The sequence below is a fragment of the Cnephaeus nilssonii genome, assembly GCF_951640355.1.
Source record: "Cnephaeus nilssonii genome assembly, chromosome: 11".
NCBI classification, from domain to species: domain Eukaryota; kingdom Metazoa; phylum Chordata; class Mammalia; order Chiroptera; family Vespertilionidae; genus Cnephaeus; species Cnephaeus nilssonii.
The window spans coordinates 66,448,535-66,506,303 of NC_137082.1; the positions used below are offsets into that span (position 1 = coordinate 66,448,535).

At 45.1% G+C, this 57,769-nt stretch overlaps 3 protein-coding genes across 7 annotated transcripts in view; 1 reads left to right on the plus strand and 2 right to left on the minus strand.

Annotated features, from left to right (window-relative positions):
• The window catches only part of H1-10 (H1.10 linker histone), a 1,520-nt gene extending 775 nt beyond the window's left edge, over positions 1 to 745 (plus strand). The window contains exon 1 of the mRNA XM_079783779.1: positions 1 to 745. This exon is cut by the window's left edge and continues 775 nt beyond it. Coding sequence (XP_079639905.1) covers positions 1 to 338 — 338 coding nt within the window. The 3' untranslated portion in view covers positions 339 to 745.
• Positions 746 to 7,895: 7,150 nt separating this feature from the next.
• On the minus strand, positions 7,896 to 26,991 carry HMCES (5-hydroxymethylcytosine binding, ES cell specific). 4 transcript variants are annotated; one of them, XM_079784369.1, is made up of 7 exons: positions 26,927 to 26,976; positions 26,247 to 26,450; positions 18,075 to 18,218; positions 15,731 to 15,856; positions 11,680 to 11,861; positions 10,191 to 10,383; positions 7,896 to 8,756 (listed from the first exon to the last, which is right to left on the minus strand). In XM_079784369.1, the coding sequence occupies exons 2-7, from the start codon at positions 26,427 to 26,429 to the stop codon at positions 8,520 to 8,522; spliced, it is 1,065 nt and encodes a 354-aa protein (XP_079640495.1). In that variant the 5' UTR covers positions 26,430 to 26,450; positions 26,927 to 26,976; the 3' UTR covers positions 7,896 to 8,519. The 4 variants fall into 4 exon arrangements, with proteins under 4 accessions (XP_079640495.1, XP_079640494.1, XP_079640492.1 ...); XM_079784368.1 differs by having other exon boundaries at positions 26,900 to 26,972; XM_079784366.1 differs by having other exon boundaries at positions 7,897 to 8,756; positions 26,879 to 26,991.
• Positions 26,992 to 28,485: 1,494 nt separating this feature from the next.
• COPG1 (COPI coat complex subunit gamma 1) lies at positions 28,486 to 57,472 on the minus strand. 2 transcript variants are annotated; one of them, XM_079783579.1, is made up of 24 exons: positions 57,383 to 57,472; positions 51,672 to 51,724; positions 51,147 to 51,227; positions 50,829 to 50,900; positions 50,619 to 50,698; positions 49,071 to 49,146; positions 48,728 to 48,820; positions 48,203 to 48,289; positions 46,922 to 47,079; positions 46,694 to 46,827; positions 44,752 to 44,819; positions 44,300 to 44,488; positions 43,273 to 43,368; positions 40,386 to 40,629; positions 39,635 to 39,710; positions 38,240 to 38,343; positions 37,666 to 37,791; positions 37,258 to 37,326; positions 34,457 to 34,599; positions 33,964 to 34,135; positions 33,198 to 33,295; positions 31,696 to 31,834; positions 31,321 to 31,419; positions 28,486 to 28,946 (listed from the first exon to the last, which is right to left on the minus strand). In XM_079783579.1, exons 1-24 carry the CDS (start codon positions 57,393 to 57,395, stop codon positions 28,816 to 28,818), a joined length of 2,601 nt encoding a protein of 866 aa, XP_079639705.1. In that variant the 5' UTR covers positions 57,396 to 57,472; the 3' UTR covers positions 28,486 to 28,815. The 2 variants fall into 2 exon arrangements, with proteins under 2 accessions (XP_079639705.1, XP_079639704.1); XM_079783578.1 differs by lacking the exon at positions 57,383 to 57,472 and adding an exon at positions 52,667 to 52,821.
• Between the last annotated feature and the right edge of the window lie 297 nt (positions 57,473 to 57,769).

Below are 57,769 nucleotides of genomic sequence, written 5' to 3' on the forward strand. Positions count from 1 at the left end.
TGGTGCAGAACGACACGCTCCTGCAGGTGAAGGGCACCGGCGCCAACGGCTCCTTCAAGCTCAACCGCAAGAAGGTGGAGGGCGGCGGCGAGCGGCGCGGAGGCTCGGCGGCCGCCACCGCCCCGGCCCCCGCCGTGCACAAGGCCAAGAAGGCGGCCCCGGGCGCGGCGGCCCCCCGGCGCGCGGACCCGAAGCCCGAGAAGCGCTCGCACAAGAAGGGCGCCGCCTCCAAGAAGCACAAAGGCGGCAAGGCGAAGAAGGCGGCGGCGGCGGCGGCGGGCAAGGTGAAGAAGGCCGCCAAGCCCAGCGTCCCCAAAGTGCCGAAGGGCCGCAAGTGAGCGCGCCGGTGTGCCGGTCGGGCGGGTGTTCGGTTTTTGTATCCCAAGTGTATGTAGTTTTATACGGTTCCCTGGCCCAGGCCTTCGCGCCCGCTGAGCGCAGCGAGGGGCCCAGGGCCCCTCCGTCCCTCCCATCCCCCGCCCATCGTGGTAGTGTGTTGTTTTTTTGTTTATTTGCTTTGGATTTTGAAACGGCCCTGGCGACGCCCCCATTGGCTCTTCGCCCTTGGCAACGGCTGTCGCTATGGTTACCCGCTCGTAGGCGCCACTGGCCGAAGCCACCGTGCCGCCCTCCGTCTCCCCACTCTTCCCGCCTTTCGGTGCGCGACAAACAATCGCGCGGTACTGCGTGGCGCTTCCCTCCATCCCGCCAGCATTTGGGGGCACAATAAATGGTTTAAACCTTTGAGCCGCTCTCATTTTCTTCCGAGTGGAACAGGGATGGGCGCGGTCGGCACTCTTGAGTGGGATGATGGGCACCAGGGGACCGGTCTGTGCGCACAGCTCGAAAGATGCTGGAGATGGTCAGGTCTGGGGTAAGGGTCCCTGGGCCTTGAGATGGGGGAGGGGCGGTGCTTTTTCAGGATTTGCTGGTAAGGGCACCAGGGCTCTTAGAAGGGCACACCAGGTTGGGCTTTTATGGAGGCAAATTATTCTCAATTCTGGGGGACTTAGTGTTGATGTGATGGTGGAGATGTGGAGGCCCTGGGCTCTGGCTCGCCACCCACATCCCGAGGTGCAGCCTGAGCAAGGCACTGACTGGTCCTGTTTGTTGGCTAATCTGGAGTGCAGACTGGATCGGAGGGTTCCTGGGCACATTGGGAAAAATGACCCTTAGCCCGGAGACGCTCTGGTGTCCAGCATATGGATAGTTATCCTTTGAGTTGGGTAGCAGGCTGAGTCGTATTCTGACATGTTTCTATAAAAAGACAATCTTAAAACCAGGGAATGCTCTGGAACAGTGGGTAGTACATGTACCAGATTGGGCGGGGAGGGGCTGGGGTTAAGGGAGAGATGCAGGGGATCTTTTGATCCCTATGTAGACTGTAGATGGTAGGGGGGGGAAGGGCAATAGATGGGGGGAGGGGAGGGAGGACCACTGGAGAAGGGCCTCTGGCCTGCTGATACCCCTGACCCCTGGCGTGTCAGCCAGGGTACAAGATGGGGTCCTGACCTGAGTGTGACTTGTGACTGATGGCTGCAGGAAGCACTGTCATTAGGGCAGAGAAGGAAATGTGATGCTAGACTTGGCCGGGGCTAGTTCTGGGGGACTGGGCATCCAGGAATCAGGCAGGAGGCCTCAGTTGGAGGCTGGACCAGTAGTGGGCCAGGGCTGACAGCTCCTCTGACCCTGCCAGCCCATGTCCTGGCCACTCGCTGATCAGGAACAACTTCATCTACTTTGCAGTTGAGATTGGGGGGCAATGTTCCTCATGCCCTGCTGAGTTTTTGTGCTAGTCTTATCCCTTTAGTCCTGGGGATGGTTGCATGGCCCAAAGATAGAGCAAATGGGGGTTAAGTCAGTTGTTCACTTTGTCACAATGATTGGGTCAGAAGTAGGTTTTTTACCCCATGGGCTCACTGAAAGTCAATGTTCTCTTCCCCAGAATCACCAAGAATAGGGACATGGGGCTAGAATTGCCAGTGCCCATCTCTGTCAACACATAGGAAGGGCCTACCTGAAAAAGGAGCCAAGACAGAGAATGTTGGAACCAAAAAATGGAGAGACAGATGCATGAGGATTGGAATGGAGCCTCTGGATCCAGCCATGCCTGAGCCACGAAAAGCAAGCTAGTTTGAATTGAGTTTCTGTCATTTGAGATCTGGTCTCCTTTGACTCACTTGACCCTCCCATGATCACATCCTGGTCCTGTTATTCCTTCAAATTGCTCTTCCCCGAAACCACTCCTCAGTGTCCCACTCTATCCACAGGCCTCTCCTCTCTTTGCAGCTTGCTCACTTAGGTCCTTCAGCTGAGCTGCACCTCTGTGGGTGGATCCCACATCTCTGACATGATCCTAAGTTGAAGAATGAATAGCTGTAATCAGCCCCAGGTGAACACTCGGTGGGTACCAAGCACTCTGAGGAAAGCAGTACAGATCTCAGCTTAGCCTCACAACAGCCCCAGTGAGGTGTTAAAAAAACTCATCTTACTGGTGTGGGTGCTGAGACTGGGAGGTTTATTTTCTGCCGACACCATACTCAGCTCCTGTGGGGAGCTGAGGAGACACACCATTTGCCCACTGTGTCTCTTGGACTTGGCTTCAGGGACCTTCAGTTCCAGATGAACACTGAAGGCACCTAACACTGCAAGGCCCAGGAGGAGGGCTTCATCGGGGAGGTGACTCCAGTACAGTGAGGAGGCAAAGGACAAGGTATGTAGCAATGGCTCAGGCCGTGGCACCTCAGCATCCACTGATCAGGAGGGGGGTTGAATAGGACCAGGTCCTGGAGGCTGAGGTCAAGCATTCTGGGTCTGGCTCCACTATGGTCTTTTGGTCTAGGGCAAGATTGTCCTCCCCAAGCTTCAGTTTCTTCATCTATTAGTGGAGCCAATAAATGTCTTTTACTCAACTGCCAACCAAGAGGGTCTGAACACACTGCCTCTGGCCAGGGTCTCCAGGTTTTCCATTCTTCATATCTCCATGGGTGTATTGCTCTTCCTGCTACCTTGCCTCCCTGTGAACATCCTAAGGATATCAATCAGGTCTACCGTCTGGATCCCTAGTTCCAACTTTCTGGCCCCAGGACAGCCCTACCAGCACTCGAAAGGCCCTTTTCCAGGCTGTGCAGCCTTAGCAATCCACCCAATTGATTCCCATGGACCAACCTAGCTGTCCTTCTACCGTGGCAGGGCTTACTGCTGAGCACATGACCTGTAGCGAAGTCTGAACACTCAGCACAGGGGTATTTGTGTCCCAGGCATCAGATCTGGGATGGCCAGAGACAGCTCATGAGGCCATTTGCACTTGCAAAATAAAAGACAGTGACACAGAGGTACTGGGAGAACAGACTGCAATCTTATATCAAGGGCCTAGTCCACAGCCATTAATGCAGGACATCATGCTGAGCTGAGGCAAGGATAGAGATCAGACCTGCTCCCTGTTCTGAAGCTCAGCCACATGCAGGAGGAGGACAGATAAACCAGCAACTTCCAGGTAGGGACATTCCAGGCAGTAGTAGCACTTTTTCCCCAGGTATGGAAACAGCTCCTGAGTTTGGGGAATGATGAAAGCAGTGAGTTGACTGACAGATCATGAGGCAGGAATAGTGAGTAGTGGGAATTCAGGTTCCCGGATCAGTCAGAGTTCAATGGAGAAGCAGAACCAGAAGGGATACACACCTTTATAGTATTTGATGTGCTACCAGGAATTGGCCTGCACACTTGTGGGACTGATTAAGCAATTTCTGTAAGGCTAAATCTCTGTGACTGATGCTGGAACTTGAGGTGCTCAGTCAGAAGGGGAAGATCATGAGCGGCTGAAAGCCACTAGCACAAGCTGGAGCCCTAGGATGGACTATGCCTGTGTCCATTATTGCTGCTTCTGATTTGGTGACGAGGGGATCCTGCAGAAGCTGAGTGAGGCCCTTCTTCATACAGAGCTAACTAACCATGCACACAACTGATTGAGGAGTCAAAAAAAAAACCCCAAAAACCCTGAAGGAAAATCTAGGGGAAAATAGGGTAATTGCAGGCCTACGTGCTGCTTCACACTAAGAACTGCTTCAGACACAGATGAGCAATCAAAATGGTTGCTTCCTTCCAAATCTGGCAAATATGTGCCTTTTAGCCCTCCCTAACAAGAAACAAAGTAAGGGAGTTCTGGGAAATGTAGTTTAGCTGAGACAAGTTGACAAAGCCATCACAGTTCCCCATTATTAAAATGGATCTGGCCCTAGCCGGTTTGGCTCAGTGGATAGAGCATTGGCCTGAAGACTGAAGGGTCCCGGGTTCAATTCCAGTCAAGGGCCACGTACCTAGGTTGCAGGCTCCATTTGTTCCTCCCCGCCCCCCCCCCCCCCCGCCCCCAGCCTTGGTCTGGGGCGCATGTGGGAGGCAATTGATGTGTCTGTTCTCTCTCACATGGATGTTTCTCTTAGTCTATCCCCCTCCTTTCCACTCTCTCTTAAAAAAAAAATTAATGGTCTTCTATGAGGGCCCTTCTGGCTGCTTCACAAGATAAGAAGCCCAGGATAGTGGGGTTCTGAAGAAGACTGAGACAAGGAAGCCACATATAGTGAAAGCCAGAGACCCAGCCTTCTAATCCTGAGGTTATGCACCAAGGAAAACCACCTCTCCATTCAGGATTGTCATTAGGATCCCAGAGCCTTGTGCAATGCACCCTGCACATATGTGCTTCCACAGGCCCCTTTTCTCACCCTCCTCCTCTTGCCTCTCTCAGCTCCTGTCTTGTGACTGTCTCTGTTAGGGGTTAGGAGTGTGGCACTGGGGCCCTGCACTAGCCTGGCTGCCCTTTAAAACATTTTGTGTTGTTCAGCTTGTCCAACCCCTTTCACTGATGCCCCCAGCCCTTCCAAACAGTCCTCTAGTTTCTGCCTCCCACTGGGAGTTTTGCCCAAAGAGCCTCCCTGGATTCCCAGACATAAGGGGGTGGAAGGTCCTGGATCCATCCCACATGAAGGACACCAGCCCAAATGTAGGTTTGGGATCTCCAACAACCAGCATTTGTTCCTCTGGGTTCCTGGGAGAGTTCAATTGTGAGCACCCACTCTCCTGATTCAGAGATGGGCAAACCAAGTCTCAGAGCAAAGGACTTGGTCAGTTTTGCATGTACTAGGAACCCTCCCATACAGCTTGAGCCAAAGCTCCTTTCCCCAATGAACGAGGCTCCACCTTTCTCATCACTTGCTCCTTTTTCTGGTTGAAGGTAGGGAGGGTGTACAGGCCCAGGAGAGTAGGAGTCTGAGGTTATCCATTACTCTATCTGGTTCCCACCACAAACCTGCCCTCTGAGCTTTCTCAGCAACAAGAAGGATCTTGTCCAAACTCTAAGCTTAAACCCCTCAGACCAGACCCCTTGGATTTGTCCTCAACTTGCCTATGCCAAACTGGTCCTTGGCCAAACCTCTCCCTTGTCTGGGTCTATTCTGCCTTTGTACAAAGCGGGTTGGGCTTTAGGCACACAGGCTTTGCACCAGGAGATGGATCCAGATGTACTGCAGACCAGAGTGGAGGGCAGACACCTACCTATCAGGACCTGGAGTGCTAGGGAGCTTCTGCCTCCTCTGAGGCTACAGAGCTATATGGGAGGGTTCCTACATTAGGCCTGGTCACTGCACCCATCGAGTGAGGGGTGAAGAGGGGCTGCCATCTGGGAGCCCAGCACAGGGGGCAGACAGCCATAGCCTAGGGCTGTTCCAACTGCCCTAGAAAATGTGGGGCCCAGGCTGACGTGGCTACTCCCAGACAAGGCTGCCTGTTTGTCTCTGACATTTGTTCTTCAAAAAACAAAGGTTAGGATTAGATGCACCATTGCTCTAGTAAGCAAGATTATCAGCAAAAGGTGGGGGAATGGGGATTCATGTGCTCACGAAATAGTGAAAATTTGGAGAACAATTTGTCAATACCTAGTAAAGCTGATGATCCAGATGGGAAAAAAAATTTGCAGAAAGAAATGTCCAAGATACCATTTATGTAAACCTGAAATAAAAAAATATGTTCGCAGATACACGAATGTGCTTTTAACATCCGTTTATGTGAAAGTATAAAAACCTACATGAGCCCTAACCGGTTTGGCTCAGTGGATAGAGCATCGGCCTGCGAACTGAAGGGTCCCAGGTTCGATTCCAGTCAAGGGCACATCCCCAGTGGCCAGGTGTGCAGGAGGCAGCTGATCGATCGATGTTTCTGACTCTCTATCCCTCTCCCTTCCTCTCTGTAAAAAATCAATAAAATATATATATTTTTAAAAAAAACCTACATGAAAAGAACATGCTCCTGAGGACACATTATTCTTTCAAGTCCTACCTTGAAATGAAAAGACCTACCTTGGCAAGTAGCTCAGTTGAATAGAGTGTCCTCCCCATACACCAAGTTGGCAGGTTTGATTCCCAGTCAGGGCACATATAAGAACTAATGAATGCAACAAATTGATCTTTCTTGCTCTCTCTAAAAAAAATAATAATAATAAATTTTTTTTTAAAGAAAAAACCCTACCAAACTGATTTACAACCCTGACAGTGGGGAGATAGTAATGAAAAATAAGGGAAATTTCATTTTTGTTGCTTACTAAACCTGAGGCAAAAGAGATGAGAGTCAACCTTCTGGTAAGTTAAAGGCTTGTTTTTTGTTTGTTTTTTTAAGATTTTTAATTGATTTTTAGAGAGAGGGAGAGGGAGAGAGAGAAACATCTATCTGCTGCCTCTTGCATGCCCCCTCCTGGGGATCCTACCTGCAACACAGGCATGTGCCCCGACCAGGAATCAAACCAGCAAGCTTTTGGTGTATGAGACAATGCCCAACCAACTGAGTTACACTGGCCAAGGTTAGTTATGTTATTTTTTTTTTTTTTCTCAATAAAACCACCAAAACTCCATGCAGGGCAACTCAAACAAAACTGGAGGCCACAATAAAGCACTCCTGGTCTCAGTGAAGGGTTTCTGAGTACTCACCACCACTGGCCAATCGTGCCTTCTCAACTGGAATGGTGATCTAAAGACAAATTTAGAGACAAGGTAGAGTGGGTGGAAGTCACCGCAAGGGTTGGAGTCATAGACCACTCTCCCATCACCCCTGCCAGGAGGTGTCAAAGCTGCCCTCTATTGGTAGAGCTCTCAATACCTGATTTGCAAGGGGCCTGGGCCAGCGCCCCCGGAGGTTCCGTGGTGGTGGTGGTGGTGGTGGTTGGGCGGCCTACCTCCAGTCTGCTCAGGGCCTGCTTCCTTTCCATACAGCCGCCGGGACAGCATTGTGCGGGTCCTTGTCTCCTGGATGCCCAAAGAGCCTTGGTGCTTCTGGAGTCATTGGTTCTTCCCTCAGGATCTCTGGGAAGGGCCTCTCCTGGCACACCAGAGCCATAAAGGGGGGCCCACGTGCACGTACACCCAAGTGCTTAATAGCCAGGTGTGGCATCTGGTTAATGCTGTGGCTCCTTGCCTAGCACAGGACAGGGCATGTAGTAAGTGCTCACAGTCACCTAACAAATATTGGCAAACCTACCGTTAACTTTGGGAGAACAAAAGAGTGAAAAAGAGGTCCCTGCTTTCATGGAATTAATAATCTGGGTAGAGGGACTACAGATAACTACCCCAAATGAATATCTAACTATAAAGCAGTTCAGTGCCAAGGAGGAGCCTGCAGAGCAAATCATAGGGGCTCTGACCAGGCCAGGGCAAGCAGATGGTCAGCTCCCACCTTCACCCCAAGCCCAAGCCATCCCTCTGAGCTCTGCTCTACCCAGAGGCTGGGGATCTGCACAGGACTTGAGGGCTGTGACTAGGATTTCTCCTCACCCAGACGCTATGCTCCCCGTGTTAAGGCCAGGGTCTTGTTCCCTGTTCCCCATTCTCCCCTGAGGCCCTTGTGTTTGGCAGGCAGTCAGGTTGGTTTTAAGCTAAAGGATTCAGACAACTAAAACTTTCGATAATAAAGATTTTATAAAAGATTCAGACAACTTCCAAGATTGAGAGAAGAGACTCAATAAAGAACCCCACCACCAAACCTTTTTGTTTGTTTCCAAAAAAGCAGTTTTGTCCACAGAAAGCCCAAAATAAGTTCCAGAACTACCCCCACCAATAGCATTTTTTGAAATGTAAACAGTTTATAAAATATAATTTATTCAGAAAATATGTGTTAAGAACTTAATTCCAAAAGAGTGAACGAGCCCAAAGGCTAAGCAGCACAGGGTCAGGTGCTGAGAACTGCCAGCAGGATCAGGCTTTGAGGGAAGGCCCCATCAGTCCTACCAAGACAGGGCTGCAGGCATAATGAACCCCTATGAGTGATGGAGGTGGACCCTCCCCTCCCAGGCTGCCCAAATCCCCTCTGTGTGTTCTTGGTCCCAGCCAGGTTAGCCACTCCCCCATGAACCCACAGCTGTTAACTAACACTGTGCTACCTCCTCCCAAAGCAAATCCATTTACACACAATGAAAGAATCTGTTATCAGCAACAGTAGTATTTAGTGCAGCAACCATGACCTTGGTCTCTCAAAGTCCTGCATTACTGGTTGTGAGGCCGCTTGGCCACTGGCTCTTCCTCCTTCTCCTGTTTTAGCCATCGCTCCAGGAGTCCAGCCCCTCCTCTCTTGGTAGGGAATGGGCTCTTCTGCAGGAACTGGCTGGACCACTGGGGCACATCTGGCTCTGCCTTTTGGGGTGTTTTGGGGTCTTCCTTTTTGGGTGACTTTGTGGCCAGCCACTGCAACATCTTCTGGCTGCTGCCACTTGCCTTGAACTCCTAGGGAAAAGATGAAAAAACATTTAGCTCAAGCTTTTGGGAAAAGGACAACTCCAAGGGAAGAAACAGGGGAAGAGGCATGAGGTACTGACCCAGATTTATAAATTGTTACTAAGGGCCAGATAGGACCCACTAGTCAGGAGTGGGAAGAAAGGAGCAACCGGGTGTACTCCAAGGGGAGTAAGGGTAGGGAGTAGCTCTTAGAGAAGGCTTGATGGAGGTCTGTGTGGCCATTCACAGCAGAGCACTGACAGGCATTCAAACGTGCAGAGAATGAAGCATTCTCAGGGAAAACAATGTAATTTAGTGGGACCAGGCAAAGAGTTGGGAGATGAAGTTGGGGAGACAGGGCTTCAAATAGCCTCCAAGATTAGAGATTCAGCCTAAACCTGAACAGGCTGTTTCCCTACCATGTAACTTCTCTGCACAGCCTCTCCTGGCCCAGCACTGCTCTTCTGCTTCCCTTAACTGCACCCCAACCCAAACTGAAGGTTCTGAATTCAACAATGCTACCTCAGCAAAATGTGAATTCTTTTGGTGTAAAGACCACGGCAGAAACGGGGCAGTGTCTAGTGCAAAATGAATCATTTTTAGAGACATCTAATTTTAAAAAAAAAGTATCAGGGTTGCATGAGTTTGCAGATAAACGAGACAAAAGAAAAAAGATGACACTGACTATGGGTATGGAAAACTTAAAAAGAAAAATGGGGGGTGCTCTTGCAATCATTGTCCTTAAGACTCCTCGGCATTCTAAGATGCCTATTCTGGGAACACTCGGAGCCATGTCCTGCTTCAGATCCCTCTATGCACCTAAAAACAGCGGGAGCCAGCTTTTTGCTTAGAGCTCCTTTTCCCACTGCAGGCCATTTGTTTGTTCAACTTCTCTTCAAAATACATCTTCAGGGTCTTTACCAACTCTAAGAAGTTAACTTTATAGAGTTACCTATTTATAGCAAATAGTCTGAAGGGGAACAAAGATTGGAACTCCTCCAACTTGTGGTTGGGAAAGCAGAGATAAAGTGAAAAGATACCAAAAAAATCACAGTTAGTTCTGGACAGAGATACAATATGGTCAAGGGCTCCTTTTTCTTTCTCACAATCACCCTCTAGAGCAGAAGCCCTCAAACTTACCAGTAACTTATTATCAGACTCACCAAAGAGCTTCTTAATGATAGAGAAATCCAAGTTCAGTCCTGAATAGTGGCTGACTCAGTAGGTACAGATAGGGTCTAGCATTTACGTTTGAAAGAGCTCTCCTGAGGACTCTGAATTACAGCCAGCTTTGAATCACTGCTCTGCTCACCCTTGCCATGAATAAGGAATGTGAGTTTTGGGCGGTGGCTCTGACTGTAAAAAGCCATATCCTAAAAGAAAATGCTAAACTGAGAGAAGACAGAAAGCTCAAAAACGACTGTCAGAGTCACAGACCCCTACCTTTTTGGCCTGTAAGTCAACAGCAGCCAGACACTCAGGCGTGTTGTTTCGGGAGTTGTTCACCACGGGAGAGACTGGATGGAAGGTGATGTTTTCTGTGGGGTGGATTAACTTCAGAGCTTCCTGAGTTGAGACCTCACCAAAATCAAGCCATTTAGAGACTGCCTCCTCTCCATCTAATATGGCAGGCATCCTAGCCAGTGAGGTCAAAACATTGGTTAGAAGAGACAGAATGAAGGTAGGGAGTGAGACTTTAGTTAAGAGCACAAATCATCCCAAGGAGAAGCTCGCCCTGCCTCTGTGCCTTACATGCTGATTGTTGCCATGTGCTCCCTGACCACGACTTGACAGAGCACGAAATTCAACACTAGGAGAGCCATCTTATAAAGTTTTATGGCAATGACAGGGAACAGTAATTATGACTGGACCCAGTGCACTGAATTGTACACATTAGCAAACTGGTGACTTTTCTATGATGGCCCAGCCTACAATTAAAGGAGAAACAGGTCCTGAAAAACTTGTCTATCAACAATAATCTCGTCTTACAACCTATGACAGATTTACAGTAAGAAAGACCTATGCACATAATTGTGAACAAAAGGAAGCTATGCCTCAGGAAGCAAAGAAGCTAAGAGCCATGACTCCTGGTACCCAGGAAGATGCTAGGACAAAATCCTTTGTTTAGCTTCCAGTTTTATGTCCTACAACGCAAAGCATGGTACACACTTCATTGGGGTGGCATAGTTGATTTTAGGAGATAAATGCATAAATATCCACTTCACAATAACTCATTAAGTTGCAACTCTTCCAACACACACTTCCACAAGCAAACTATGGGTCTTTTTAAGGTAAAGTACCATTATTTATTGCAGTATCTATGTATTTCGAAATCACCTAATACATAAAACTGTGGTAATTTTTAATAGATTTCTATTTTATTACTGTGTCACTGACAAAGTTTTTAAGTGGAGTCCTCTTAACCCCTTTTCCCATAAAGTCTGTCATTTTCATTATACAATTTTGCATAATATGGTGATTTTTAGGAATGCATGTCATGTTATAGCCAAACTGACTGTAATTATATTGGTGAGCAACTGTCCTAGTTTCCTACTGTCTAAATTTGTGCATACAGCCAGGCCGGCACAGCTCAGTGGTTGAGCACTGACCAGGAAATCACAGTTCAATTCCCAGTCAGGGCACATGCCCCGGGTGTGGGCTTGATCCCCAGTGTGGGGTGTGCAGAAAGCAGCTGATCAATGATTCTCTCATCATTGATATTTCTATTTCTCTCTCCCTTCTTCTCTGAAATCAATAAAAATATATTTAAAAACAAGAAAAAAATAAGGACCTGGGGGACCACAGCATTTAAAAAGTAAATAAATAAATGCGTGCATACAGCAACTTTAAATTTCAAAAGCTACCTATCTAAAAACAAAGAGAACACACCCTTCCCTGAATCCTTTTGGATCCAGGGATAAGTATGACTTGCCTATGGTGGATGTCATTCAAGCCTTTGCAGGAATCCACTGTGATGATGGTGTAGGAGTACAGGCAGTCTCCTCCCTGTGGTGGCTCCCAGCAGTCAAAGATCCCAGCCATTGTTAGTAGCCTCCAGTTGTCCCAAACTTTCTCCCAGTCCTCAGGACTATTTGCAGCACCTATGCTGCCTGACTGGAAACAAAATACATGGGCAGATTAGATACTCATCAGCCTTCTTTTACATGCAAGTTGGGTACTACTCCAGACTTAAGAGCATCGCAATCATTTTAGAAGTCATTTAGCACATACCTTATTAACTCAAAGGAAAGAGGATTGGTGGCAAATACTCACCAAAGCTATAAATTTATGGTTATTTCAATGCTTTCAGAATAGAATTTAATTCCTTCATTAGGCTTTCAGGCCTTCTAGTCCATCATTCCAGCTTTCGCTTACAATGTTAATCTGAACCAAACCAAACTGTTTGTAAATGAAGCTATCATATAATTTTGTTCCCACTGTCTTGCTGAAACAACCTTCCCCTGCCCAAAATGTCCCTCCCACCCTTTCTTATCATGCCAACTCCTACTTGCTATTTAAGATTCAGGTCAAGGCTTAGAATACAGAAAACTAGAAAGAGTGTCATCTTCACCTTAAATAATAAGAAAAAAGACTAGATAATAGACCAAATCATAACTTTTCTTCAATTCATTAGAGAATTGAGGTCACAGGGCAACCAATTAGCCTAAACTTCATAGAAAGACAGGAATCTCTGTGGGGAGATGAGACATAAGCACTGGCTTACCAGTGGCAACAGGAGGAAGGCAAGTCCTTCATACAGCAGATATGAATTGAGATAAAATTATTATCAAATTGCTATATGCAGAGTGTGGGCTAGCCTGAGAGTACATGATCCCTGAGAGCTACAGACATTAGGATGTTTGCATCAGTTTGCATATTCTTTTTTTAAAAAATATTTTATTAATTTCAGAGAGGAAGGAAGAGGGAGAGAGAGACAGAAACATCAATGATGAAAGAGAATCATTGATTGGCTGCCTCCTCCACACCCCCTACTGGGGATCGAGCCCGCAACCCAGGCATGTGCCCTTGACTGGAATCGAACCTGGGACCCTTCAGTCTGCAGGCCGATGTTCTATCCACTGAGCCAAACCGGCCAGGGCTTGCATATTCTTCTCCACATACCTCCCTGGGTGCTCATATTCTTCTCCACAGACCTCCCTGGGTGCTCACAGGAAAGACAGGGAACAGGTCAGGAGACTGGAGAAAGTCTTTCCTGCTGGTGCATGCCTGCAAGAGGGGAGCTCTCTTGCTTCAGGAAAGGCATAAAGCTTTACCTGATCACTTTTCCACTAAGGAATAAAATCCTTAAGGGGTCAGGGGGAAGGGTAATAAACCTGATCACTTTTAAGATACAGGTAAAGATTCATGGAGGCTGGAGGATAAAAGAAAAAAAAACCCAAACCCTCTACTCCTCTGGGGAAGGAAGAAGATCACTGAGAAAGGCTGAGCCTGAGAGCTAGTGGTACAGTTCTGCCTAAGAGTGAGACTGAATGAAGACAACAGAGAATACTCCCCCTCCCCTTCAGAGTAGCAGTACCAAGTGGCAAGCGACAGCCGTCTAATTCTGGATAAGGGACAAGAGCATGGGAGATCCTCTCTAGGCACAGGCTCAGAGGGAAATATTACAGCTGAAGGGAGCAGAGCTATTGAGAAAAATCCTCTGGAAAATCAACTCTTACTCTAAACACAAGGTGACACCAAAAAATTTTACAACCAGTGGTGAACAAAGGTAATCATAACAACAAAATTCAAACCCAGTTCAGCTGACAAGATCCACTCAATCTCACATGGTAATGGCCTAATAGAAGGATAAGTGTATCCATTTCCAGGCATAAATATTAATTATCTCAGTTTCTATGTTACATACTATGGCAATCAATCAAAATTTACAAGACACAACCCTGGCCAGGCACTCAGTTGGTTGGAGCATCGCTGTGATACACCAAGGTTGCCGGTTTGATCCCTTCATCAACCAATGAAGGCATAAATAAGTAGAAAACAAATAGATGTTTCTCCCCTCCCCCCCCAATTCAATCAATCAATAAAAATTAGCCCTGTGGTGTGACTTAGTTGGTCAGAGTGTCCTCCTGTGTACCCAAGAGTCACAGGTTAGATTCCCAGTCAGGGACATGCCCAGGTTTTGGGTTCAATCCCTTTTGGGGGTGCATGTGGGAGGCAACCGATTAATGTTTCTCTCTGCCCCCTCTCCCTCTCCCTTCCTCTCTCTCTAAAATCAATGAAATGGCCCTAACCGGTTTGGCTCAGTGGATAGAGCGTTGGTTTGCGGACTGAAAGGTCAAGGGCATGTACCTTGGTTGCGGGCATATCCCCAGTAGGGGGTGTGCAGGAGGCAGCTGATCGATGTTTCTCTCTCATCGATGTTTCTAACTATCTCGCTCCCTTCCTCTCTGTAAAAAATTAATAAAATATATTTTAAAAATAAATAAATAAATAAAATAAAATCAATGAAATGCATGTCCTCAGGTGAGGATTAAAAAAAAAACACGACAAGACACATAAAAAAGCTAAAACAAAGAAACTAAACAACAACAACCAAGCAACTGCCAAAAGATATAGAAATCAACAGAAGCAGATTCAAGAGATCACATTTCCCAAATGCTGTAAATATCAGGGAATTTAAAATATGTTAAAGGCTCTTGTAGAAAAGGTGGACGGCAAGCATGGACAGTTTGGTGAAATTAGAAAGAATCATAGCACAGACAATAGGGTGGTGAGGGCCTGCAGAGGGGTGGGGGGGGGGGGGAGATGGGAGCAGGCTGGAAGAGGTTAATAGGGGAAAAGGAGGACCTATGAAATACTTTCAACAATAAAGATTAAAATAAATAAAAATAAAAAAGGGGCACCTGCTAAGTTACTGACGGATGAGATAACATTGCTTTCAAATGGCTCAGAAAAAACAACAGATAAATAAAATGAAACTATATTTTATCAATTCATGAAAATAAATGAAGGATCTGAAGCTGTTAAAAAAAAAAAAAAAGCACAGGTCATTAAAAATTCCAAACTAAAACACAAAGAAAAATTAATGAAGCATACAGAAAAGAACAATATCAAATAATCTAACACACCAGAGGCCCGTTGCACGAAGTTTCGTGCAAGAATAGGCCTTCCTTCCCCTGGCTTCGCTCCCGGCCACCCGGGAGCCTGCAGTCTTTGCTCCCAGCCAGAGCACCGCTCCTGTAGCTCCCTTCGCCCCCCGCCCTCCCCCTCATAGCAGGCGTCCCACCCTGCCTGGCTGCTCGGAGCATGCATATGCAAATTAACCTGCCATCTTTGTTGGTTTAATTTGCATATGCATTCCTGATTGGCTGATGGGCGTCATAAAGGTACGGTCGATTTGCGTATTTCATTAGTGTAGCTGCGTAATTAGAATCCCAGAAAGAGAAAAGAGCCCAGCCCATGTGGCTCAGTGGTTGAACATCAACCTATGAGCCAGGAGCTCACGGTGCGATTCTCGATCAGGGCACATGCCCAGGTTGTGGGTAGAGGGCTTGCAGTAGGCAGCTGATCAATGATTCTCACTCATCATTGATGTTTCTCTCTCTCCCTCTCCCTTCCTCTCTCTGAAATCAATAAAAACATATTTTTAAAAATTTTCTAAAAATAGTGGTGATGGTTGCACAACTTTAAATATATGAAAAAATCAGACTTGCATAATTTTAAAAAGTGAATTATATCTCAATAAAGCTATTAATTAAAAAAAAAACTCTATGAAGGCCCTATCCAGGTAGCTCAGTTGGTTAGGGCATCATCCTGGTACGCCAAGGTTGTAGGTTCAATCCTCTGTCAGGGCATATACAAGAGTCAACCAATGAATGCATAAATAAGTGAAACAACAAATTTATGTTTCTCTCTCAAAATGAATAAAATAAAACACTCTATGAGGGAAGAAAAAAATGTCCTTCTTTAGATTAGTTCTCTGTATCTTTCTAAATATTTACTGTGAGTGCTGCTGCTGATACCTTTTCTGTTTTGATTTGGGGGAAGTAGATGAAGTATGGCTGCCTGTGGCTTGTGTTCTGACATCGCTGCCACTCATAGAATCCATCTGCTAGAACAACACAGCGTCTTCCCTTTCCCAGAGGCACCTGAGGGAAAATGAGAGTAAGATATGGTCTTAGTGAAAGGATCACGTTTTATGGATTTGAGTTAAAATTTTATGTCTGCCTGGTGGTGTGGCTCAGTAGTTGATCATCAACCCAGGAACCAAAGAGGTCACTGGTTCCGATTCCCAGTCAGGGCACATGCCCAGGTGGCAGGCTCGATCCCCAGTAGGGGGTGTGCAGGAGGCAGCTGATTAATGATGTATCTCTCTTACCTCATTTATGTTTCTATCTCTCTATCCCTCTCCCTTCTTTTCTCTCTAAAAATAAGTATATACATTTTTAAAAAAAATCCTGGGTCTGATTTTTAGCCAGTTTGGCTCAGTGGATAGAACCTCAGCCTGCAGACTGAAGGGTCTGGGGTTCGATTCTGATCAAGGGCATATGCTCGGGTTGCAGGCTCGATCCACAGTAGGGGCATGCAGGAGGCAGCCGAGCAATGATTCTCTCTCATCATTGATGTTTCTATCTCTCTCTCCCTTTCCCTTCCTCTCTGAAATCAATAAAAATATGTATATTTTTAAAAATCACCCTAGCTGGTTTGGCTCAGTGGATAGAGCATCTGCCTGTGGACTGAGGGGTCCCAGGTTCGATTCCGGCCAAGGGCATATGACCGGGTTGCAGGCTCCATCCCCAGTGGGGGACTTGTAGGAGGCAGCCGATTAGTGAGTCTCTCTCATCATTGATGTTTCTGTCTCTCTCTCCCTCTCCCTTCCTCTCTGAAATCAATAAAAATATATTTAATAAAAATAAAAGAAATAATCTTGGGTCTGCCAATGTGTGATCTTAGAGTAGTTATTTTTCTGTACCTCAGTTTTCACATGTATAAAGTCACCCTCACACAGATGTTGAAAAGATTAAATGTACACAACAGCAATAGCTCTCTAACAAATAGGCACTTGTGGTAGCTGGTCTCCAAAGTTGGTTCCCCAATGAACCATGCATCCCAGTATTCATCTCCCATGTAGTTCCCTCCCACACTGATTCTATGGGCCAATAGCGTGCCAGAGAAGTGATGCTATATGACTTCCAAGGCTAGGTCACAAAATCCTGCAGCTCCTGCCCAACTGTCTTGAATCGTGAGCTTTGGTAAGCCTGACGCCATGTAAGAAGCCTGACTACCCTGAAAACCCCAGCTGGGCACGAGGAAAGGCTTTCAGTTGTTCTACCCACCCCATCTGGGATGTCAGACGTGGGTAAAGAAGCTATCTTAGCCCTAACCGGTTTGGCTCAGTGGATAGAGCATCGGCCTGCGGACTGAAGGGTCCAAGGTTCAATTCTGGTCAAGGGCATGCACCTTGGTTGTGGGCACATCCCCAGTAGGGAGTGTGCAGGAGGCAGCTGATCGATGTTTCTTTCTCATCGATGTTTCTAACTCTCTATCCCTCTTCCTTTTCCTCTCTCCCTCTCCCTTCCTCTCTGTAAAAAAATCAATAAAATATATATATTGGGGAAAAAAAGCTATCTTAGCCCTAGCTGGTTTGGCTCAGTGGATAGAGTATCGGCCTGTAGACTGAAGGGTCCCAGGTTTGATTCCCGGTTGGGGGAACAGGCCTGGGTTGCAGGCTCAATCCCAAGTGGGGGACATGCAGGAGGCCGATCCATGATTCTCTCTCATCACTGATGTTTCTCTCTCTCTCTCTCTCCCTCTCCCTTCCTTTCTGAAAAAGTAAAAAATAAAAAAAAGAAACTATCTTAGACATCCAGCCCCAGCTGTCATCTGATTATAACTACACAAGTGAAACTGTCCACTTGAGCCTAGTCAACCCACAGAATATAAGAAATAATATAAATAGTTGATCTGTTAAACCACCAAGCTTTGGCATGGTTTATTACACAGTAATAAATAAAACAGCATTCAACACTTTGGGACCTTAAGAGAGGTTCCAAAGAGAACCTTATTTTACTTTGCAGGTACATAAGGCACTAATAGCTCTGTTCATAAAAATACCTTTCTCTAGCCCTGGCCAGTTTGGCTCAGTGGATAGAGCGTCGGCCTGCAGACTAAAGGGTCCCAGGTTCGATTCCAGTCAAGGGCATGTACCTTGGTTGCGGGCACATCCCCAGTAGGGGGTGTGCAGGAGGCAGCTGATCAATGTTTCTAACTCTCTATCCTTCTCCCTTCCTCTCTGTAAAAAATCAATAAAATATATTTTTAAAAAACGTTTAAAAAAAAATACCTTTCCCTAGATAAGCTACCTACCTTGAAGGACCGTTTCTCCATTATGGTATCACTACGGCAGTTGCTCGTGTTGAACTGCAGTTTGGAAGGATCATCTTCTTTGAACCAAGATGGGACCAAGCCCCATCGCATAGGAGCAATGATACGCTCTGATGAGTCTGCACCCTGCCAAAGGTTAATAAGACCCAGTGAGGAGATCATAATAAAATTTTAAAAACCAAGTTTAGCATATGCATTACATTACTATTAGTATCAAAATACAAAGAATAGAGAAAAAATTAAAAGGGAAAGATTCTACTTGAAAACCATTTTAGTAATTTATCATGATGTAACTTGTGTTCTTTAGCATTATATTTATGGGAATGTAAAACACTCTGCTTAGGTAGAATCGGGGATATAAAGAGATTCTGTTCCTACAAACATGTAATTAGTGCTTATTAAGGAATGTACTTAGTTTGTCCCCTTGTAAGAAGAGAACATAAGTATGTACACAAAATTTTCCAGATTTCTACTTGTGTCTTTTTCCCTTACTGATTCAATTGTGTATCTTTTCACTGTCATAAAGCTTAGCCACTATATGCCTTATATGTTGAGTCCCTCTAAAAATTTCCAAATGTGGGGATAGTTTTGGCCCCCAACACATGGTTCTTACACTTTTTTTGGCATCTGGCCCTTGAGAATTTGATAAAATTTACAGATTGAAGTGCACATACACACTATTCTGCACAGCATAGTACGCATGGAAGAAACCAGTGGTAGAGAGTGCATTTTCGGTGCTACTACAATAGTCCAGGGATCTGATGATAAGTAGCTCTGGTGACAGTAGTGAAAATAAAAGACATCTAAAAGATAGAAAAATGCAACTGTGGTGCAACTGGAAAAAGAAAACAGGGGTGATTAAGTTTTCAGTCCCTGACGACTGAAATAATGATGCCACTATTGAACAAAAATTCTGAAGGTTTGATTTGGGGAAAGGTCACATGTTGAGTTTCTGATAATAGTGGCAAGTCTAGATGTGGCAGTTTAAATAAATGGTTGAAAAATCTTTACCATTTTCCCCCTTAAGAGCTGGAGTCTATGTTCCCTTCCCTTGAATCTGAATGGGCTGTGACTCGCAGGGTGTGGCACAAGTAACACTATGATTTCTAAGGTTAAGTCAGGAAGTCAGCTTCCTGCTTATCTGCTGAGACATTGCTTTTGGAACTCTGAGCTGCCATGCTGTGAAAAAGCCCAGGCTGTGTGGACAGACCACATGTAGGTACTCTGGCTGCTAGCACAGGTTAACAGCCAACATCAACTGTCAGATAAGTGACTGAAGATACCCCTGGATCAGACGTTTGCAAACTTTTTTTTTAAAATAAAAAGCCAGATATTAAATACTTGTCAGGCTAGAAAGTCTCTGTCACAACTATAACTGCTGTTATAGGGACAAAGCATTTATAGACAATAGATAAATAAATGGATATTGCTGTATTCCATATAATTTCATTACAAAAATGATCAGAGGGCTTTAGTTTTCTAACTCCTGCTCTAGATGATTCTAGCCCCAGATTCCAAGTCTTTTCAGCTGAGACCCCAGTCTTCAGGGAAGTGACAAACAATATCTGCAATGCTTTGTCTTAATTTCTCACCAGTGAACATAATAAAGGTTTGGCCCTGGTCGGGTAGCTTAGTTAGTTGAGAGTGTTGTTCTGATATGCCAAGGTTCCATCCCCAGTCAAGGCACACACAAGAAGCAACCAATAAATGCATACGTGGAGCAACAAAGAGATGTTTCTCTCTCTCTCAAATCAATTTTTTAAAATAATTAAAGGTTATTTTAAGTCACTAGCATAAAATTCAAATAGAGCTGTTTACCATGTCCAAAAAGCATGTAGAATTAAACTTAGGAGAGATGCAGCATGAGAGAGAAAATGGGTCACCAAACTTTTTCTGTAATGAGCTAGATAGTAAATAGTTTTTGCTTTGTGAGTTCATATAGTTGTTGCAATGACTCAAGCAACTAAACTCTGTCACCATTGGTAGTGAGAAAACAGCCAAAGAACAATGAATGAGCTTTGGTCTGATCTAATAAAACGTTATTTGCAAAAACAGGTAGTGAGCCAGATTTGGTCTGAGGACCATAGTTAGCCAACCTCTGGTACAGAGGAAAAAATAAGGCCTCTGTAAGACTCAGATTAAAAAATTCCTTCACTGTTACTTACGAAGTTGGACTAGTTTCAACTTCCTGGACCCTCAACTTTCCTTTTCTGTCAAAATAGAATGAACAATACATGCCTTGGAGAATCATTAAAATGTGTGGCATGGAATACACATACAAATTGCAGTGTAGTATTTTTTTAGGTCAGAATTATAAAGGTGACTTAAAGCCATTAGGATAAAGTTTCTAAGGGAGTAAATCAAGCACAGGATTTAACCTGGAGGTACAAAAAGAGAATAGGAGAAATGAGGGGAAAGTAGAGTCCAAGAAAAAGTACCTAGAGAGAAAAAAGTAGAATGAGACAAGTCAAAACAGGACTCATCAGTAGTGGTGTCTCAGAATTAAAGCTAACCCTTCCACCTTGCTCTTGATAAGATCCTGTCCTGTTTCTTTCAAAATCTTGTCTGAATAGTCAATCCCTGTCTATACACATACTTCATTCTCACTATTCATGACAGGTTCTACAACACTGCTGCAAACCCTGAATCAGCAAATACCGATCTGCATCTGCTGCTCTTAGGGGAAATGCAGGGCTTGTTTCCCATGAGCCAATGGTGACAACATTTTCATCAACTGATTAATATGTCACCTTGTTTAATGTGTATTTCTGTTCAGACACTATTTCATATATTGTTGATTTATTAATGTTGAATTCATGACCAACAGCACAGTAAATTATGCTGGAATGAAGCTTATCTAACACATGTATTTTCTCTGTAAGGCATATTACAATCTTCTTACATTTGGGAATACTAGCCAGCAAGCACTCCAGGACTATGCCTGGGAACAGTTTTAAACAGTGAAATCACAAATGCATAAAACATAACACTAAATGGACTGCAAGAAGGATACTTGTTTATAATAGAAGAGGTGAAACAAGAAGGTAGAGCTACATACACACACACACACAGGCACAAGAAGGTAGAGCTTCATTTTTTGTTTTTTAAGAGCTTTGTCTTATTCAATCAGGTGACTCAAAATTTCACCACCTGTATTGTCTATGAACGACAAATATACCCATGTTTAAAAGTAACATAGTATATTTAGAGGTTTACAAATACATTTCAGCAAGTAGGCAAATTTGCAAACACAGAGTTTATAAATGAGAATCAATTGTGTGTGTGTGTGTGTGTGTGTATTTTCCTCCCTTAAAGACAGAGGCAGCCTAGGTAAATTGTGTGGACCCCGAGAAAGAAGGTATCTACTAGGAAAGGCTCCCAGTGGCTGAGTTCAAATTTAAAAAACAGAGCCTTGCAGCCATTCTACACAGGGGCCTTTCACACAAACTTCACTTGAGAGAAGCCCACGCTAAGCTGCCTGCCTGTGTTTCGCCATCTGAGCCAATCCTCATGAAGGAGTACCTGGAGCCTCAGCCTTCGGACTGAAGGGTCCCAGGTTCAATTCCAGTCAAGGGCACATGCCCGGGTGCAGGCTCGATCCCCAATAGGGGCATGCAAGAGAAAGCTAATTAATGATTCTCTCTCATCATTGATGTTTCTCTCTCTCTCTCTCCCTCTCCCTTCCTCTCTGAATTCAATAAAAAATGTTGTTGTTTTTTTTAAAAAGGAGTACGTGGAATCCTCTTTTCAACCAATCAGACTGAGAATTTCCAATCAGCACTGTGCAACTATATCCACCTTCTTTACCCACCAATCAAAGCAGTTCCATTCCAACCAATCAAGACTGTCTCTTTTGGACCAACTGAACTGTGAAGATTTGGCATCCTCATTTGCATGAGGGCAGATCAATCAGGGACCAGTAGCGGGGACTTCTTGTCTACTTAACCCATTGTATGCCATAAGCACCTGTAGACTCAAATAGCAGACCTTTCCCACAAGCCATGCGCGTCTATTAAAAAAAAAATAATGTTTTCCCTAAGTGGCAGTCCCAACCACTTTAAAATCATTTTTTGTGAGAATTTTCAGCTGAAAATATTCAAGAACACCCGAATTGTGAGTAATATATTTATTTTTATAATGTTCATTGCAAATTGATTTTTTAAGTTAAATTCAAAATATCATGGCGTGTGGGGATGGTTTTCATTTTGGACGTGTGGCAGTTAACTGGTTAAGTTAGCTCCTCTCTGGCTCTAAAAGCACACTTTCTCTTTCCACCAAAGACTGAAGATTGCCTTTCCCTGCCTGGAGTTGAAACACCAAAGATGAAACACTGAAGATGTCTTGCTGGAGCAGACCAGCTAAGAACAGAGCAGAGCTGTCCACTTGGAGAGGAGCCTGGCCCCAGGACCACCAAACAGCCTTTTCACAGACGTGCTGTGTCATAGTTGAGCTGTTTGCACTGAATAACATTTCTTTTTTCACCACACCCCAAATCGGGGATTCCGGTTTGTGTTGAATTAATACCAGTGACCTCTGGTTGACAATTGTATGCCAAAAGAAAAACAAAACAAAACAATAAGTGTGCAGTATAATTAAATTAAAGAAAACCCTGGAAGAAATGGTAGGTTAGAGGATGTAAACCCAAGTGTTAATCTCATCCGGGATAGGAAGAAAAAAAAAAGTGTGAAAACACAGAGCCTTTGTAAACCTAACCCTAACCCTCTCTTCCAGAATTAAATGTGCCTTCCAAGCAGAAGGGACCCCTGCTCAAAGCAGAATGAGAATAAAATAAATAACATTATATATGGCCAAATAAATGATGTCTCATCCGAAATTTGCAAGACAATACTCTTAAATCTGAGGTTCTCAACATGGGGCAATTTTGACCTCCACCCACCCCCACCATCATCACCACCAAAACCTGATACAGGTGGGGAGAGGGATGTGCAACATCTAGTGGGTATATTTGACATTATCAGGAGTTGTTTTTGGTTGCTATGATCTGGGTGATGCAACTGGCATCTAGTGGATAGAGGCCAGTGATATTGCTAAACAATGCACAGGACAGCTTCCCACAACAAAGAATTATCCCACATAAAACGTCAATACTGGTAGTGCCAAGGTTGAAAACCCTTACTCTTTTTTTTTTTTGAAAACCCTTACTCTTACAAATCCCAGTGATCACCTAACGAGTGTGTTCATTGGATAATTGTAAAACAAACCCAAACATGAAGCCGCCCTCTACTTGGAACAATGAATAAAAAGTGGCTGCAGCCAGGCCAGTGTGACTCAGTTGATTGAGCACTGTCCCATGCACCAGGAGGTCGATGGTTTGATTCTTGGTCAGGGCACATGCCTGGGTTGTGGGCTCCATCCCTGATAGGGGGCATGCTGGAGGCAGAAGATCAACAGATGTTTCTTTCTCATTGATGTTTCTATCTCTCTCTCCCCTCCCTTCCTCTCTGAAATCAATAAAAACATTTTAAAAAAAAAAAGTAACTGCAAAGCCAAAATACTGAAAATATTGCTCAGTATTACTCATCTTTCCTCTACATTTTTGGACTTGTGACCAGAACAGCTTGTAATCCTGAGGTAGGTAAATGAAAGAGGAAGTAATTTGCAAACCAGTGGTTTCAAATGTAAATGTTGCAATCTATACATATGTACTGGCCGTTGATGATAGGGATTTAATAAACTGCTGAAATGATTCTAATTTTACTTTACAATTTACAGGTTTGAGAAAAAGCAAACCTCAACTATTTATCAATTAGGAAAGCCTAGCAATCTTAAAATTTATTAGAGATGTGGAGTCAAAACACTACATCAATAAGCAAATTCATACCACTGACAGAAAAGGAGGTCTAAACTTGCTAGGGCCTCCACGTTCCCCATTCCTAGTTCCGGGAAGCATTTACTCAGTGGAGTCAGTGGTCTGAACCTTAGTCCCAGCTGTATCCATCACTAACTGGGTAACCTTAGACAAGTCACAATCTCTCTACACTTCTGCCTTAACATCTGTTTAACAAAATTATTCTTCCAGCTAACATTCATTCTATAATTCTAAAGAGGTAGTACCAAAAAACAAAACAAACAAAAAAAAACACACACCCACAAAGCTGAAAAAGAGTCTCATACACTTAATTCTTCTCTCTTTCATTTCAAATTATACCTTCTTTTAAAACATGTTTTATCTCCCAGTCAAGGTTCATTTTATTTTGATTATCCTCTCATTAAAAAAAGCTTCCTTAAATGGTTTCCTAGAGGAAGGGAGAGGGAGAGACAGCCAGAAACATCAATGATGAGAGAATTATTGATCAGCTGCCTCCTACATGCCCCACACTGGGGATCGAGCCTGTAACCCCAGCATATACCCTGACTGGGAATCGAACCATGACCTCCTGATTCATAGGTCGATGCTCAACCACTGAACCATACCAGCTGGGCAAGAATAAACTATTTTATGTAAATGGCTTCATTCAATCAAAAAGATAAATGTTATTAGGTTATTTCAAAATAATATGATCCCTATAAGGTAGAGATGAGTCTTTCTTTTTTTTCTTTTTTTGAGATGAGTCTTTCTTGACTACCATATTATCACAAGAGTTCTGAAGAGTATGTAGCACTGGTATAATCAGCTTGATAAAGTGATTTAAGCATTATGGATCAAACAGAATAAAAATCCAGCATGGAAATAATCATGTTTTTAAAACATATCAGGATATTTAATATTTAAATTTAAAAAAAAAGACACAGAGAAACTATTAACTTCTGGAATGAAGCATTTTTATCAGATGCATGCTTATAATAAAAATAAAGCAAAGAACAAAAACACGATTATAAATTATTGGTCACTCCAACACTACAATAGGTGAATACTATAAACACAATGAATGCAACTAAACTTCAGATAACCAAACCAAATACATCTAGCTTCAATAAAAGATAAACATAAAAAGACTGAAAACACAAGCAGAGAGAACAGAAACTTCAATGTTCAAGAAACATCAGAGGTGTTTTAAGTTAGCTAGTCTTAATCCTGCCTGAGGCCTAGAGATTCTGATTCAACATGACTGGTAAGGGGCATGGAAACCTTATGATTATTTAAAAAGGAAAAACATTAAATATATATTTATGGAATTCTGAGAGGAAGGGAAAGGGAGAGAGAAGCATCAATGAGAATTATTGATCAGCTGCCTCCTGAGCCACACCAGCCGAGCAAAGAAACAAAATTTTTAAAACCTCACCTGAGGATATGTTTATTGATTTTAGAGAGAGAGGAGGGGAGAGAGGGAGAAAGAGAGAAACATCCATTGGTTGCCTCCCATGCGTGCCCCTACTGTGGACTGAACCAGCAACCTAGGTATGTGCCCTAAGAATCAAATCTGCAACCTTTTTGACATATGGGATGATGCTCCAACCAACTGAGCCACCCAGCGAGGCCTTCTTTTTTTTTTTTTTTAAGATACTCAAATGACCCTGATGATCAGTGTGGTTGGAAAGATGCTGTCTTTAAAAAATGTATTCAAATACAAGGCTCATGTAAATTGGGCATGCACTAAGAGTAGTGTGCCTTGTATAAAGAAGGCTCTTAAATTGAGCCTGAAGAATATGAATCATCTTGCAAGACTCAAAGATACCAACAAAACTCCTTTCAGAGAGGCCCAGAGTGGTTCTCAACTGGGGGTCAAATAAAGGCTGGTTTTTAAATATCATCTCAGAGACTGCGCATACACCAAACCAAATACAGTTAACCCCGGAACAACACAGGTTTTACCTGCATGAGTTCATTTACATGCAGATTTGTTTCAATAAATACTGTAAATGTACTTACGATTTTCTTAATAGCATTTTATTTTCTCTGGCTTACTGTATTTTAAGAATACGGTTTATAATACATGTAACATGCAAAAGTATGTTAATCTACTGTTTATGTTATCAGCAAGGCTCCCAGTCAAGTGTAGGCTATTAGTCAAGTTTTCGGAGAGTCAGAAGTTATATGAAGATTTTCAGACTTTTGCAGGGGTGGAGGTGGGGGTTACTGGCGACCCTACCCCCCCCCCCCCCCACGGTTCAAAGGTCGGCTGTGAAGCCAATACGATGCAGATAAGCCAATACGATGCAGGTAAAGAGTTAACGGTGCAGATGAAGCGTTACCTTCTCGAAGTGCAGCCGCGACAGCAGCACGGGGCTGTCGGACTGCGGGCTCTTGTTGTAGGAGGGCCGGTACCGGTCGGGGTCTCTCCACTCCGGGAGCCGGGGCTGGCCCCGCCGATCCCGATAGGCACACGCTCTGGTGAGCGCGTCTCTCGGCAAGTGGCAGGACGTGCGCCCACACATTCTTCAGCGCCGCCTCTCCGCCTTCGGAGCAAGAACACCAGGAGTCCTGAGCCACGAGCCCCTCCCTCTGAGCGACTTCTGTCCCCTCTCCCCCTTCCGGGGTTAACCGGGGCCTCACACCAGGAGCCGCCGCTCACCTCCACGCCGGCGGCCGGCGGCCGGCGCCCGGGGCCCAGCCCTGTAGTGTCCAAGCTCGGCCTCTTCCCGGTCCGCGGCTCCTCCGCTCCCAGGAGCAGGGACCCCCAGGCCGCACCAGCCCCGGCGCCCAGGCTGGGCACCAAGGTGGCCTAACGTGGGCGCCCCCAGGCCCCTCCGCGCCGGGGCAAAGGTCCCGCCCGCGCCCCCTCCCCCTCCGGCCGCCCGCGCCCCCTCAGCCCCCGCACCGCCTCACCCCGCACCTCAGCCCCCGCACCGCCTCACCCCGCACCTCAGCCCCCGCACCGTCTCACCCCGCGCCGCCTCACTCTAACCGGGCCTGGCCTCCCGCGTCGCCTCACCCGCGGCCGCCCCGCCCGGCCGCAGCGCCGCTCTCCGCTCTCCGCTCTCCGCCGGCCCCGCTCACACTCCGCGCCGCCTCGCGGCCCCGCCCTCTGACGCACCGAGCCCCACCCCCAAGTCGAGGGGGGCCCCGTGGCGCCCCAAAGCCCCGCAGTCCAGGCTTCTTTCCCTCCCCCCTCGTGACGAGAAGGTGGCCCTGGAATCTGAAGCTCTAAAGCGCCCGGGAGACCAAGGCTGCCTTCGGGGACTCCTGGGTCCTCGCGCTCCTGGAGATGGACTTTCCTCCACGTTGGACCCGCAGGACCAGGCTCCCCCCGCGGCGGGCAGACCCTGGCACCGTCCCAGGGAGCCTGCAGTGCCCTTGGTAGCGCAACCCTAACTCCGGGCACCAGGTCTTTACAGGGGTGAAATCAGGACATTTTCTTTACCTCACAGTCCTAATAACCGCCTCAAAGTCTGGGGCAAAAGTGGACCATCACACAAGTCACTCACTTCGGCGGGCACCGGAATGCACCTTACAAGGCCCTCACCTTCACCCCATCTGAATCTCTAAGGGGGAGGGCCTGGGTTTCTTTTTAAAAATATTCTTATTGATTTCAGAGAGGAAGGGAGAGGGAGAGAGAAACATCGGAGTCATTGATTGGCCGCCTCCTGCATGCCCCAAACTGGGAATCCAGCCAGCAAGTCCTGTTGGGAATCTGGGGGAATCCAACCGTGACCTCCTGGTTCATAGGTCAGCGCTCAATCACTGAGCCAGGTGGGCTGGGCTAAAGATTTTTCAATTGATTATTTACAGAAGGGAGCGGGAGAAACAATGATAAGGTGAGAGCAAAGAACATGGATGGGCTGCCTCTTGCACGCCCCCACCCAGGGATCCAGCAGCAACCGGGGCATGTGCCCTGACCAGGAATCAAAGCAACAATCTTTTGGTGCAAAGGATGATGCCCAACCGAGGCCCCTTTTCGTCCACAGCCACACCAACCAGAGCTGTCCTGGATTTTTTAAAATGGGCTTTGCAAATATATTTCAGTCACAAAGTTGCTAAACCACCTGGCTTGAGTTTACAAATGCAACTAAGGTGGCCTCTGAGCCTGCTCCCTTGGGCCATAAACCAGGGATTTCTGCCTCTGGAGCTAATAGAGAGTGCTGCTGCAGGCTGTTTTTCCTTTCTGTGCATTCCCTGAATTGGACTGAAGTGGGAGCAGGCAGACCCCAGCACACACTTCAGATGTTAGGGACACCCAGGTCATCCATCCAAAACCCTCAGGGGCCTCCATCCATCACCTAGAAAAAGAAGGTGGTTGTGAAAATGCAAAAATTAAGTGCTTGAACTCAAAGCCTGTCAGCTGCTGTCATTCCCTCAGCAAACCTGCACTGCTCCTGCTCCTGAGTGTGGGGCTTGGACAGAGATGAGTAGGAGAGGGTCCTGCCTCATGGTAAGAACAGCAGCCAAAGGTCTGTGAATGCAAAGAGGGCAGAGTAGGTGTTCTTGGTGGTAGGGAGGCCTAGAAGGGAAAGGTGGAGCCCCTTAAGCATGAGTCAACAAGAAGTAGCAGTCATTCAATAAATACATACTCATTTATTTATAGGGATAAGCTGGTTTCTTTGGGGATAAATTCAAGAGATGCAAGCATTTTATTAATTTGTGATATCCTTCCTTGGCAGGCAGGGCAGCAAGTTCTAGGATAAACTACTAAAATGATCCTTAAAAAAACAAAAAGTTACCCCCTAACAGTCCTGGGGCAAAAGTAAAATAAAAATAAAAAAACCCACCCCAATGATTCCTAGTTGTTTTTGAATACAGAAGCTTAGGATGGGGTTTCCACTGGATACACGAGGCAGGTGCAACTTCTGCGTAGTGTTGGGGGCAAAGGGTGGGAGTAGGACCTCAGCCAACAGATGCCAAGATGATGTCTACTGGCAGCTCCTCTGAACTTCTGGCTGTCACCTGCATTGTAACCGTGTCCAAAAGCAGCAGCCGGGAGCGCACAAGGATGTCATGACCACCCCGGAACACACCTAGAAGGTAAGAGAGAAACAGGTGTGTAAGGCAGAGGGGGCGGCAGAGGCTATGCTGAGGTGGCATTTGCAGCAGCTGATCAAGGCCGCCCTGGGGTAGTGAAGTGGGAGTAGGGCTGGGACCAGGAAAACTGGACTGAAATGCCTGAGTGACACCTTGCACACATCACTTTAACCTCTCCAAGCTATAGTATCCTCATCCAGAAAGTGGAGGAAAGAATACTAACCACATTTTAAGTTTCTGTCAAGATCAAATGAAATAATGGACGTATAAGGGTGTACCTGGTATCACTGAGGCTCTCACATGTTGGCTGAATGTAAGAGCACAGATGAAGGGACAGCCCCGCCATGACAAAACCGCAGAGCAGGTGTCTGCAAGACCCAGGGGACTGGGTTGCTTCACTGTGGCCGGAAACATGGGCTTGGGGCTGTCAACTGTGAGCAGGGCACTGGAGCAGAGCTACTGTTTATAAACACTCAGAAAAAAAAAAATCTCCAATTTCCTTTTGTTCATTGATTTAGGTGTGATAATTGTATTATCCACCCCCCCACCCCCCTTTAGAAAATCTCTTAGAGGAACATAGAGCTACAGGAAGATTTACATACATAATGATATATCTGTAATCTGCTTTACAATACTCGGACAGGGGAGACAATGGTAGGGATATAGATGCTATAGTTGTTGAAGCTGGAAGAAGAGCACATAGGTGTTCATTACACCATTCTATTTTTTTTTTAATATTTCTATGATGAATGCTTGAAATCCCATTCCTATTGGAAAATTAGGCAAAGAATATGAAAATGATTCACAAAACAGAAAATAAATACAAATGGTACTTCACATTTGAGAAGAAACTTAATGTCATTCAATATGCAAGAAATGTAAAATAAAACTACACCAAGATACCATTTTCCATCCAGACTGGCAAAGGTCATAATGTAGATAACACACTGCATCAGAGTGTGGAAAGAAAGGCATACAATTTCTATGAAAGGTAATTGGAAATATTTATCAAAATGAGAAATGCACTTTGACCTCAGTGCACACAAGCCAAATAAAGTATGTGGGTGTACACATGTGCATGTGTGATTATTCACTTTAGCAATGTAATAGCAAACACTGGGACATTCTAAATATCCATCAATATAGGCTGGTTCTATAAAATATGGTATGTCCACACAATGGAATTTGAGGCAGCTACCAAAAAGAATGAGGATTCAGTTTGGAAAGATAAAAAAGTTATGAGATGCATGGTGATAATTGCACAATAATATGAATGTACTTAATGCCACTGGACTGTATACCTAAAAATGGATAAAATGGTAAATTTTATGTGTATATTTTACCATAATCTGAAAAAGAAAATGAGGAAACTGTATTGATAGGGAAGATTTCCAAGATGCACTCTTAAGTAAAAAGTAAAAACATTTGGCCGTAGCTCGTTTGGCTCAGTGGATAGAAGGGTCAGGGTTTGATTCCAGTCAAGGGCACATGCCCGGGTTGCAGGCTCCATCCCCAGTAGGGGGTGTGCAGGAGGCAGCTGATCAATGAATGTCTCTTATTATTGACTAGAGGCCCAGCGCACATTTGTGCACTGGGCCGGGGGGAGGGAGGGGTTCCCCCAGCCAGGCCTGTGCCCTCTCGCAGTCCAGGACCCCTCAGGGGATGTCTGCCTGCCGGCTTAGGGGGATCGGGCCTAAGCCGCAGGTAGACATCCCTCTCGCAGTCCAGGGTTCTCACAGTCCAGGGCTCTTGCAGTCCAGGACCCCTCGCTCCTTACCGCCCACCTGCAGTAGAGGCGGGAGAGGCTCCCATCACCGCTGCTGCGCTTGCCAGCCATGAGCCCGGCTTCTAGCTGAGCAGCACTACCCCTGTGGGAGCACACTGACCACCAGGGGGAAGCTCCTGCGTTGAGCATCTGCCCCCTGGTGGTCAGTGCGTGTCATAGCAACAGGTCGTTAGACCGTTCGGTCGATTTGCATATTAACCTTTTATTATATAGGATGTTTCTATCTCCCCCTCCTGAAATCAATAAAATATATATATATATAAAATGTAAAACCATTTGCACATAAACATTTGAATAAAAAAGGGAAATATGTACATATTACCTTTTATATCCATAAAATCACTGAAAGACATACTGGCATAGTTTGTAATAGTAACAATGGTTGCCTGTTGGAAGGGAACTGGAAGACTGGCAGCAAAGGTCGGGATGGAGACTTTTCACTGCAGGTCTTTTTTTTATTTTGTGAATTTTCAACACCATGAATTTTTCATCCCTGTGATTCCAGTGGGAGCCCACAACCCAAGATGCTGTGGTATCCAGGCTACAAGATACCCAGGCCCTTCCCAACTGGAAATGCTGCTTACCGGCCAGGAGTAATGTGTGGGTGTTCTTGTTATCCGGCACTTTGTCTGACCTCTCACAAGGGTGCATTCCCAGGAATTTCACAATATTTCCCACAGCCTCTGTAGGGAGAAATGCTAGTATCATTAAGCCACATATCTTTTTTATTTTTTAATTTCATTTTCAATTAGTTTCCATTCAATACTATTTTGTATTAGTTAAGCCAGATGACTTGTCTCCCCCTTGTGCCACCACAGCTTCCCCATCCCCTACCCCTACTCTGAAGGGCTTTTAATAAAATGGCATCTGAAGTATGTGCTGTAGAGATGGCTCTGATCCCTGGGGGCATAGGAGCAGGGAGCAAATATGAATACTTCAACAGGAGCCAAGGATTTTACCTTCAAGTGTCTTGGTGGTAGACAAGGTGAATGTTTCCTCCTTCTCAAACTCATCCCCTACCTCATCCCAGGCTGCTTCAAAGTTCAGCTTCATGACCTTTTGGATGTGATCAGCTATAGTGACTTCCAGATCTTCCAGCTGGGGAGATGGGGGTTAAAAGTTAGGTACACACCTCCAGTGGAGAGTCCCTGCTGCGCACTGGGCCTCTGCTCTGAACTCACTGCTCACTCTTCCTGCAACACATTGAGCAGTTACTTCCTAGGTGCTGAACACTGCTAGGCTCTGGGGATACACAGCAACTTGACCAGGTATCTGTCCTCACAGTCCTCACAGCCAAGTATTCCCCTGGAAAATGCCCTATCCCAAGTACTCACCTGAGGGTGTTAGCTACAAGATCAAATCCCTTTTGAAGCCTGCCTAGAATCAGTGCCTCAAAGATCCAGGGACTGTATAGGAGAGTGCTCATAGAGGTCTGAGCGTCACTCCTAATACTCAGGAGGTACTCCCCTTTACTTCAGCTGTGTCCTCTGGGCCTGACGTATGTTTGACCCATGCCTCCATCTTAGCTGTGTCCTCCCTGAACATGACACATAATTATCCCCCGCACCTTGGACTAAGCGTACAAAAAGACTTCCCATTCATTCATCCAACAGATCTTCACTAAGCCCTCTTCTTGCAGACGTTCAAGGTGTGCTTAAGTAGGATTCAGTTCCTACAGTAAAAGCAATGTCAGACCCAGCTCCCCCAAGGAGCTCACTTGGCCTAGGGCAGTTCCTGCCCACGGGGTCTTTGCTGGCTCAGGAAAGGCCCTTCCTCAACAATGATTCGAAGATGATACAACACAACAGTGATGTCAGTTGTATTCCACAGGGACAGGCCCTCTACTTATAAGGAACTTTAACAATCTCCATTCCCAAACTGAGCATCATGGTCTATAATCAGGTGGTACTGAGCCACTGCACCATGGTCAAAGCCCAGAAAGATTCCATTCAACCTCAGAAAGATAGAATTGGAAGAGCTGTTTCAGTGTATAAAAGGACTAGCTAGCAGATACAAACTCATCCAATTTCTCTAGAAAGCAATTTGATAATATGAAAAGTCTTACAATCATGCTTACCCTTTGACACAATTATTTTACTTCTAGGAATCTATCCTACGGAAATAATCTGAAAATTTGTATCCAAAGAGATATTTAATGCAGCATTTATAAATAGTAAAAACATGGAATCCCAAATTAAAGGAATCAAGTGAGTTATGACATAGCTATATAAGAATATTTTAAAGTCTATGGGTAATGTTTGTTTAGACTTTGTTTTTATATTTTCCAAGTTGTAGTTTTTTTACACATGAGCATCCATTTTTTTCACGTTAAAAACAGTTTCTTTCAAAGAGAGCTGTAAAGCTCAAAACAGCAAGAATCTGCTTCAAGCCTGGTTGTCAGCTTCTGGGGGGAGTTATTCTCAGCTCAGGCACAAACAGCCCCCTGACTCTATCTTCTTACCACATATTCATCTTCATAGCCTTCATCGTCCGTCTCCCCAGTGGTGGGATCACAGTCCTTTACAGTGAACTTCATCATGCAGCTGAATGTGCAGGCCACTGTGAGAAAGAAAGGCTGTGGTCAGGATGTCCCTAGCCACTACAGGGAAGAGCTTCTCCATAGGGTAGGTGGCCACAGCCAGCTCTCTAGGCCTTTGCCACGTTATCAGTAGTGGCAACATGCTAGCCAACCCCACAAATCTGGACAGAAGGCACCACCTTGTTGAAGGGCAGGAGAATTAAGTCATGAGTTTGAGGAGTCCCTTTATGGGGAAGGGAGAAGGGGAAAACAGAAATGACATAGGATGCTATGTCCACATAACAGCAATAGGTCTACTGTCCGAGGCCTGGAAAAGAAGCTGGTGGCTTCCTTGGGAAGAGTAGATTTGGGATGTTTTAGTGTTTGTGCCTGTCTCTACACTTTCATGGTATAATGAAAGAATACTGGTTTGAGGACCAGATAGATCTGGTTTTGGCCTCTTATCAGCTATTTGAACTTAGATAAGCCACTTAACACCAGTCTCAGTTTCCTCATCTATGAATAGGGATGGCAGGACTAATCTCCATAGGCCTCTATAAGGAGGAAATTTAAAGTACCCAGACTTAGCCATTCTTCTCAGGACTGAAATCAAGGAGCTGAAGCTTTAATAAGAGATAAATGGTCGGCACACAAGCTGCCCATCCCATTCTGATCCTGAGGCCAGGTTGGTATCTGGAGAGGGGCTCACCAGCTGTGGGGTCTTCCTTGGGTAGTGCCACCAGCGTGTAGCAGGTCCCAGGCTGATTATAGGGTAGGCTCCAGGCAGGCACATAGCACAGTACCTCATAGCCCTCAGTGGGCTCCATCTGCACTGTGACATTCTCCAAGGTCTGGTCATTGAGTGTGTTTGTGCAGTCAAACTGGATTAGGAAGGAAGAGCGGGTTACTTAAGACACTGCTCTAGGTCTAGTTGAAAGTCAGGAGATTCTACCTCTCACTCAGGGCCAAGCTGACTCCTATCCCAGTCACCCTGCTTAGGTTCTTGTCTCCATGCTGACATTCAGGAGCCAGAAAGGTTCTGGGTCAAGGGTGCAAGAGACCAGTTGGTGACAGACGCAGTCATCAAGTTGGGTCCCAAACAACTCAGTATGGGGAAGCCATTACCCGACAGGACCCATCAAATCTGGGACCACTCCATGGTCTCAGGAGGCTTTAGCTGGACCTCAGCCCTCTCTGCTCACCTGGAACACCATGTGGTGGGTGAAGGTGTGTTTGGTGCAGTGGATGACATACTCTGTCTCTGACTCAGTGAGGGCCACAGGCTCAGGCGAGGACTTGAAGAGGGGCCCCAGCCCATGGAATTCTGGCACTGCTGCCAACTGCTCTGAAAAACACAGGCCACACGTTTACTCAGCTTCTCAATTCCCAGACTAACTTGTGATGGTTTCTAATAAATGCTCATGCCCAATTCTTAAGGTCTTTCATCCTACTGAGATGGGTGGATATGTACACACAACTATTTACTATTTCCTAAACATACTGACATATTTTCTCATCTCCCTAGCTTTACTCAGTTGTACCACCCACCATGAATACTCCCCTCCCCTCGGTCTCACAAAAGATCTCAGAAGCAACAAACTGACTAGGAGACCTCAATGTTCTAGGCAAAATCCCCCTCGGCATACATACCTGGGTCCAGGAACCTCCTGGGCACCCAGGTCACTCCCACCCCAACCTCAACTTTAGAAGCTCACCAAAGATTCTTAAAAGAAGATGAAAGTAGGAAAGTACTAAGAGGATTAGATGAATGCTGTTATAGCTATGGAATCTGGTCCTATACATTTGTCAGTTAAGACAAATGGCCAATAAAAATTGTTTCATTGTACACCTGAAACTATTCTAATATTGTAGGTTAACTATAATTGAAAAATACATTAAAAAAAAAAAAAAAAAAGATGTTTCAGATTCTGCCCTAGCTAATTTGGCTCAGTGGATGGAGCGTAGGCCTGCAGACTAAAGAGTCCCAGGTTCGATTCCAGCCAAGGGCACATGCCCGGCTTGCGAGCTGATCCCCCCAGTAGGGGGCATGCAGGAGGCAGTCGATCGGTGATTCTCTCATCATTGATGTTTCTATCTCTCTCTCCCTCTCTGAAATCAATAAAAATATATTTAAAAAAACAAAAACAGCCCTAGCCAGTTTGGCTCAGTGGATCGGGCGTCAAGCTGCAGATTGAAGGGTCCCAGGTTCGATTCCAGCCAAGGGCACATGCCTGGGTTGCAGACTCAATCCCCAGTGTGGGCGGTGCAGGAGGCAGCTGATCAATGATTCTCTCTCATCATTGATGTTTCTATCTCTCTCCCTCTCCCTTCCTCTCTGAAATCAATAAAAACATATTTTTAAAAAAACAACTCCAATTCCTGGACCCATCCCAAATATGCTTTATCAGAATCTCTGGGTTTGGGTCCCAGGAATATGAATTTCTAGCAAGTTCCTCAGATGAATGATATCTAATTATATTTGAAGGCCACTACTCTAAGACTTCAACTCGTCTCTCTAATTAAATTGAACTCCTTAGGGACAGGAATTGTACCCTGAGGCCAGGGATCTGATATTTTGCCCTGTACTTAGTAGGTACTCAATTTTATTTCAGGGCTAGAGACAGAAAGTAGGTATTATTGTTGTTATTTTGCTTCCTCCTCACCACAAAGAGTCTACGAGATTGCTTCAGTCCTCTGCAGCCTAAAAGACCATTATCTAACAAATGTGCAGGCAATAGGACCCAGCCCACTGCTGGAAGTTGGCTGTGGGGCATAGGGGTAGGCCTTACTAGATACCCAGAAACAGTCAGCTTACATATTAGGAGGAACCTTTAGGCTTTCATGATCATCAGCCACCAGAATATTTTTCTGTGGGAATTCATTTCCCTGGGCCTCAAGGTTCTAGAACTGGTACTTACTACTTGGGGGATTTTGCTTCCAGCTATCAGTTAATGTTTCTGAGTTTCAGTGTCTTCACCAATAAAATAGATACAATCTTTCTCACAGGGTTGTTGTGACAATAAATGAGACAATAAATGTCAATATATAGCAAAGTTCCTGGAACTTAACATGTGACTAATAAATGTTATATTTTGGAAGATTATTCAAAATGGAATTGATAACTTCTCTCTCTCTTTCTCTCTCTCTCTCTCTCTCATAAATCAATAAAAACATATCCTTGGGTGAGGATTTTTTTTAAAAGTGATCCCCGTTAGAGCAGGATCCTAGCTTTCCTGAATCTGAAAGGTAACATGTTGATAGGAGACAGGATTCTGAAATGGACTGGGAAAGAGGGAATTTAATGCAGTTGAACAGTAACGATCTACTCTGAGGGAGGAAGGCACCGTGCTAAGTGTGTGTATACAACCACACAGAACTATTTAAAACAGAAGAGGTAGAATAGAAGTGATCAGACAGAGAGCTTAGGACATCAGTGAGGGCTTCACAAAGGAAGAGGTATATGTACTAGTCCTTGAAGGTAGGAATTCAATGGATAAAATGGTCTGGCAATTAGATACATAGCCTTGACACTTAAAAATGCAAGACCAGAGAAATAGATAAATACTTAACCAAAAGGTTACAATACAACTTGAACTGAACACATCTGGAACCTAAGAAAAAGTACCTGTCTTAAAATCCCAACTGTTCTGAATCAAACATCCTGAACTTGCCTGGGTTCCGGCGGTTTGAGGCTTCAGAACCAAGGCTGAGAGGCAGCTCTAAGCCAGTTTTATTTGGATCTTAATGTCAGCTCCTTCACCTTCTTGCTGTGCAACCTTGGGCAAATTACTCTCTCCGAACTTCCAATTCCTCAGATTCCAAGTGGACCTAATATCCTCCACATGAGGATCAATGTACTGTCTAAAATACTCTCAGGGCTCAGCATCAGGACAGACCCATAAACGACAGTTCTTACTCTGAATTCCCCGGAGGAGGACAACCCCTCCAAAGCTGAGGAGACGGAGCCCTGCTCCTACGAGCCCCACCGAGTACTGGTACTCACCCTGGAAGATCTCCTGCCGGGTAGCTGCCACTTTCTCAGGCTGCTTAACGGCTGTGATGGGGGTGCTTTCTGCAGGAGCAAACACAATGGTGATCAACAACTCCACTAATGGACACTGTGGTGTTGAGCACAGTGCTGTTATTTAGGGATTACAATTTTGAGAGTGTGTAATATAAAACATGTGAGAAAGAGAGCAAGTATGTGTGTGTGTGTGTGTGTGTGTGTGTGTGTGTGTGTGTGTGTGTGTATGTGTGTCCATTTCCTGAAGCCAGACACAAAAAGGATTATTCCCTTTCCCAGCACAACCCCATCCATCCTGGTTAGGTTTAGTGGCTTCATGGTCAATGCAGACCCTCCAATGGAGGCCTGAACCTGAGGGCCTCTGAAAGGAGTACAGGTGTTACTTACCTGTTCTTTGCTCTGCCATGGGTGCGGTGGCCAGGGGCACAGACTTGAGGTCAAAAGGTTTTTCTGATGGTTCTAGAGTATACTGCTGTAGAGCCCTCTCCAAACCAGGGATGGACACGGTCAAACCTAGAGGCCAGTGAGAGAGAGGTCACTCTGCTTGGAAGGAATGACAGAATGAGCACCAGGAATCCCCATGGAAAACTGAGGCCCTGGGATCGAGGTTGTATGACCCTGAGAAAGCCACTTAACTCTTTGAGCCTCTACTTCTTCATCCAATACCCCCTTCATAGGATTGGTGAGGGAAATAAATATACATACAGCAGGGACTGATAAACAATAAAGCACTATACAAACAGTTTTTTAAATTAATGATTAGTGTTTCAATTCACTGGGCTGTTTCCACCCACAATGGGTAAACCACATGACCCGAGGTCTCCTGGGATCAGAGGCATGCCATGAAGTTGCCATGAAAGTTTAGGAAATTCTTGCCTCAGATTATCCCTGCCCAGCTCCAGAGTAATGAAAAGGGTCACAGCTCTGGTAGGGGGTCAACGACAGACCAGGAAAGGCTCACCATTTAGGATGTAGCTTGCATTGAGGGCCTTCTGCTTCTGCTCCAGGACATTGAGATAGAAGGTGGCTCGGTCCCTGACTTCATTGTCATCATCCATCACACACCTGCAGCCAGAACACAAGGTACCTCTGAATAAGGGGTGACAGGATGGATACTGAAAGGCTTCATCAAAGAGTGGTGAGAGAAAGCTGGTCTCTTAAAGCTCTGAGAGCACAGTCCCCAGATGTGATATCTAGCCATCAAACCCACAAAGGGACCCACAAAACTCTATCAGGAGGTGACATATTCATATTCCCTGGATTCTCTCCTAAAGCCAACCCAGTAGGGAGGCAATGAATCGCCTGTATTAAAGAGCATATGTAAAAAAAAATAAAAATAAATTAATATGACCCCGCAATTTCACTCCTAGTTATATCCTCAAGAGAACTTAAAACATATGTCCACACAAAAATTTGTATAGGAATGCTCATGGGAGCACTATTCACAAGAGACAAAAAGTAGAAACAACTAAATGTCCATGAACTGATGAATGGATAAATAAAATGTGGTACAGCCAAACAATTAAATATTATTAATCAATAAAAAGGAATGAAGTAATGGTCTATGCTGCAACATGGATGAACCTTGAAAACATTTTGAAGAACCCAGACACAAAAAAAGACCACAAATTGTACGATAGCATTTATATGAAATATTCAGAATAGGTTTATCCATAGAGAGTAGATTAATGATTGTCTAGGGCTGATGGTGGTGGGGTGTTAGAGAAAGTGAAGAATTATAACTAATGGCCCTAACCGGTTTGGCTCAGTGGATAGAGCATCAGCCTGCGGACTCAGGGGTCCCAGGTTCAATTCCGGTCAAGGGCATGTACTTTGGTTGCGGGCACATCCCCAATGGGGAGTGTGCAGGAGGCAGCTGATCGATGTTTCTCTCTCATCGATGTTTCTAGCTCTCTATCCCTCTCCCTTCCTCTCTGTAAAAAATTAATTTTAAAAAACACAAAAAAACAAACAAACAAGAATTATAACTAATGGATACAGGATTCATTTGGGGGGAGATAACCTTTTTAAACTTAGATTGTGGTGATGGTTATACAACTCTGTGAATAAAAACCATCATATTATACATTTTTAATGGGTAAATTATAAGGTTCACAAATTATATCTCAGGAAATTTCTTCTTTTTTAAAAAAAACTCAAATGAACAATGCTCACATCTGGATGAAGGCATTTTTATATATTGTTTTTCATGCTCTTCTAGGCCATCTCTTTTCCCCCTACAATCCCTAGTGATATAATTTACCACCCCTCCCTTTTACAGTTAAAGAGACAAAGGAAAGTTGTCTGAGCCTGAGGGAACTCTGCCATCCATCAGGGCCCTCTGGCACAGACTCACCTCTTCAGCAACACCAAGATACTGGGTAACATCTCTTCATTCTGGGCTCCAAACTTGGCCAGAGCACTCACAGCACCTGTGTTTACGAAGCACATAAAATATACCTGATACACCAGAGCCAACACAAGTGACTCTGGGTGACTCTTAGCACCACCCAGCCTCAATTTTCTCATCTATTTCATCGAGAAGTCAGTCCCAATCTAGAGTTCCAGGAGCCATTTTCAGCATTAACTATGATGAGGCCCCAGGAGCTGGCCAATGTCAGGCTTCTCAGCTTTGTATCCAAATGGCCTAATTCAGTTAAGCATTAGATTAACATCAATGAGAAAATGAACTATTACTTCATGATTACCAATTGGTAAAAGAGAAAAATCTATCCAGTGGGCATGAGGAGAAAAGAGTAGTAAATTAAAATGAATAATATAACGATTGCGCAATTAATAGCACACTTATTTAAAAGAGGAATTTTATGGTATGTGAATTATATCTCAAAGCTATTGTTAAAAAGAAGAAATAAAGTTAAACACAAATATAAAGTGAAAAAAATCAATAAAACAAATAGAGAGATTAAGAACCTTTCAACTAGATGACCTCTAAGCATCTAAGGTCCTTCTACAATATTATAAAAAACTGAGTTTGTGAGTCAAAAACACCAAGTGCCCTGTCCCCATTGGGGGCTCAGGTCCCTTTATAAGAGCAGCCTACTTAAGAACAAGCTAAGCGTCAAAGTTCAGTCCTATCTCAGACCTACCTGCCCGGACCTCCTCATGCTCCAAGACCACTCGGTTATAGATGAAGCGAATGTACTTGGAGGGGTTGTTGGTCTTGGGCCCCTCCTGGCCCAGGAGATGCAGGATGCGGGTGGCCAACACAGTGAATTCGCAGTCCTCGATGAATTCGCACAGGTGTGACAGTCCTGTCTCCTTGCTCTCTGAGTTCTCCTCAATGATGCTGATGATGCAGTCCACAATGGCCCGCTTATACTCAAAGCCACCCTGCAGTGGGAGGGGTCAAGCTGAACAAGGAGGCTGCTGGCTCCAGAATGAGCTGTGAGGCTCAGAGCCTAACCAGGATCAAAAACAGAATCTTTTTGTGTAAAACAAAAGACCAGGACTGAATGTTTGCTGGGGCCTTTCCACTTCTAACCGTATTTGGTTTAATTAAAACATGTTGAGTCTTATTTTATTCCTAACTTTGACATAAAAAGCAAAATGGGCTGTATAGATGCTATGGCAAACAGTATGGTGATTCCTCAAAAAATTAAAGAAAACAGACTTGCCATACTATCCCAGTTCCACTTCTGGGCATATTCCCAAAATAACTGAAAGCAGGGTATTGAAGAAATGTTTGTATACCCATGTTCATAGCAGCATTAATTACGATAGCCAAGAGGTGGAAGCAATCCAGGCGTCCATTGACAGATGAATAAATAAACAAAATGTGGTCTGTATGTACAATGGAATATTATTCAGCCTTAAAAAGTAAGAAAATTCTAGCCCTGGCCAGGGAGCTCAGTTGGTTAGAGAATCATCCCAATATGCCAAGGTTGAGGGTTGGATCCCCAGTGAGGGCACATACAAGAATCAACCAATGAATGCATAAATAAGTGGAACAACAAATCAATGTTTCTCTCTCTCCCTCTCTCTAATCAATAAATTAAAAAGAAAAAAAAGATATGTCTTTAAAAAAAAACTAAGACAATTCTGACACATGCTACAATATGGTATAACCTTGAGGACATTATGCTCAATGACATAAGCCAGTCACAAAATGACACATATTACTCGATTCCACTTATATGAAGTCAAATTCATAAAGAAAGTAGAATGATGGTTGCCAGAGGCTGGGGGGCAGAAAATGAGACATTGATATTTAATGGGTATAGAGTTTCAGTTTTACAAGATGAAAAAGAGATGTTGCATAATAATTTGAATATATTTAATACTGATCTATACACTTAAAAACAGTTAAGATAGTAAATTTTGTCATGCGTATTTTAACCACAATTTAAAAAAAAAAAAAAAGGCAAAATGGGGCAGTGGAGAATCAGAAGATCCTTTATCAAATTTATGTTCTGCTACTTACAGACTTTAATGACAAAGGTGGCAAATGAGATGCCTACAGATGCCAGGATGTAACCTGGCAACATGAAGCAGACTAAATGGGAACGGTGGGGCAAAGGATAGTGCCTGTCCCATCTAACAAAGGAAATCACCACTCAGCCTAGCATTACTGCCAGATCTGACAATTTTTTTGGGCGAAACTGGAAATCTGTTATGGTGGTGGTGGCAGTGTTTTCCTGATTTTTTAATAATGGCTACTAATCTGAAATGTTTAAAACTTTTACAATCTAAGTAAAACTTGCCTGTGGATCAAATCAGGCCCCTGTTCTCAGATTAGTTTGTTTTATGGCTGTGAGCCACTTACCCTGCCTGAGCCTCAAAGTCCTTCATAACAAGGACCATTAGTGTGTTTACCTCACAGTTATTTTGAAGAATAAATAAAATGCATTTGTACAGTTCAATAAGGTTGTCATATGAGTAGGTACACTGTAAACCTTCAAGCACTATTTTCGTTATCCCCTCTATAGCTAGTCAGTCAGCCTGGTGGGCAGCAACCTAAGAGCAGGTGCATCCAGGCTGTGCTGGCAGCTGCTCTAACTGGAGAATGACAAGCCTCTGCAGAAAGCTAGAAACAGACCCGTTTCTAGAAGACAAGGTCTCCCTGTCTAAGCGCTGCAACCTGATAAGTGAACGCCTTACACTCAACTTTATAGGGACCCATGAATTTTTCTAGGAGAAAAGGAGATCCGGGAGAAAATCATGGGCTTTTTAGTCAGATAGATCTGGGCTAAGACATGTATTGGTCAAGTGACCACAGGCAGGTTACTTCACTTCTCTGAGTCTCAAATCCCTGATTTTTAAAGGGAGAAAATAATGTCAATGGACAAGGCCTGTTATGAGGATCACAAGACTGTGTACACTATGTAGTGTCTCCAAAGTGCTGGGCCCATTAGCTAAAGGCTCCCTAAGCGTTAGTGCTCTCCTCCCTTCCAATACCCTTGGGAGCCCCAAAGAAACCCAAGGCAACGGCTCCTCTACTGCCTCGGTCCAAAGGCCCCTCTGGGGCTGGGGCAAAGGAGCTTCAAATATCTGGCGACCAAATCTACTCCACAAACACTTTGCTTCTGCTCCTCTGAGTTAACCGTCTTTGTTGAGATATCCAAGAAAGGTGGGATAAGTAAATCACTAATTCATGTCAGAACGAAGAGGACAAATGTCACAATATTAGCATATGTTTCACAAGAAACCACCCCATGGAGTTCCTAGAATGGTCCAGAATGCTTCTACACTAGCTACCAGTAGAAAATACATTTTCCCATTATCTGCACAAGCATTGCCTCAAGGCATATACTGTTTAAAGTCAGGGTACTGAAGCTTTATAGTTATTACTGTAATTACTAGTAATTACTACACGTTTATCTGTTGGTTCACGAGGAGTTTAAAGGGCCATAGGAACCAAGAAATCTACCCAGTTAACAGTTGGATCTGGGTTTACCCAAATAACATGGAGGCAGCAGCCAAGTTGCTCCCAGCACCAGGAGCCCTGGCATGCCCTGCATGCATCCTAACTCTTACCTCTTCACGCAGCATGGAAAACAGGAAGTTCATGAGGACAGCGTGTTTGCGAGGATACTTCTGACACAGGGCACTGATGGCCTGGACGACTACCACCTGAGTCAAACAGACATGCATAAGCAGAAGCCTCCTGCCACCAGGGTGGAGTTACTTAGTTCACTAATTGCCAATGAAGTCCTTCCTTAAGCAAGGCCAGACCTGGGAAGTGACACAGGGCAGGGAAACGAGGAACTCCATCCCCACCCACCCTCAGGGAACATGCAGTCCCTGAACCCATCCAGGGCAGGATAGAAGGCAGACAGTCCCAACAGTCCCAGATCCATACTCTAGGACCCCAAACTCTGCTTTGCTACTCAGACCTCATGGTAAGTCTATGAGTCCCCTCTCCATCTCACTTGTCCTGCTTCTCTTCCTACTGCTCCCTCACCCCCATTCCTTTGAGATTCCCCCAATCAGCTTTTCTGATTCCTCTTTGGGTATTCTGTCTCCTCTCCTCTCCTCTTCAGCAATCTTATCTCCTCCCATAGTTTTAACTACATCTTCTATGCCAATGACTCTCAGATCTTTGTCTCTTGTCTGAGCTCAGTGTTTCCAAATATCTACCAGATAACTCCACCTGGTGCCCACAAACACAACACATCTGCAGTAACCATCACTACCTTCCCCTTCCTTCATCCAAGACATAACCTTCTCCCTCCTTCCCCAAACCAATCAATGGCCCCACCATCAACCCAAACTATAAAACAGGATCATCCTTGACAGCATTAACTCCCTCAGTCCTTACACCATGTCCTGTCAACTGGCTATACAAAGGAACAGTGTAGACAAACACCAGAGGCAGGACTGTGTGCATCTCCCAAGGCCAGACCCCGTGAACCGTTATGTACCGGCCTTCTCCACTGAATCCTCAAGCCTGAACAGTCCCTCAGGTCAATCCTGGCCCAGTGGCTAGGGAACATGGAGTGGGAACACAAGAGCACCTTCCTGATTCTGGGGACTGTGGGTGTTCCCTAGGTGCCCTTGGTACCTTGAATTCATCCGAGATCTCTGACATGAAAGAGGAGATCTGCTTCATGAGGCGGTCAATGCTGCTCTCGCTGCCAGTCTTGAGCAGAGTGGTGATGGCTAGCGTGGCAATGCTGCGATTCGAATCTGTGACAAGGTTCTCTAGGTCTAGATTACAGGCTGTCACTGCTGACGGATGCTTCATGGCAACCTATTTTGGGAGGAAAGATAAAGAGAACAAGGACAAGAGATTAAAAAAAAAAAATAGGACTTGTCATCCCATTGGATGGGTTTGGTCTGGTCAGAGTTCCTTTGGATGAACTCATCTCACCATCTGGTAGAAAGTGACTGTGACCAGGGCTACATACATCCAGGTAAGGTCAGGGACATGGAAATACCTCCAGCTGGATCAGGTTACCTCCCGTGACCCTCTCAGAAGGCCAGGTCCCCCTTCTGCCTGTCTTGGACCCTTACCTTATTGAGGGTACGGACAGCGGCATAGCGGAGAGCGGCCTTGGGTGAGCTGCAGAAAAGCTGGAGCACTGTGGGGAGACAGATGCCATGTGCCAGGCTGCTCTCACTGCTGGGCAGCTGGAAAAACCCAGGTAGGCCTCCAGGAGAGGGGCAGGAATAGGGCATCGAGAGCATGCAAGGGCTCTGAGGCTGTTCGACCCAAACCCTCTGCTTCAGCTCATTTCCCTGCTAGCACCCCCACCTCAACCAAGGAAGCGAGTTCTCTTCCTGGGTACTTAAGCCATGAGCACAGAGGCCTTACTATGTATGCACTTGAGGGCCCAACAGATCCCATGAACAAGAGTGGCTGTTTACTAAGCACCTGCTGTGTGCCAGGCACTGTGCTGGAGAGCTGCCATGCCTTGTGTTAGTGATTCCTCACAACCTTATGAAACAGCTACAGTTGTCCCCATTTAACAGGAAGGAGACTGAGGCTCTAAGGGGTAAAGCACCTAAAGTAACTCTAGGTTAGCAGGAAGTAAATGGCAAAACCAGGACTGAAATCAAGGACTGCCTGCACCTGAATGAAGTCTGAGCTGTGGACCTCTGTGAAGTAGAACTCATTCTACTCTCCTGAAGCACATAAAGAAACCAACAGAACTTCCTCACTCCTGGCTTAAACAACGGCCTTGGTTCCTCTACTGGCAGGTGCATGTCAGGCAGCATATCCCTTCCTGTGTCTTAGTTGTCAGGAAGCTCAGGGCTCAATTCTGCACTTGAGGTAGTAGTAAACATAACTGCTGTTTTCTGAGGTAACCATGTTCTTTTCTATTACTTGGCTTTATTTTAAAGGCTCTATCCTATTTATGTGTTTCATTATTCTGGAAATATGGGGAATACAATAAGAATGAATGAATACATAAATAAGTGAAGAAATTCCTTTGGTTCTTCTATTTTCGTCTCCAAGAAGAAAGAGACTTCTCTCTCCAAACATGAACCCCATCTCTCTGCCTGGCCAGGTTATAACATTATTATGGCGATTAGAAAAACAGGTCATTCATTCCAAAAAGGCTGCCCTCAAACTCTCCTGCCATAACATCTTGACTTTCATTGTGTTTGTCCTTCTAGAACACTCTCTGCTCTCTGAATCTGTGTTTAGCAATCCTAGGAACATCTCCTTTTCTAAACTCTTAACATACCAACATTCCAGTACCAACTACTTAGCACATCACATGTGCATTCTTAATACAGTGAGATCGCAACACCTAGACCAGGACCTGTACAAATAAAGCAATGAATGCTCAGACTAGATCCGAAACAATTCAAGGCGGGTGGATGGATTCTCCTTAATAACAGCAAAGAACACTTTCGCTGTGGTCACCATGGTGCTAAGCACTTTTCAAAGCCATTTGTATAGATCACACAAATTTACTGCCTACTGTAATCTTATGCAACAGGCACAATTACTATCCACATTCCAGAGAAGATGAAGCATGGAGAAGACGGATGACTTGCCCAGGCTCACTCAGTTGCTAAGGGACAGAGCCACTTAGTGGCTATCAGGCCCTGCCCTCTGAATTGCTTTCTCCTGTACCTGAGACAGCTCAGCCCTTAAGAAGCTTTCATAATTCCTGGTTTCCTCCACCAGGCCCTCCTGCATGGCTAGCCAGCCTGACAGGCTGCAGAGCAGATTTGAACTTCACCTATGGCACTTACCAGAACCCCAGTCTCTTTAATGGTAAGATGGAACTAAAAGCACCCCATCCCCCAAAGATAACACATGTGAGAGGCCCCAGTAGAGTAGCTAGCACAGAGCAGGTGCTTAATGGGTACTAATTCCTTTCCTTAACATTAGACTGTGACCTATTCGAGGGCATTTTCTTTCTTCCCCTGACTCCCAGCCCAGGGCCTAGTTCCCAGCAGGCACAAATGTGTGAAGCTCAATGAAGGAATGCCTGGTAACCTGACACAGCTGGGGCCAGCTCTTTGGCACTGCAGCCTGGCAGATTGACAATGGCTGAGGCAGCCTCGTAGACCACCATCTCATGCTTGTTGCGTAAGCAGCTCTCGATGAAGTCAAACAGTGGGCTGTCACGGCTACAAAAGAACACAGGCAGTAAGAAGGTGGAAATGGCCCAGCACGGTAGGTTGAATGAGGCGTCATCTAGTGAGGGGAGACAAGAGCCATTACCTGCTGTCCTCCTCCTCCAGCTGCTTGCTGGCCACCCGGATCATCATGCAATAGGCAAAGGGAGACTTGAGGCCGTGCCGCGTGAACTTGCTAATCATTTTACTGACAGCCAGGCGGTCATTCTTACGTACATGGTATAGGAGCCCCAGTGCATGGTACTAGAGGACAGAAGATAGCAGCTGAGTACAAACATGTGAAACCTAGGTCTACTAGCTGTGTGGCCTGGGGCAGGCCTCTGCATCTCTCTGGGCTTCAGCCTTCTCATTTTTAAAATGGGCATCATAATGGCTGTGACAAGTCCTCCAAATGGTCTGTCTAGACAGCTCCTGACACAGTGTATATGGGTATATCTGTAGTTATTGTTCCTGCCTCCGGTTCTGGCCAGGGCTCTGACAGGCATCATTGAGATGTGAAGGGGACAACAGATGCCACAGAGATGAAAGAATGGGAAGAAACCTAGTGTCTTTAGATGGAGGAGGGAGCTGGGCCCTGAGCATGGACATAGGTAGATAAGTAAGTAGATACTCTTAGACCAATGACTTGCCCAAGGACTCATGGTTGGTACTGGCAAAGATCTAGAGGACCTGAAATCCAGGGACTCCATTCTAGAGATGTATGGTGAACAAAATTATTTCCTATCTCTCTGCTCTTTTCCGTTTCCTTATCAGAGTGGCATTCAAGCGCTAAGAAGCTTCTCTGACCCTGGGAAGTGTTTTGAGATGACCCTAGAGATGAGAATCAGTGCAAAAGGTGAAGAGAAAGAGAAGAGAAAAATACACAGAGACTGTACAGGTATGCGCCAGATGTGTCAGATATTTATAGATGTTGTCTCATTTTATCCCAACTGCTTTGTGAGGCAGAAACTTTCATTTCCATTTTATAGACAAGCAAACTGAGACCCACAGAGCTAAAAGGACTTCCTGGCCTAGATCACTAAAGAAGAGTTCCGTAGACAACAGTCCCACGAAGATATTTCCATGCATCACTAACAAAGCCAGCTTGGCAAAGGCCCTCTGCCTGCCTGGGCCAGGTTTGCTACAGTTCATACCCCAAAACTTTATCAAAATACTTTAATATTTTGGCACCAGGTAGTAAGCAATCTCTAACCCAAACCCCCCTCTACAAAACCCCTCAAGTCTCCCCATAATCCAGTGACAAAAGGATTGAATCCTGCTCTGGCTAGGGGCCACCAGGATCTCTGTGGTGAGAGTCCATTCTGACTGGCCAGTGCCATGCCATCGGCCTAAGTAGTTTAAAGCCACTGCTCCGCTCACACCTCACCTGGACCATGATGTTATCACTTGATGCCGCCTCCTGGGCCTCATTCACCCAGCGCTTGACCACGTCAAAGCTGCACTTCAGCAGGTGCTGTGGGCAACGGGGCACGTTAAGGGGCAGGAAGGCAGGAGGCTCTCCCGGCACATCTGCTGGGCCTGGCTTGCAGTTCAGCCGGGCCCTGGTTCTTCCCTCAGACAAAGCCCAGGACCTCTCCATTGTCTTGGTCTTCTGAGATGGTGCACAAGCATAGGACAGCTCCCACCCTCACTCTCCCAGGCGTTAACTCCTATAATATGTCACCCCAAAGGATGGACCAAGGCTCTTCAACTGGCCCCTCCTCAATCAACCCAGAATTCCCTGGCACTTTTCACTAAGAAGGTAAGTGGGACTCTCAGATCTGGGGATACAGAAGCACTTTTTATTATCTACTGGAAAGCAATTCTAATATTTTCTTTAGAATATATCCTGCCTTCCCCCCAACCCCAACCCAGCCCCTGGCCCTGCAGGGTCCCGGCTGCAGTTACACACCAGAGAAGACACTAGGGCAGAGCTGGAGACACTGGGCACCTTGTCCACGATAGCCTGTTTCATGTAGCGCTCGATAGCCTGCAGCATGGTGCTCTGTGGGAACAAGGAGTGGGGCAGGAGGGGACCCAATCAATCCTTAGTAACCTTCAGGAATGCAGGTGACAGGGTGTGGAGAAATGAGGCGAGGAGGAAGCAAACATGTTTCCTGTGCACCCCAACCCTCATCATCGGGCTCAGTGCTTTGCCCAAGAGGCAGGGACAACCTAAAGCATGCAAAGGGTGAAACTGAACCTTGATTGAAAGCAGGGAAAGGAAGATGGCTGGATAGTGGCAGCAGACTCACATCAGTGATCTGGCAGAGGGCTCGCACGGCCGGGCCACGGTAGTTGTCTTCTTTCCCAGTCATGTCCTTTGTCAGGCTGCAGGGGGAGAAGGCATAAAACTCAAAACTGACCAGATCACTCCCCTGCTTTTACTAAAACATTTCCAAGGCTTCCGACTGCCATTACCATCAAGCATAAACTCTTTAACAAAAAAGTCCCCAAATAGGCCGTGCGATCTCTCCGCTCCAGGCATTTGTGTATGCTGTTTCCTTAGCCTGGAAAACTCCTCACCCCATCACCTCTACCTCTGCTATTTCTTATTCCTCCTTCAGGACTCTCCTCAGGTCTTCTAGGAGGCCTTTCCTGATCCAAATTCAAAGTGGGTGCCTTTCTGGTCTGCTCTCACAGCCTATCATATGTCCCATATTATATCCTATCTGAACGACCTGACTGCCTGGTTATTTCTCTGTGAATTCTGGGAGTGCAGAGGTCATGTCTGTCTTGTTTGCTGCTCCAGTCCCAGAGCTAATCACAGGGACTAATAGACAGTCAATAGATATTTTCTAAATGAACCCTAAAATAAATATATGACACCCCCTTCTATACCCACCCCCCAAAAAGAAAACTGTGACAAGAATAAATAAGAGAACCGAGTCCCAGATCTTAAGGGCAGGGATATACTTTAGTCACATCGGTCCCCTGTATCACTCAGCCTAATGTAGAAACCAGTACTTGCCGAAACCGGTTTGGCTCAGTGGATAGAGCGTCGGCCTGTGGACTCAAGGGTCCCAGGTTCGATTCCGGTCAAGGGCATGTACCTTGGTTGTGGGCACATCCCCAGTAGGGGGTGTGCAAGAGGCAGCTGATCGATGTTTCTCTCTCATCGATGTTTCTAACTCTCTATCCCTCTCTCTTCCTCTCTGTAAAAAATCAATAAAATATATTAAAAACAAAACAAAACAAAACAAAAAACCAGTACTTAATAAGGAAGCCTATTTGTATACCTCTTGTATTTTCTATGTCCATTTTTCTTGTGTTCTCTCTTGGTATTCACTAAAGTTATTGTGAGAGTTCCAGGCTGGCTCAGGTAACTAAGAGAAATCTAAAGGAAGGAAGAGTTTGTGCCCGAGCTAAGGCCAGAGAATTAAAAGGGAAACAGCATACTCTGGAGGCTGCCATGGGGTGGGCAGCAGTAAATGAAGGATAAAGGAATCAGAAGATGAAAGGACGCCTAAAAGTATGTCAATCAAGTTTCATTTTCTAGCCCTAGCTGGTTTGTCTCAGTGGTTAGAGCATCCCCCTGTGGACCAAAAGGTCCGGGGTTCGATTTCAGTCAAGGGCACATGCCCGGGGTTTTGGGCTCGATCCCCAGTAAGGGCCGTGCAGGAGGCAGCCGATCAATGATTCTCTCTCATCATTGATGTCTCTCGCTCTCTCTCTTTCCCTTCCTCTCTGAAATCAATAAAAATATATATTTTTTAAGTTTCATTGTCTAGTATATATGAGAAAAAATGGTCTCTGTATCAATAGAACCCATCAGAGGAACCATCCACAGACCCAAGACTTACCTACTGGTGACGATGATGACATCCTCTGCAATGCTAGACATCTCCTTGATGGTCAAGTAGCACATTCGACGAAGGGTGGGCTAGGAAAGATGGAAAAAGCCCTATGACCCCTAGCCCAGCATGAGGGCCAGCGTTAGAAAAAGACAAGTCCAGACTACACAAAACTCCAGACTTTCCCCTCTCAAGGAAAGCTGGGGTTGTGGCACTTACATCGTTGGACTGAAAGAGCTTGGTCATGGCAAAAAAGGCCTCAGTTGCTTCAGTGGTCCCCAGGTGCTCCCCCTATTTTAATCAAAACAGAAGTATCAGCTTGGGGTGGAGGAGCCAGAAGGCTCTTCCAGCTGGATCAGCCCAGGCCAGGTCCTCAGAGCCCTCAGAGGCTCCATCAAAGGCAACACATCAGAATTGGATGCCGAGGGGATCCAGAGCTGGGCCACTGGACTGTTGAATAGCCTAAGGGCTATTTGACTTAAGTACCCCAACATCTCCCAACGCTGTTTTCTCCACCCCTAAGCCTCCCCCTGTTACCTGGTTTATGAGGTAAAGGATCTTGGTGAGAATGTGGGCACATTTCCGAGGGTTGATGGGAGTTTCATTAAATACACGGGCCTAAGAAGAAGTGACCAAGGATATTACTTTCTAGTCCGGTATATTTCCCTTCCATTTCCCATCAAGCACATTCAAAGGCTAAGAAGTCCCAGAGTAAGTAAATATAGTTGCTTAGATAAGCTTATTTTCATAAGGAAAGAGTTTTGGCTTTTATTTCTTTAATTCATCTATTAACAACTCCTGAAATCTTCCTTAATTTCAATACTAGTTAGGAATATACTCACTTATTGACTAACAGATAATAGTAAATGCTTGTTAAATAGAAAGAGAAATGAAGAACAACAAAAATGTAAGCACACTGAACTCTCTCCAGGAAGTTTTCCTGTCTTTCCCAGAACAGGTTTCTCCCCTATTGATTCTTTAAACCAGCACTTTGAATGTGTTGGCATATCAATCAAATCCATCTGAACATTATGACGAGAGAGGGGAACAAATGACACTTGCCTCCTGGAGTACCGCACTCTTCTCAAGGTGCTGGAATGGGTTGGAACCTCCACCTATACTCAGAGAACAGAGAAGACTGAGTACAAGTTGTGACCCTGAATTTCAAAACTCTCCCATAGAGAAGGGACAGAGGTCCGTACTGTCTACCTCGTCAAGTTCAAACTCCTCGGAATGGCAATCAAAGCTCTACAACCTGCATGTAAGTCATACCACTCTCCTGCAAGGGTTGCCCTGTACCACAAACCACTTAGTCACTCAGTTCTGGTACAGTTCTTCTGTGTCTCTCATATTGTCTTGTCTCGCATTCATTCATTAATGCAAAAGGTACTTAACTGACCCCTACTATGTGTGAGGACCACCATCTCCCAATGACTAGGGTTTCTTCACAGGAGATGTCACATTTTGTAATTAACTACATGTTTTATTATTATTTGGTTTATGTCTCTCGCCTCCATTATGCCTGTGACCATTCTAATATTCCCAGCTTACGCAGTTAAGTGTCTCACTTCCACTGCAGTATCGGGGCACAGTTAAGTGCCTGGCATGCAGTAAGTGCTCAAGATGTTTGCTGAATAAATGAATGAGAGTCCAGGTTCTTAGCCGCAGGACACTGGCCCCACAGATAACGCCCCAGTTTGCCAGCACCAACCTAGTGCTGGCGAATCCCAAGAGATCGGACGGAAAAAGGGACAAAAGAGCATCTGCTACTCCCCTGACAGATGCGGAAACTGAGGCCCAAAGAGGCGCGTGACCCGCCCAAGGTCATCCAGCGAACAGCGGTACGGTCTTACGAATGCGGGGCAATGGAGCATGCTCTGGCTCTCCGAGGCTTGCCATTGACCAGTCGTGGACCTTTGCACAAACCTCTGCCCCTCACTGGGCCTCGGCCTCGGGTCACACAGAAGCCCCGAAGGAGGGCTCCCAGGGAGGATGCTGAGAGCCTACGCGATGGCCCAGCTTTCCTCAGGCCTAGCTTCAGGCCTGGGCCCCCTCACCCGATTCCTCGTCTTTCTTGTCGAATTTCTTCAGCATGGTGGTGCCGGAGGGGGCGCAAAGCAGAAGCCTAGTGCTGGACCGGCGCGGCTACCAGCGATGCTCCGATGGCGTTTTCACACAAGCACTTCCGCCGGCCACGTAGCCCTGCGAGCAGCCCTGCGTTCTGCGCAGGCGCGCTCCGCGCTCTACGCATGCGCGGATGCCGAGCGCCCCGCCTAGTCCGGCTTTAACCCTGTTCCTGTCCGGAAGGGGCTTGGGCTCCAGGGGATGAGTTAGGGGGTTTGGGGCTAGGACCAGGGCTGAGGACTTAGACTCGGGGCTGACGGGCACCCCAGGTCTGCACTTGACTCCCACCTTATCTGTGCAATAGGAGGAGGAGTCCCTGCGCCATTGCGTCGTGGCGTGAGTTTAAACGGGCTTTCGGAAGTGAGGCACCTGGCACACTGGCCCGCAGGAGACCCCCAATTAATGTTACTTTTTATCCCCTTATCAGGGAGGCCTCTCTAGCCACTGCTCACTTTCAGTCCTCTGCCCTAGCCTGGTTTCTCTCCCTAACTAGAATAACCATCTAACACTATTTTAATTTATTGCTTTTGTTGTCTTTTAGTCACTGCTGTGGCATACAGTAGGTGCTCAGTAAACTTGTTGAATGAATTAATGCATGAACTTGCTTTTATAATTTACCTCTGCCCACCTCCTACCACGTCTGTTTCTGGTGCAAATTGTTTTGTATTTTAACATTCAGGGATCTAACTAAAGTAAAATATCAGCATAGAAACTTAAATGTGCTTTTTAAGTACTTGGGGCATTTTATCGAGAGCCTGTAGATACGCCACCTAGCGCTGGGCACGAGAAGAAATGGGAAATAGGGAGAATGAAACATAACCCAGGGTTTATCTGGCTTGGGCGGCACACCTTGATGCCAAGGTAAGGACCGAAAGTGCCCCCGTGCCAAATTGCATTGACTACCACAAAGCCGAGTCAGGATGACTGAGCGCTGCGACGCCTGGCACCAGCCTGACTAGGGATGACTACGGGAATTATGGTACCGCCCTGGGGTGAAATATTCTGCACACACCATTTATAAAGGAATATTTCTTTTCTCTTTGAATGGTGGTTGTTGTTTTTAATTTATTTTTTTAATTATACTTGACATACAATATTATATTAGTTTCAGGTGTACAACACAATGATTAGACAAAGGGATATTTCTGATGACTTGGGAGGCAATATGCAAACTTCTTATAATGAGACATTAAAAAAAGGAAAGCAAGGTGTAAAAGTGTTCAAAATTAAGGTGAAATAAATTTGCCTCATGGTTAAAAACCAAGAAAGAACCCCAGAGATTTGGATTGTGGTGTTAAGACAGTGAAATATGAATGAACTGTGTTGAATTAAAGTATTTTTTATGTTATGATATTCTAGGAAACTGTATCAAGAGCAATTTTTATAAACCTTATCTTTACAGTGAGAATTGTGAGTTGTGACTCCAGCTTTAAGTATGGGCTTATAAATGTACAGTTTTTATTTTTATTTTTTTAAATATATTTTTTATTGATTTCAGAGAGGATGGGAGAGGGAGAGATAGAAACATCAATGATGAGAGAGAATCATTGATCGGCTATCTCTTGCACACTGGGGATCGAGCCCTGACTAGGAATCAAACCATGACCTCCTGGTTCATCGGTCGACGCTCAAACACTGAGCCACATCACCTGGTCCTCGGTATCATAAGTGTTAATATCAATATCTAGTAGGTCAAGTCCTTCCATCTTGTTCTCCTTGGGACATATCTTGCCCCTTCTTGGCCTTTACGTCTTAATCTTCCAAATAAAGCTCATTCCATAAACACACTTGCTGGATTTTAATTAGAATTGATAAAATTTATAGATCAATTTAAGCAATATTTAGTATTAGTGTATTCAGTCAAATCTCGTTTCTCAAATGTCTCCCATCTCAAACAATTTGGTTCTCTACCAAGTTGTTCACAGAAAAAATGTCTCGAACCAAACTTTGGTTCTCAAACTGACAATCCTTTCAAAATGATACCTCAGCATTACAAAAGGTGTCTTTCAGGCAACAAAGAAGAGAATGCTTTTGTTGCTGGGGAAATCAACAGTTAGCCCAACTTAGAACATAAAGAGGCCATCAAGAGTGTGAAAGAAACAATAACCACAGACAAAGACTTAGGTTAGGTTCCATTCCCAGTTAGGGCACAAGGGGGTTGAGGGGTGGGGAATTTAGGCTCAATCCCCAAGAGGAGATGTGCAGGAGGCAGCCAATCAATGATTCTCTCTCATCATTGATGTTTCTATCTCTCCTCCCTTCCTCTCTCTGAAATCAATTGAAAAAATAAAAATAGGTACTTCCATTTTAAGAAAGGAAGGAAGGAAGGAAGGAAGGAAGGAAGGAAGGAAGGAAGGAAGGAAGGAAGGAAGGAAGAAAGGAAAGGAAGAAAGGAAGGAAGGAAGGAAAGAAAGAAAGAAAGAAAGAAAGAAAGAAAGAAAGAAAGAAAGAAAGAAAGAAAGAAAGAAAGAAAGAAAGAAAGAGAAAGCAGCCAGTGATAGCATTTGGGAGGCAATGATATGTGAACAAGCAAAGATGCTACAACTGACCCGAAAGACATCCCTGGAGTGCTGAAAGTGATTCCTTTAAGGCTAGTAGGGAGTGTTCGATAAACTTAAGAAGTGTTGTTTCTAGATTAAACCGTGATTAGACATGTTCTGTGAATAAGAAAGGTTAAAACGGAATCATTTGGAGATCCGGAACGAATTAATTCAATTGACATTATTTCTAATGGGAAAAAATGATTCAGTTTTCAAACAAATCACTTCAACAGCCTTCTGGAATGAATTAAGTTAGAAAAACGAGGTTTCACTCTATATAATTTGTTTTTTTTAAAGTTAATCTCACTTTACTTGCATTTTCCCCCGATGGCTCCCATGTTTGGGGGTCTGATGGGTGCCAAGCACTGTGTTATATGTTTCACAAGCACTCTCATTTAACCCCCAAGAGTGGTAGGGGTACTGTTGTGATCTCCATTTTCCAAATGAACTGAGGGTTACAGGATGGCATGTCTTGCCCAAAGTCACCCAGGGGATGCAGTTGAAGAGCCAAAGTTTGAGCCCAAGTCTGTTTAACTCCAAAGCTCTTTAGTAAAACCTTTTTAATAAAGGTTTATTTAAATCATCCCCGGTCAGAAATGTAATTGTTTTCAGTTTTTCCATGTGTAAATAACATTACGATGAACATCTTGGTTACACATTTTGTTTCTGTTTCCCATTGTTTCCCTAGGCTATGATTCTAGTATAAGGTGACCAGATGTCCCGCTTTTGGCGGGAACAGTCCCGCTTTTTAACAATTTGTCCCGCGTCCCGCAGTGTTTTAAAAAAAATCCCGATTTTTGGAAAGAATGCACGACAAGCTAGGGAACGGCGGGAGAACGGGAAGGGAATATACGGTTTTCGGCGGCCATGTGGCTATTTAGCCAGGATATGAGTTTTATATTATTTTTGTTAATTTTATAATGTTAAACTTTAATAATAACAAATAATTGTTGAGAACTGATTATCGAGAACTGCTTATCAAAGTTAGCATTGTTGACCAGTTGTTAGAATTTGACCACCATTGTTTGGACTTAATGAACAATGGCATTTTTTGGGATTGGCAACGACGAAAACATTTTGTAACTGTCTCTCAGATGATACACATCGTACTGCATGCTAGTAAGCTAGTTAAACAAGTGATGTCATTACAAATCAGCTATTCAGATAATTTAGGTAAGTAATTTATTTATTTATTTCATAAATACATAAATTTTCTTGAATTTAGCAGACAGTACTCGTATTATTTATATTTTATAGTGGCGGCAAAAAGTCTAGCGCTGGCCTTGAAAGTGACACTTATGACTTACGTTACGGCAAATTCATGACCTTTTAAACAACAACAGCAATCTACTAAAAAAAATTCACTCAAATGAGAAATATGCCAAAGAATAAAATAATACTATACATAATTTTTTATTTATTATATTTGTAAATTGTACTTATGTTGAAATTTAAAAAAATATATTACAATACTATTTTTGCATTCTATGAAAATTTTTGTTGCTCCATATAGACCAAATTTTTAATCAAGAAACCCCCCCCCCCCCCCCCCCGGTCAATGGTGTCCGGCTTTACCAATGTTAAAATCTGGTCACCTTATTCTAGTAGGGCATTCCTTTATCAAAGGGTGTGCTGTGTACTGCCTTCTAGAAATTCATGTCAGTTCTACTTCCCCAGCTTGTTTTAGTGTCAGCATTTACCAATCATTGCCCCTAGTGAACAACCAGGAAGAGAAACTGACATTTTTACAGCTGTTGTAGGCGGCAGAAATGGCACCAGCTGTCTGACCAGAGGGGTCAGACCAAACCTGGGTTCGGCAACCTTGGTACTAAGGTTCTGGCTAGGAAAGAATTCAGAGCAAGACCCAAACGGTAAGAGAACACTTGGTAAATCACAGAGGTGGAAAAGGTAATCCCTAGAAGAAATGGGCTTAGCAAACAAGTCCTAGAGGTAGAGGAAGGGCCTTGGAGCTTGGGAGTGAGGAAGCTGATGGTAAGTGCCTGGGGAGGGGGAGGGAAAGGCCCACTGGGTCTTCCATCCTAAGGGTTTTAAGGGCAGAGGTTTTAGGGGAGGTCCCAGGAGATCTCAGTAGAATATTCAGTAGCTTACCAGGTGTGTCCATTCCGGGTTGTGGTCTCCACTGATTGATTGGCCAGCACCGGGTTATTATTCAATGGAGCTGTACATCAGCTGCGGCTGGTTTTATTGCTTATCTGGGCCCTGGAGCTAAAATACAGCTGAGGCCTACATTTATCTCTAGGGAGGAAAGGTCAGGAGGTCCAAACCTCACAACCAGCAGATAGGCTAAGGGAGGAAAAGTCACCTTGGGGGTGAGGTCCCACCCTACAATTGATTGTCTGTTACTAGGCACCTGGGGCTTTCCACCCTGATGACCTTCTGTATCTGGCTCATCGTCCTTGCTCTGCTCCTGTCTAACTGCTTACAGCACAGCCACTTCTTTGGACCAAACACAATACTAACTCATCCTCTTATATT

What these genes read in the sequence shown, in the direction of transcription:
- HMCES (XM_079784369.1), bottom strand. Translation starts at nt 26,429, where the DNA reads ATGTGTGGGCGCACGTCCTGCCACTTGCCGAGAGACGCGCTCACCAGA. An exon ending in CCCAAATCAAAACAGAAAAG is followed by an intron (nt 11,862 to 15,730) that starts GTATCAGCAGCA and finishes TTTTGTTTCCAG; the next exon opens with TCAGGCAGCATAGGTGCTGC. An exon ending in TTGACTTACAGGCCAAAAAG is followed by an intron (nt 8,757 to 10,190) that starts GTAGGGGTCTGT and finishes TCTTTTCCCTAG; the next exon opens with GAGTTCAAGGCAAGTGGCAG.
- COPG1 (XM_079783578.1), bottom strand. Translation starts at nt 52,703, where the DNA reads ATGCTGAAGAAATTCGACAAGAAAGACGAGGAATCGG. An exon ending in CTGTCCGTACCCTCAATAAG is followed by an intron (nt 44,489 to 44,751) that starts GTAAGGGTCCAA and finishes CTCCCAAAATAG; the next exon opens with GTTGCCATGAAGCATCCGTC. An exon ending in GCTATGAAGATGAATATGTG is followed by an intron (nt 31,835 to 33,197) that starts GTAAGAAGATAG and finishes CCATCTCCCCAG; the next exon opens with CTGGAAGATCTGGAAGTCAC.